The sequence below is a fragment of the Lycium barbarum genome, chromosome 8 (assembly GCF_019175385.1).
Source record: "Lycium barbarum isolate Lr01 chromosome 8, ASM1917538v2, whole genome shotgun sequence".
Classification (NCBI taxonomy): domain Eukaryota; kingdom Viridiplantae; phylum Streptophyta; class Magnoliopsida; order Solanales; family Solanaceae; genus Lycium; species Lycium barbarum.
This window is the reverse complement of record NC_083344.1, coordinates 82431609-82503697: the sequence shown is the minus strand read 5'-3', so window position 1 is coordinate 82503697 and position 72089 is coordinate 82431609. Positions and strand designations below refer to the sequence as shown.

Genomic DNA, 72089 nt, shown 5'->3' with positions numbered 1-72089 from the left:
GGTTTTAGCTACTAAAAACAGGTCCAGAGCTAAGTTCTTGTATCACACCCCAATCGTGATAGGGCATGATGGGCACCCGACCCTTACTTAGAGCCGAGCGAACCCGCTGGTTCTCGTTATACTCATAGTCTCACTGGACTCTTAAATCATGAGATGAAATGCATGGTGAAAGCTTTTCAAAAAAAAAAACATTCTTTTTGTCTTTCTCAAATCAAGTGAAATCTGTAATGTAATGCATAATGATACATCGGCTTACATAGCTGCTTACAAGGCTGATGTACTGTATACATGACTCTCTCTGCAAAAGTCTCTAACGTAAGATATGACATCAAAATCTAAGTTGGGACAGGACCCCAACATACCCATAATGTATATGACTCAGCTCATACGGGAATACTCCGACGCGGCATCACTCCGAACTGAATGGAGTTTACCAATCCAGCTGATAGCCTGGAACATCCTACAGTCAAACTTCTGGATAACTTTCCTGCAAAGCAATATGGGGTTGTGTGACATGCAACACAGCGCCCCCAGGCAAAGGGACGTCAGTACGAATAATGTACTGAGTATGTAAAGCATGATCAATAACATAATGAAAGCATAAGAAATAGCATAAGATGGACGAGTTATGAAATGAACGAGCTAGGTACTCCTCTAGCGACGTTCGTTAAATTTATTTATCCTCTTTCTAATGGGAAACTTCCATTTCATACATTTGTACATATAGTAGTATCATACCCGACCACAGAGGTTCGGTGTCTCACTTACCCGGCCATAATAAAGCTTGGTGTTATACGTACCTGGCCCTACCAAGGCTTAGTGTTATCCGTACTTGGCCCTACCAAGGCTCAGTGTCATCCGTACCCCTGCAGTGGTACGCGCGCGTTAGCTATCATACCCGGCCATACAAGGTCGGTGTTATGCAATAGCCATACATACTTATATATATATACGTAGGTGTGCTTAAGTCATGTCAACATCATCATCATCCTTGCCATTATTACTATTATCACCATCGTTATTATCATCATCACTTTGAAGAACTTTCACCGAAGGTATTTCAAAATATCGAAAGTCATGAACATTCTAACATTTCTAGGAATAGAACGTTTCAAATATCTTAGATGGCATCCCTAGAATTCACCTTGTCATCATAATCGTTATCATTATCATCACAAGAAACATTGTCAACAATATCAAGAGAATCTCAAGGGTCATGAGCTTACAATATTTATAGGAATAGGAGTAGCGTGAATATCTCGTATAGACGCAAAATGAGGAAAACATGCCTTTATAAAGAAGGGTTAGCCTTCCATACCTCTTTGTCTTCTTAACTACTTAAGTTCACCGTCGAATCTTGAACAATCTACATTAGAAGGATTCATACCATGATTAAGCCTTAATGATACTCTTAAATTCAAACTAGAATAATTCATGATCTAACGAAAATTGGGCGGCATTTCTCCTATTTCGTCAACTTCCACCATATTACAAAACAACTCCCAAACATCCATAATAACACCCACAATATCATCATCAAGTAATCACATTCCATTAAGCCTTCAAAATTCATTCTCAGGCTCAACTTATACTAACAACTTCACACCCATTTTTAGCACATTTTCATACAATGTTTCCTCATCACCATTACTACCTTCCATAACAAGATTATATCCATATTATACTAAGAATCGTGAGTCAAGTTAGCTTATTACTCAAAAAAATCATAAAAGTTACACTTAGCCCTCATTTTCTACTTTCTTCTTCTAACCAAGTTCTTCAACCACCAAGCATTCATGATAACATGAAATAAGCATGAAAACTAACCTTTTATCTCATGGGAATGAGCTTTGGAGCAGCTATCAACTTAGGTGAAAACCCTAGCTTCAATACTCAAGTATTCTTTGTAGTCTACTAACCCTAGCAAGACTCCTAACACATGGGTACCTTGATTCTTGTCTCTTGATCTCTGACTCTTGGATTGGGGTGGAATATTCTTGGAGAAGGGTTTTGAGCTCTCAAGACTTGTGGAAGATGAAAAATGAAATAAATGAACAAAGGCCATCTATTTATACAAAACATAAAAATTCAGCCCGATGGACTTATACGGACCACTTATACGGTCCGTATAACACTACCGTGGGAAAGTCCCTTTCTAAAATAGGTCAAGTTATACGGACCCTCTTATACAGACTGTATAAGTGGTCGTATAACACCACCAAGAAAATGACCCTTTCTGTGAAGGTCATGTTATACGGGCCCTCCTTATATGGACCGTATAAAGTTATACGGACCGTATAAGTGGCCGTATAACTCCCAGTTATGCGAAACTTCCTCTCGTTGATTCATTTGACTTCCAATCCTCGTGGAACCTTCTTGGCACTTATATAATACTTCATTAACCATACAATAGGCCCTATAGAAGCCTCTCAAGACATCATCAAATAAATATTAGCTCAATTATAGCAAAAACCTTTCCGAACACGACTTATATTTCACTTCCTTCAACAAACTAAATTTCACATATATTTGTATGACTTCAAAATATTATAGTATGCACTTTAAGCTATCTAATAGTTCCCTTAATCTTGTAAGGATTTCATAACCACCTTAAGTTCACATTAGCCTACTCACAAGGCAACAAATCCAGAATTTTCGAGGTGTAACATCTTGCACCTTATAAGGGATTAATATAGACTTAAAAAAAAAAAAACAACAACAACAACAACAACACTTAGTCAAATAAAGCTTTTCAAAATTTCAGTTTTAGGAAGTTGATACACAATTTTCACAAATACAGTTTACAAACAAGGTTTTCAAATCAACTCAGCCTATTTTTTATAAGATTCAGGGGTGATGAGAAATAAGAGATACGTTAACATCTCCAAATTCAATCTAAGACTAAGCAGAGAACCAAACAGTCTTAAATCCAAAACAGGCCACAAGAAACAGTATTCGGACATAGTATAAAAAGCATGTTTTATGCCAAATTATTGTTCAAATAGGACATGATCTACTTAGCCTAAAAGTGTTACACCTCAAAAAATTTCCGTTGATGCACAGTGAATAGACTAACGAAGAGTACGAGTATGCGATATTTCAATAAGTAAGGAATGAAATTTGATGACCCTAATTAAGATTTCAAAGGCATTCGATATAAGAGAAGAAAGTTTGCCAAGAGAAGGCAAGGCATACGATAGGTATCGAAAAGGACTTATGAGTAACGGGTTAATGATGATTTAATGATGCTTTGGAGAAGAGTTATAACGTCTCTTAGATTGTTAATGAGGTGATAAACAAGTGCTAAGAAGGTTCCCTAAAGATTGGAGATCAAACGAAGTGACAAGAAAAAGATCAGTGAAAAGATGAGTTATACGGTCGATTATACGGTCCGTATAATGTTATACAGTCGCAGGATGGTCATAGTGAAGTCCCTCATGGGTGAGATTATACGGTCCCTTATACGAACCGTATAAATTTATACGGCCCGTATAATGTGCCGTATAATGGTCACAAAGGCAAGGTGTTGAAGAGGAGATTTTACGGTCACTTATACGGACCGTATAAAATTATACGGCCCGTATAATGTGCCGTATAATGAGCAGAGAATTGAGTGGAAATAGGGGTGACTTCACGGTCACTTATACGGACCGTATAAAATTATACGGACCGTATAAGTGTTCGTATAATTACCCAACAGATCAGATTTTTCACGCTATTAAAAAGGGACCAAGTCATTATTTTCATTTCATTTTTCATCCACACTTCAAGAACTCTCTAAAAAACCTCTCCACTCTTCATCTACAAGAACACAAGAGAAATATATGATCTACTTCATCAAACTAAGCAAACCAAGTGTAAGAAACTCATTAAAGATCATCTAAGTCAAGAAATCTCATTGGAGATGAACTAGGGTTTTGGCCCAAGTGAAGTATTTCCACCCAAAGCTTATTCCTACAACATCTAAGGTAAGATTTATGGCATTTCAATGTTGTTTAAGGTATTTGAAAATTGAAACACTTGGATTGTAAAAGGATATAGAAAATGGGTCTTGAATGTGGGAATAGTGTCATTTTTGAGTAATAGCTTGGGTTGAGTAATGATTCTTGATATGCTATGAATATAATCATGTTATAAATGATATTGGGAACATGGAATAAACATTGTATATGAGCGAATGTAATAGTGTGCTCTGACCATGGATATGGGTGACTTGAAGTGAATGGAAGAATATGGATAATGTAGGAGAATAAAGACTATCGTTATAATATTGTGAATGTATTATTGACGTTTGGGAGTTGATATATGATATGGAGGAAGTCGAATAAATAAAGGAGATGCTATCCAATTATCTCTAGTTTTAGTCGTGTATGCTAACTATCGATTTCTAATGATAGTATAACTCTAATGAAGGTAGAAACACGAGCATTGAAGGAGAACGTGAAAGTGATAGAATAGTTGAACGGAAAAGGTATGTAAGGCTAACCCTTCTTTCATAAGGCATGGTTCTTTAGCCAAATATCTATTCTTCTATGAGCCTATGATGCTCTCCAAATGATTCTATCTTCAAAAGCTACAAAGCTTATAATTCTTGATATGTATTACCATTGTACTAAATTCCTCATATGACGAATAATCCTATAAGGATAGATGTAATGAACGACGATAATGATGACGACGATAATGGTAATGATGATAATGATGACGACGATAATAGCGATAACGATAAGGATGACGATGATAGTAGTGATAATGCTAAAGATGCATATGAGCTTATATGTATGTATGCCTATGTATGGCTATTATGAAACCCCGAGCTTATATGGCCGGGTAGAATACATATATATATATATATATGACGATGCGCGTGCACCACTGTAGTTGGGTACGGATAACACTGAGCCTTAGTAGGGCCAGGTATGTGTAACACTGAGCCTTGGTTGGCCAGGTATGTATGATAACCGAGCCTCGCCATGGTCGGGTACGTGAAACACCGAACCTTCGTGGTCGGGTATGCTATGTAAATGATATGACTATGTCTATGATATGGATATGTACATGACATAGATATGAGTATGAATACGAATATGATACGAATACGAATAAGAATACGTATATGAATACGATTATGGATACGAAATGTAAATGGGTACGGATATGAATACGGATACAGATATGGATGTATGTACACAATCACGCATTAGAAATAGAAAGTCCCTATGAAAGGCAAGTAAGTGCTTATGACGATGATACTACTATCTTCCATATTATGCTATCTCTTATGTCGTTTATTATGCTTCTCTAATGATATTGATCATGCTTTACATACTCAGTACATTCTTCGTACTGATGTCCTTTTATTTGTGGACGTTGCGTCATGCCCACAGGTGGCTAGGGAGACAGTCTTGATCCATAGCTATATTTCTCAGGGACTTCATAGCGGAGCTCCATTTCATTCGGAGCTATAGTTTTTGGTATTGATTCTTTTGTGTACATATTTATGGGCATAGCGGGATCCTGTCCCGCCTATATGATATGACATACTCTCCTTAGAGGCTCGTAAACATATGTATATGGTTAGGTGTGTTTGGCCTTGTCGGCCTATATTTTGGATATCATTTTGTTAGCCTCGTCGGCTTATGTACATTGATATGGGCATAGTTGCTAATGATGATATAAATGTATTGATTGTCCAATAGGATTAGTATAATTGATGGATAGAATGTATGATTTAATATGTGGCTCACCTAGATGTAAATGTAAAGGTATGTTAAGGGGTGCCCGGGTGGGCTAGCACCGGGTGCCCATCGCGACCCTCCGGTTGGGTCGTGACAAAAGTGGTATCAGAGCAGTTCTGTCCTAGGGTGTGTCTACGAGCCGTGTCCAGTAGAGTCTTGGTTATGGGTGTGTTGCGCGCCACACTTATAAACAAGAGGTTGCGGGCATTTTTAGGAACGGAAAAGGGCCAAAATTACCCCTGAACTTTGGAAAATAGTTCATCCATACCCTTCGTTATACTTTAGGGCCAATTATACTCTTACCGTTATAATATAGGGTCAATTATACCCTTATGTCTAACAACTGCCACGTGGCATCATCCCAGCCCTTCAAAATTATTTTCCCCTCAAATAATTTTTTAGCCACTAAAATAACCCAACCCTACCCGACCCGACCCGATTTTTTTTTTCCAGTCAAAGTGATACGGACCCAACCCATTACCCATTGGCTGGAAAAAAAATCGGGTCTGGTTGGGTTATTTTAGTGGGTAAAAAATTATTTTAGGGGAAAATAATTTTGAAGGGCTAGGATGATGCCACGTGAAAGGTGTTAGACATAAGGGTATAATTGACCCCATAGTATAACGATAAGGGTATAATTGATCCTAAAGTATAACGAAGGGTATGGATGAACTATTTCCCAAAGTTCAGGGGTAATTTTGGCCCTTTTCCGTTTTAGGAATGATTGACCTTCTTTCTTTCATAAGATCGTGCGACAGAGCTATGGTATAAGAACTTCTTTTCCTTAACTATGTCGTGTGTTATGTATTTCAGAGATGCCTGTAAAGAGAAAGGCTACGGCATCCCAATAGGGAAAGACAGTGGCAGAAAAGCGGGCTGAAAGAGCACCGCCAACAGTTATAGAGGAAAGTGAGTCCCAGAATGCGGCTCAATCTCAGTCCTCCCCGTCAGTGCCTATTTCTGACAGGCGTAATGGAGCCTCAGCCCCAGCTCCAACACCTCCGGCTCCTCCACCGGATGCTTCAGGCCAAGATGTAAAAGAGGTCATTCATCTGCTTACTCAATTGGTTGCTGCCCAGACTCAGCGGCAAAGTACAGGGCAAGGTGATAGGACTGTTAGTGCAAGGGCCCGTGACTTCATTAGCTTGAACCCTCCAGAATTCTTTGGATCAAAGCCGGATGAGGACCCTCAGAATTTTATTGACGGAATGTTGAGGACGCTTCACTTGATACATGCTTCGGACACCGAATCGGTGGAATTAGCGTCCTATAGATTGAGGGATGTTGCGGTTCATTGGTACACGGTTTGGATGGCTTCACAGGGAGCCAATGCGCCTCCCTCGGTATGGCAAGAATTTGTTGTTGCTTTCCTCCGACATTATTTGCCTCCAGAAGTTCGGCGAGCTAGAGCCGATAAATTCTTGAATTTGAGGCAAGGAAGCATGAGTGTTTTAGAGTATAGTCTCCGCTTCAATTCTTTGGCTAGGTCTGCTTCGGCCATAGTAGCGGATATGGGTGACCGAGTGCACCGATTTGTGAAAGGCCTAGGGCTACATTTGATGGATAGGTGCTTGACTGCGTCCCTTCAAGAAAACATGGATATTTCACGCATTCAGGCCCATGCTCAAAATTTAGAAGAAAGCCTACAACAACAAAGAAGTGAGCGTGAGCATGATAGGGGACATAGCAAGAGGGCTAGATCTTCGGGTCCGATGAGTGAGTATAGAGGCGGGCACAGACAACAGTTTTCGAGGCATTCAGGCCATTCTATGATTAGTGCGCCTCCACGGTTTTCAGGCCAGAGATTCGATAGATCTACTCGTTCCGGGCCAAGTCAGATTTTTTTGGGATCTCAGTTCAGAGGTAATGCGGGTCAGGCGAGGCCACCCGTACCACGATTTTCCCAGTGTAGGAAGTTACATTGGGGTCAGTGCCGATCGGGTTCAGAGGTTTGCTATTCATGTGGTCGACCAGATTATATTATGCGTGATTACCCCTCAGTTGGTGGTAGAGGTAGTACCCATCCTTCAGGGTCAGTAGCCGGATCTTCATCATCTGTACGCCCTATGGGGCCAGGTTCACATGCGCCAGTTGGCCATGGTAGAGGCAAAGGGAGAGTCCCTAGTTCTGGCGGTCCTCAGCACCGTATTTATGCTTTAGCCGGACGCCAAGATCTTGAGTCTTCTCCTGATGTGGTCACAGGTATATTATCGGTATTCATGATATATATGCTTTGATAGATCCGGGCTCTACATTGTCATATGTTACTCCATATATTGCGGGTCGGTTTAGTGTCGAACCGGAGTCGATCAAACCTTTTGAGGTGTCTACACCCGTTGGTGAATCGATAATAGCTAGCCGAGTATATAAAAACTGTATAGTTGTGGTTTGTGACCGTCGTACTATGAGTGACTTGCATGAGTTAAAAATGGTAGACTTTGATGTTATTATGGGCATGGATTGGTTGGCTTCTTGCTATGCTAATGTTGATTGTAGAATGAAAATGGTTCGTTTCCAATTTCCGGGAGAACCGATTTTAGAATGGAAAGGGAATACTGCGTCACCAAAAGGTAGGTTTATTTCCTATCTAAAGGCAAGGAAAATGATCACAAAAGGGTGCATTTATCATCTAGTTCGGGTTCAAGATGTAGAAGCTGAACCGCCGACTCTTTAGTCAGTTCCCGTAGTGAATGAGTTTTCGGATGTATTCCCGGAAGAGCTTCCAGGCCTTCTTCCCAAGCGGGAGATTGATTTTGCTATTGATGTGTTGCCAGACACTAAGCCTATATCTATTCCTCCTTATAGAATGGCTCCCGTAGAATTGAAAGAGTTGAAGGAGCAATTGTAAGACTTGCTTGAGAAAGACTGTATTAGGCCTAGTTCATCCCCGTGGGGAGCACCCGTATTGTTTGTCTGAAAGAAAGATGGCTCCTTGAGAATGTGTATTGACTATCGACAATTGAATAAAGTGACGATTAAGAACAAATATCCTCTTCCGAGGATTGATGACTTATTTGACCAATTACAAGGTGTCAAATGGTTTTCAAAGATAGATTTGAGGTTCAGGTATCATCAAGTGAGAGTTAGGGAGAAAGATATCCCTAAGACAGCCTTCAGAACAAGATATGACCATTTTGCGTTCCGGGTAATGTCATTTGGGCTAACTAATGCACCGACAGTATTTATGGATTTGATGAACAATGTGTTCACGCCCTTCTTAGATCTATTTGTGATTGTATTCATCGATGATATCTTGGTGTATTCTAGATCCGAGGCAGAACATGCGGATCATTTACATGCCGTCCTTAGTGTTCAGGCCCTTCTTAGATCTATTTGGGGCAGATTGTTGCAGCCGATGGTATTCGGGTAGATAGTCAAAAGATTGAGGCCGTGAAGACTTGGCCAAGGCCCACAACTCCTACAGAGGTTCGTAGCTTTCTGGGCTTAGCAGGTTATTACAAGAGATTTGTTGAAGGTGTTTCTTCTATTTCTGCACCACTCACAAAGCTGACCCAGAAATCAGCAAAGTTTCAATGGACAGATGCTTGTGAACGTAGTTTCCAAGAGCTAAAAGATAGATTGACTTCTGCCCTAGTCCTGACACTTCCAGAGAGATTGGAAGGATATGTTGTCTATTGCGATGCTTCAGGCATTGGGCTAGGCTGTGTGTTGATGCAACATGGTAAGGTGATTGCGTATGCTTCAAGGCAATTACGGAAACATGAGAAAAATTACCCAACCCATGATCTAGAATTGGCTGCAGTGATTCATGCATTAAAGATGTGGAGACATTATTTGTACGGTGTCCATGTGGATATTTATACAGATCATAAGAGCCTTCAGTATATCTTCAAGCAGAAAGAGTTGAATTTGCGGCAACGACGATGGTTGGAATTGCTAAAAGATTATGATGTTGATATCCTATATCACCCCGGAAAGGCAAATGTTGTGGCTGATGCTCTTAGCCGTAGATCTATGGGAAGTTTGTATGATGTACGACCAGAGAAGAGAGAAATGGCTCGCAAGCTCCAGCAGTTATCTAGCCTAGGAGTTCGAGTAGTGGACTCAGGTAGCAAGGGAACTACCATTCAAAATTCAGCAGTCTCGTCGCTAGTAACGGAAGTGAAAGAGCGACAATACGAAGATTCCATGCTAATGCATTGCAGAGATACACTCCCTCAGAAGGAGGAGGAGTCATTTGAGATTGCAGGAGATGGAGTTCTCCGATGCCGAGGCAGATTATGTGTTCTTGACGTGGCAGGTTTACGCCACCAAATATTAAAAGAAGCTCATTGTTCCCGCTATTCTGTTCACCCCGGAGCAACGAAAATGTACCATGATCTTAAGTCTATATATTGGTAGAATGGGATGAAGAAAGATATAGCAGAATTCGTAGCTCAATGTCCCAACTGTCAACAAGTGAAAATCGAGCACAAAAAACCGGGCGGATTGTTGCAAGCTATAGAAATTCCAACTTGGAAGTGGGAAGTAATTAACATGGACTTCATTAGAGGCTTGCCCCGTTCTCGACGTAAGTATGATTCTATATGGGTGATTGTGGATAGACTCACGAAGTCAGCTCATTTTTTTACCAGTCAGAACGACATATGTGGTGGAGGATTATGCAAAGCTTTATGTTAAAGAAATAGTGCAACTCCATGGTGTCCCAACATCTATTATCTCAGATAGAGGAACTCAGTTTACAGCTAATTTTTGGAAGTCCTTCTAAGAGGGTTTAGGAACTCAAGTGAGCCTTAGCACGACATTTCATCCGCAGACTGATGGACAAGCTGAACGTACCATTCAGACTCTTGAGGAAATGTTACGGGCATGTATGATAGATTTTGGAGGTAATTGGGATGATCACTTACCACTCATTGAATTTGCTTATAATAATAGTTATCATTCTAGCATCCAAATGGCACCGTATGAGGCTTTATATGGGCGAAAGTGTATATTCCCAATTGGATGGTTCGAGGTAGGAGAGACTAAATTGGTAGGGCCAGACTTGGTCCAACAAGACATAGAGAAAGTTAAGCTCATACAAGATCGGTTATTAGCAGCCCAAAGTCGTCAAAAGTCCTATGCAGATAATCGTCGAAGGGATTTAGAGTTCCAAGTGAAAGATTGGGTATTCTTAAAAGTGTCACCAATGAAGGGTGTAATGAGATTTGGCATAAAGGGAAAACTTTGTCCCCGATACATTGGGCCTTATGAGATTGTGCGTAAGGTAGGCAAAGTGGCCTATGAATTAGATCTACCTCCTGATTTGGAGTCAGTTCACCCAGTTTTCCATGTCTCGATGCTTCGTAAATGTGTTGGAGATCCTGCTAGGATCGTTCCAGTAAATGATGTTCAAATGACGGAAAAGCTGACTTATGAAGAGGTACCCATTGCCATATTAGATAGGCAAGTACGGAGGCTTAGAAACAAAGAAGTGGCCTCCGTTAAGGTTTTATGGAGAAACAATAACCGGGAAGAGATGACATGGGAGGCGGAAGAAATTATGAAATCCAAGTACCCGCACTTATTTCAGCCCCTAGAAGAGATCCGAGATGAGACATCAAGATCATAAGGTATGTACGTTTTCCTTTTTATGCATTTGGGTCGTGTGTGGCCACATTCTATTGCTATTATGTTGTGGTCCTGTGAGGCATTGTTATTGTGGGCTGTTGTGACAGGATGGTAGTGCCATATTACAGAGGAAACTCTGGTGAAATTTTTATAGAATCCTCGAGAATCTAACATTCGAGGACGAATGTTCCTAAAGGGGGAAGAATGTTACACCTCGGAAAATTTTTCGTTGATGCACAGTGAATAGACAAACGAAGAGTACGAGTATGCGATATTTCAATAAGTAAGGAATGACGTTTGATGACCCTAATTAAGATTTCGAAGGCATTCAATATAAGAGAAGAAAGTTTTCCAAGAGAAGGCAAGGCATACGATATGTATCGAAAAAGAATTATGAGTAACAGGTTAATGATGATTTAATGATGCCTTGGAGAAGAGTTATAACGTCCCTTAGATTGTTAATGAGGTGATAAACAAGTGCTAAGAAGGTTCCCTAAGGATTGGAGATCAAACGAACTGACAAGAAAAAGATTAGTGAAAAGACGAGTTATACGGTCGATTATACGGTCCGTATAATGTTATACGGTCCGTATAATGGACCGCAGGATGGTCACAGTGAAGTCCCTCATGGGTGGGATTATACGGTCACTTATACGGACTGTATAAAGTTATACGGCCCGTATAATGTGCCGTATAATGGTCACAGAGGCAAGGTGTTGAAGAGGAGATTTTACGATCACTTATACAGACCGTATAAAATTATACGGCCCGTATAATGTGCCGTATAATGAGCAAAGAATTGAGTGGAAATAGGGGTAATTTCACGGTCACTTATACGGACTGTATAAGTGTCCGTATAATTATCCGACATATCAGATTTTTCACGCTATTAAAAAGGGACCAAGTCATTATTTTCATTTCATTTTTCATCCACACTTCATGAACTCTCTAGAAACCCTCTCCACTCATCATCTACAAGAACACAAGAGAAATCTATGATCTACTTCATCAAACTAAGCAAACCAAGTGTAAGAAACTCATTAAAGATCATCCAAGTCAAGAAATCTCATTGGAGATGAACTAGGGTTTTGGCCCAAGTGAAGTATTTCCACCCAAAGCTTATTCCTACAACATCTATGGTAAGATTTATGGCATTTCCATGTTGTTTAAGGTATTTGAAAGTTGAAACACTTGGATTGTAAAAGGATATAGAAAATGGGTCTTGAATGTGGGAATAGTGTCATTTTTGAGTAATATCTTGGGTTGAGTAATGATTCTTGATATGCTATGAATATAATCATGTTATAAATGATATTGGGAACATGGAATAAACATTGTATATGAGCGAATGTAATAGTGTGCTATGACCATAGATATGGGTGACTTGAAGTGAATGGAAGAATATGGATTATGTAGGAGAATAAAGACTATCGTTATGATATTGTGAATGTATTATTGACGTTTGGGAGTTGATATATGATATGGAGGAAGTCGTATAAATAAAGGAGATGCTGTCCAATTATCTCTAGTTTTAGTCGTGTATGCTAATTATCAATTTCTAATGATAGTATAACTCTAATGAAGGTAGAAACGTGAGCATTGAAGGAGAACGTGCAAGTGATAGAATAGTTGAACGGAAAAGGTATGTAAGGCTAACCCTTCTTTCATAAGGCATGGTTCTTTAGCCAAATATCTATTCTTCTGTGAGCCTATGATGCTCTCCAAATGATTCTATCTTCAAAAGCTACAAAGCTTATAATTCTTGATATGTATTACCATTGTACTAAATTCCTCATATGACGAATAATCCTATAAGGATAGATGTAATGAACGACGATAATGGTAATGATGATAATGATGACGACGATAATAGCGATAACGATAAGGATGGCGATGATAGTAGTGATAATGCTAAATATGCCTTTGAGCTTATATGTATGTGTGCCTATGTATGGCTATTATGAAACCCCGATCTTATATGGCCGGGTAGAATATATATATATGACGATGCGCGCGCACCACTGCAGCTGGGTACGGATAACACTAAGCCTTGGTTGGCCAGGTATGTATGATAACCGAGCCTCGCTATGGTCGGGTATGTGAAACACCGAACCTTCGTGGTCGGGTATGCTATGTAAATGATATATATATGATATTACTATGTATATGATATGGATATGTACATGACATAGATATGAGTATGAATACGAATATGATACGAATACGAATAAGAATACGTATATGAATACGATTATGGATAAGAAATGTAAATGGGTACGGATATGAATACGGATACGGATATGGATGTATGTACACAATCACGCATTAGAAATGGAAAGTCCCTATGAAAGGCAAGTGAGTGCTTATGACGATGATACTACTATCTTCCATATTATGCTATCTCTTATGTCGCTTATTATGCTGCTATAATGATATTGATCATACTTTACATACTCAGTACATTCTTCGTACTGACGTCCATTTGTTTGTGGACGCTGCGTCATGCCCGCAGGTGGCCAAGGAGACAGGCTTGATCCATAGCTATATTTCTCAGGGACTGCATAGCGGAGCTCCATTTCATTCGAAGCTATAGTTTTTGGTATTGATTCTTTTGTGTACATATTTATGGGCATAGCGGGTGTTACACCTCGGAAATTTCTCCGTACTTGTGTGATGAGTGGAATGATGAAAATTGAGTGAATGATGTTTTATTAAGTCGGGAATGGCTAATTAAGAATTTTTGGAAATAAGAAAGTCGCGGAAAAGTTTTCAGCACAGTGGTCGTATATGGCACTATACGGCCCGTAAAGTGATTTACGGACCGTATAGTGCAGTCGTCCTCCAACTTGTCAAAAATCTCAACTTTCTGTAAATGTTGTATATGGTTAAATACGACCCAGTTTACGGCCCGTAAACTGGTTTACGGACCGTAAAACAGGTCGTAAACTACCATGTCCATCAACCAAAACTTTTTGTCATTGAATGGTTAAATACGACTTGGAGGACGGCCCGTAAACTGGTTTACGGACCGTAAACCTCAGTCGTAAATTGCCATAATCCCCAGCCAACCTTTCTGTTTCTGGGATGCTTAAACACAACCACAGTGGACGGACCGTAAATCAAAACATGGTCCGTATATGGTGGTTTACGACCACTGTTCACCCCGACAAGAATTCATTAAAGATCAGATTTTGTGATTTTAAAAAGGGACTTAGGCTTCATATTACTTCATTATTCATCCAACAACTCAAGAGACCTTTAGAATATTCCAAATAATTCCTCCACAAGAATTCAAGAGAACCAAAGGAGATATCAAGATTAGCAAAACCAAATTCATAAAAGTAAGTGTAAGAACACATCAAAGGATCTTCTAAGTCAAGAAATTCCCAAGAAGGTGGAACTAGGGTTTTGGCTAATTTGAGCATTTCAACTTAAGGATTTTTCAACCATCATCCAAGGTAAATTTTATGATTATTCCATGTAGTTTGACGTATTGGAAAGCTTAGACACTTGAAATGTAGAAGAACATAGAAATGGGTCATTATTGAGTGAATAGTGGCATGAATGAATGATAGTGGAATTGAACCATGAATATTGAAGTGTTGTGAGTACTAATACGTTATAAATGATGTTTTTATCATGAAACAAGCATTAAATGCATGAAAACGCAAGGATGAGCTAGAAGTAGAAATAAAGGAAAATTGGAGGAAAATGGTGGATTTTGCCAAATGTACGTAAATGACGATTGTCGATCATGATATTGCGAATAATATTATGAATATTGGGAGTTGATATAGAACGTGAGAAAAGTAGTATGAGCGAAGGAAGCGTTGTCCGACTTCTCCTAGAATTAGCGACGCGTTCTTATAGTTAGTTTACTAATGGTGATACGAATTCTCTTATGAAGGTAACGACGTGATATCGATGGAGAACAAGTGAGCGATATCTTAGCTAAACGACCAAGGTATGTGAGGCTAGTCCTTCTTTCTAATGGCATGAATCCCTTAACTTGAATCCCTATTCCTTTCATAAGTTCTTGCATTCTAAGAAGTTAAAAGCTTATACTTATGAATGCCTATATAAGATGAGTTATACGATATGATGACACTAGAATGAGGATGATGATATTCCTTTCCTACACTCACCTTATGTACTAGTCCTTTCAAGGTGGGGTGGAATGTCCATGATGGTTTCATAATGTAATCGGGGGATCACGACCTTGCGTCACCCCGATAGAGTAAAGTTGATCATGAGTCTTATATACGTATTATGATAAGATAAGTATTTTATGATAAGCATATTACTATGAGCATTTATATTGAGCATGTCATGAGCATTTCACACCGGGCCTAGTTGGCCGGGCAGACACCGCTTCGGCGGGCGGCGATATGGATACACCACGACCTACGGGCGTGGGCAGACACCACTAGTGGGCGGCATGAGATGGTACCCCGGACGCGGGCTAATATTATTGATTATCGCACCGTTCCGACATGGACGGGCAGCTTGCATATGATGCATACATGTTATGATGATGAGTATGAGTAAGATAGCATGCATTACTTCATTTATGATTATCAGTCAGATCTATATGTCTCATGTTGATGTTATTCCCATATTACTGATGTTCCTTTCATTATGTATGCCTCTCATACTCGGTACAATATTCGTACTGACGTCCTTTCTTCGGACGCTGCGTTCATGCCCACAGGTAGACAGGGAGGAGAGCTTGGCCCAGGTCCTCAGTAGCTGTCAGCTGATAGATAGTACTCCATTGTTCGGAGGTGCTTATGACTATTCTTTTGATGTACATTCATATATGCATACTTCGGGCATGACGGAGTCTTGTTCCGTCCATGTATTCATTATGTTAGTAGAGGCTCGTAGATACGAAGTGTGGGTTAGATGGTCTCACAAAATGTTTTCATATGTATGTGTATTATTTTGATGGCCGAAAGGCAAATGTATATAAAGTATTTATGTTTTGATTAAATATGATTTTCCTACAATTGGTATGTAAAATTGATAAAAGAGTATTAAATGAGCAAGATAAGCAGTAGAATGAGCGGTGCTCGGTAACTAGCTCCGGGTACCTGTCGTGGCCCCTAGCTGGGTCGTGACAGCGGGGTCCTGTCCCGCCTATATGATATGACATACTCTTCTTAGAGGCTCGTAGATATGTGTATATGGTTAGGTGTATTTGGCCTTGTCGGCCTATATTTTGGATATCATTTTGTTAGCCTCGTCGGCTTATGTACATTGATATGGGCATAGGTTCTAATGATGATATAAATGTACTGATTGTCCAATGGGATTAGTATGATTGATGGATAGAATGTATGATTTAATATGTGGCTCACCTAGATGTAAATGTAAAGGTATGTTAAGGGGTGCCCGGGTGGGCTAGCACCGGGTGCCCATCGCGGCCCTCCGGTTGGGTCGTGACAAAAAGAGACTCCACAAAACAAGGTTCTCAAAAAACCTTGCAAATTTAAAGCTGAAATGCAGATTCCTCAAACTCAGTCATAGACAAAGTTTTCTGTTCAAGTTCAGCTGATTTTAAGAGATTCAGGGATGAAAATAAGTAAGGTTACTCCTAGGGTCCAAACTTAGACTAGTGTCAAAAATCATCCAAGCAATGTACAGACCTATGAGATTTCAAAAATGCATTTTTTTTGGACTCAGGCTATTCTTAAACTCACAAGATATCATCTAGAGTTAACTAAGTGGGACAGTTCTGCAGGTTCTAAGCATTTTCAAGTAGAGACAAATAGGAGAAAATAGTGATTCAATATTTCAAATTCAACAGCTTATTCTAAGTTGCATAGGAGTAATTCCCAGATTTCAGAACAACTATATCTTACCCAAAATCATAGCTAAGTATTCCTATCCTATCAAATAGTCTCCAAAACCACCACAGTTTCAAAACACAAAGCTAAAAAAAAAGAACATGAGATTACAGTTTCAAATATAGATTATGGCCAACTAAACTTTTTGTCCTAAACATCTAACCAGCTACCCTCAAAACAAACTTAAGAAACCTTAGACCCCCCATATTCAGTTATTTCCTCCTAGTTTTAAACTAGTAAGTTATAATATCTATTTGGCATAACATAATCCCAACACTTAGCTCATTTTATAACTTAAAATAATAAAACAAGCACATAAATAACAATATTGAGTACTAGACTAAGCATTCATGGCATTTCAAATAGTAAACAAGTTTAAACAAAGCATATCATGACTGGAAATACGAATAAGGATTAGAATGGGATTTACCTTTATTTGGGGCAACCTAAAGATCAAAGGAGGGATTGAGTCAACTTTCAAACACCAACACTTGAAAAACTTTTAAAACAACCTTTTTATTCTTAAATATTTGTATAATATGTGTATATTAGAATAGTATAAGTAGGTATATCTTATAGTATTCTTAAAGTAGTGGTCTATTTGTAGTATTTAGGTAGTATATATATAGTATATTTTGGTTTTTTTAGTGTATCTGAGTAGTAGGAGAATTGTATATTTTCTGAATACTTAGAATTTTTAGCCAAAAGGTCGGGGTCCCAAAATGGCACAATTGCCTTCTATTTATAGCAAATAATTAGGGCTTTAGGGACAAAAGAGGGAATGCCATTCATCCAAACCAATTTCCCCCCAAAATACCCTAATTTCAATCTCACCAATTCAAATTCGAGTAAAGGACCAGATTATTCCCAATAGAATTGTACTACCTTACCCTATATTCAACAATTTTAACAAAATCAGATAATTTCCAACGGATAGTACTAGAATTTACACACAAAATATCCAATAAATCCCTAAATACTAGGATAGTACAGTGAGTCACATATACAACCCAAAAATAGTACAACCAACGTTACAATAGTACTAATTTTGGATAAAATCCCCTAGAATCCCCTTTACCCTAATCCAATGGAAGTTTCCCATTTAAAAAACTTCCATTTGGTGTCATAGTGCTCAAGATAACAGCAAGCTCAATGGCTTCTGTCCATGGCTCCCATGACACGGAAGAATTTTAGGGTAACATCGTATTAGGGGTTCAATTAGACATGAAAACATAAGTAAAACATAAAGCTAAACCTGATAATAGCATTAGGATAGAAAGGGGAACAAAACCCCTCAAAAATTAGCCGTGGAATAGCCATGAAAATGGCTCGATGATCAATCGCAAATAAAACCCTAAGTCACCATTTGTGAGAGAAGAAAGGAGACGATGATCTCCGTGTAAATGAAATAAAAGGGGGGGGGGGGGCGGGGGGTTGGAAGTTTTGTTTAAAAACTTTCAACCCCCTTTTAAAATCTAAATTCCCCCCAGAAGTTTTTAAATTATTTAAAAAGGCCCCCATGCTTAGAACACACACTTTTCAAATGTTGTACTCCATTTTGAATAAGTACCTAATTTCGCAAAAATATGTATTCGTCTAAAAACCCAACATAAACTTATTTTATATAAAAACAAAATTTGGAATACGCCATTTTAAAATACGAGCTTTAAAACGAGCCCAATATCAATATACTTCCGAGCAATATTTAAAAAGGTGAAAAAATGCGGTCAAAATGAGCCGTAATTCATACGTCATTTTTAATTAACAATTTTCCCAAGTTAGACAGAGCAGGATATGTATCTTCTTTTCAAATCACGTTTGTGAAAGTAAATAACTTGTAATTTCTTGTAATTGTCAATTTTCACAGAATAATTAATAAAATGTCAATTTTTTGCAATTTTAGTTTTAATTTTGAAGGTGCATCCTTGCTCTGTCATTGATTCGGAAATTTTAAAAATTAAAATACGCGTTTTATGAGGTGAAAATTAGGTGTCAACAACATGCACACAGACTCGTTTTGAACAAAATCTGACAAGCATATGTTGCATGTCATATCGCTAATGATTTAGTCATTTCATATAGAATATCCGATGCAAGGAAATAACCCCACAACCCTACGATGAATAGTTAGGATCCTAATTTCAGTACAGTATGGTAAAAAGAAAGCACGCTTAGTAAGACGATCACGATAGTAATTGTGAAGATCCCGATCATTGTTGAAACAACTTCCTTCCTCGTAGTGCCAAATTCTCCACTGGTTGAAGCGATAGGATTTATGAAAGAAAATGCTCGACGAATCTCAAAAAGAAAAAGAAGGAAATTAGTTGCAAATCGAAGACAACTAGAAAAATAAAGGGAAGATATATACATTTAATGAAAGGAAATTGATTCCCACCATTATTTGTTGGTAAATTTGATCAGACCAAACCCAAATGAAATACTCATCTCACAAGATAAAACTCAGCAATAACGATCAGGCCGACTCAATACACAAGCCACTAAGTTCAATAGTTGCTAAAAGTAGAGTTAGGTGTATAGGATTTTTTTCTTTAAAAAATATTGAATTAAGCTAGAAAATAGTTCATAGAAATCATTTTCTATGCTCAGAAAACTATTCTAAGAAACAACTGTCCCAAATTGAAACAACTTCCAATAATTTTGAGTTTAACTATCAAGTCTGTTGAAATAAGATCATCCTTCATCATTTTGAGCTTTCACTAATTTCCTTTTATTTTAGATGTGTTACACCTTGTAGTTTTATACATTTAGATTCGTCATACGTTAGTTGTCTTAGTTTTGGATACCAGGATTGTCTTCAAGGTTATATGAGGTTGGACATGCCTTTTTTATGCTTATAAGGGTTTAAGTTCATGTTTGGTAAGTTATGGAAGGATTAGAGAATAAGAAAATCGAAGAGAATACGTTTTGACAAAAGTTGGTTTTGAAAATGTGGAATACGAACCGTATTTATAAGATATGGACCGTATTTTGAGATATGGACCGTATTTAAGGATTTAAAATTTACAGAGAAGGCAGAATTTTGAGGTGGTAAAATACGGACCAATTATATGGTCCGTATAAAATTATACGGACAAAATGTTGGTCGTATAATTTTATACGGCCAGTATATACGGTCAGTATTTTTTGAGTCGGTGGATTTGCTGGTTTTATATGTTACGACCTCCCTTCATTTTAAGTCATTTTAACTTAACCCTAAGTTCATGAAAGCTCTAGAAACCTCTTCCAACATATTCAATCACTTCGCTAAACAAGAATCAAAGATTAAAGAGAGAATTAAAGTGCTTAGGGTTTCAAAGTGTGGTTGAAACTTGTCTCTTCTTCTAGTAGAAGCTTTGAAGGGTATTTCAAGGTGAAGTGATCTTGGAATTGAACTGTTTTTGGAGTTCTTGAGGTAAGATTTCATCTTATTTCCATGTTTGTGAGTTTATGTGGTAACTATGCTAAGATTTGAGGGAAAAAATTTGGAGGAAATTTTCAAACATGAACTTGATGATATGTTGAGTGTAATTAACTTGAGCTATGATTGTTAGTGTGTTTTGGGAAAAATCTTGTTATGAAGGATAATAGTTAATGTTGAGGAAGTGTTGTATAAAAATGTATATATGGCTGCTCAATGGTATAGCTTTATATGTGGTGAATATGAGTTTAAAGGAGATCGTACAAGGTTGTTATATTAATTGTTGATTGTGGATTTTGTGGTGATGATTAAGAAATAGGGGAAAGGCTGTCCATTTCACTTTAGAATTGAGTTATCGTTGACATACATAATATGTAAGCCCCATCTAAGTTGTATATGTATTCCTTTGTCATAACAGGGGCGCTCTAGTGGTGATAAGCTTGTTGTTGGATTATTTGGACGACTTGAGGTATGTTAAGGCTAAATCTTCTTTCATTTTGGCATGATCTATAACTCATAGATGTGCTAGAAGCTTTTGTTCTTGACCTCTTTATGATGATATTGATTTTGTCTTATGATTATTGATCCTTCAAAGTAAGTTGTGTTTATGATGATAGTTCCATAATGATAATCGGAGGTACAACGGCCTTACGTCACTCCGATAGCGTCGTAACACTTCTTTGTGCTCTCATGCATGCTTTATATATATGTATTTATTTTATAACACCGAGCCGCGTTATAGTTAGCTAGGTACGACACCTATTGTGCACACCACTACAGTTGGGTACGATGACACCGAGTCCCATTAAGGTCGAGTACGATAGTATGATGATGATAGCCCCATAGAGTGGCTTATATATATATAGATGTTTTTAAAAAAAAGCATGCATGTGATCCACCCTCAGAGGCACTCAAATGTAAAGGTTGACTCTCTTTCATCTCATGTTATTTTCATGTCTTTATTATGTTGCTCTTTCATGCCTTACGTACTCAGTACTTTGTCCATACTAACGCCCCTTTTTCCGAGAGGGACACTGCGTTTCATGCCCGCAGGTGCAGATAGATAGTTTGGTGATCTGCCTCCGTAAGTTGCCGTTAAACTGACATTGGAGCACTCCTCTTGTTCCGGAGTTGCTGTTGTACTTTTGTTATGTTATTCTTTTGTGTACATATGGGTATGGCGGGGCCCTATCCCGACCTTTTTATGTCAGATACTTCAGTAGAGGCTTGTAGACAGTCACGGTTTAGCTAGGTTTTGTATGGCCCTTTTTTGCCTATATTTTCGCTGTATAGTACTTCTCAGTGGCCTTGTCGGCTTGCATAGTATGTCTTCTTAGGCTCATTCCTTTCTCAGTATATTTCTCATATGATTTAGCAGACTTTCATCTGGTGACCCCCGAGGTCCACTCCTGTTTATGATTATGATATAAAAATATGTTTAGCGGTGCTCGGCAGGTAGGGCCTGGGTGCCGGTCATGGCCTCCAGTTTGGGTTGTGATCAAATGTATATATCACACACATGTTTAGCAATAATATATATGTTGTTTTAAAATAATTTTACGTACGGTGCACGGGATGCACACGCGACACGCAAAATGCACGTATGGCGCACGAGATGCACGTGTGACGCACATAAAAGCTTAGTTAAATTGAATATACTTGAGACTTCTTATTAAGATATAAATTTAGAGCATCAATTTCATTGAGATACACTTGACCGTAAATAAATTTAAAATTAATACTCGAGAGCAAATACTTATTAGCAATTTAAGATCTAAAGGAGATAATTAGAATTGAGAGAGCGAGAAAAAGTTGTGTTATAAAAGGCGGTGGGGGGGGGGGGGGGGTGAGGCGGTTAGTATTTAAAGGGAAAGTTACGCATTTGGTCGTTTGGTAAAAAATAATTACATTCACTAGCCAAATATATAAAATATACACTATTATGTATAAATATATATTTTATACAAATTATGCATTGATATAAAAGGATATATTTGTTGGCTATTATTTTGATGGGTGACTATTCATATTTTTTTTTTCAAATGGGAAAGGCCATAAATTGACCAGCTGCGCAATTTCTGACGGATCATAATTGGATCCGGATGTGTACCTGATTTCTCATAAATCCGGCTTAAACAATCCTGGTCGTCCGATTTGGTAGGAAAGCGGGGAGCATCACCCCCGCCCCCCCCCCCTTCACCCCCTCTTTGAATAGCCTAGTCCAGCCTCGGCTCCTTATACCGGGTTGGTCTGGTCCAGGCTATTAACGGGCTGGCTGACGGGTTAGACATGCATACTTCAAGCCATACATTTCAAACTCCATGAAAAATTAACGGAGTCTGAAGTGAATTATGTTCAAATTTCATTAGTCGTTTCTGGAGTTTTTTCGTGTTTTAAGTAGGGATATTTTTGTTCAAATATTATTTTGTGTTAAAAGAGTGCCTATTTCATAATTACATTTCAAACAGTAGCTAAAGATTAATAAATGGTCTAAAAAGTGGCCAACCCACCTAATTTTCTCCTCTAAAAGCCTAGACAATAGAGTAGATAATGTTATGTATACTTGCAGTAGTGTTCAAATTAAACAATTTAATATCTTATATGGTGACTTTTAAAACTAAAATTGTTACTTATCTTGTTGTAGTATTATTTTAAAGGTTTTTAAGGCTTGTTCCAACGTTCTAAATTCATCTCGAATTATATGACTGGATAGGATACTAGAAACCGTAAGTACTCTGTCAGAAAATCCATATGAAAAAAGTGATCAAATGACCTAAAAAAATTATTCGAAGAGAACATTTAACTTCGTGTTCATCACATGATTGAGATTTGTTTTTGTGGTAACACTGAGGATGTTTCATTTACAGGATAGAAATAATGGTGTTTACCCTTAAAATGGTAACAATTAAATTTGTAAGTGGTTTTATAGGAAACGTGGTTAGATTAATAAGTTATGTATAATAATAATATGCAAATGATAAACGTACATTGATGAATAAGAGAAAGGAAAGATTAAGAAATCAAATTGTGGGATTTGAGAATTGATCCGGTTTTGAAAATTGCTTCTATAGCCCGAATCAATCAGTAATAAAACTCCTCTCTCTCTTTTTCTGATTACAAGTATGATGAATAGTAAAAAACTCGCCCTAAAATAAAGGGGGCACACCCATATTTATAGCTGCAAATATATGGGCCTTAGTAAACCCTAAAAAAAGCCCTTTTAAGAAAACCCTAAAATGGATAAGACGGCGTCCGTACAGATGTCAGAACATCCGTACGAATGTCAGCGCAAATGGCGGAACGGTTAGGTGACGTGTAGCCTAGCCCGTAACGGATACTCAAAGCCTATGTCGAGTGTCTTCCCCTCAAGTTCGGGTTTCCAATGCTTATCAACATACCCTCAATTTCTGACACTTAGTTGGAAAGACTCACAACTACTCGGCCCTCGTTCCCTTTGAACTTACCCGAGGCTAACGAACTCGATCTTCTCCGACCTCGCACCGGACAGCTGTGATATTTACTCCGGTTTTTACCATGTACAAATTGCTTCGGTATTACCGTATACAGATAGTCCCCACACTACTCGGACCGAAATTTTATCGAAGTGACGGGAAGTGGATTGATAACCTCAGTGATTAGAAAGTTTCCCTTTGAAAATAGGCGGGAAACGATACGTCTCTTTATTTCACGTCCCTTTGACTTCGAACACGTGTCTTCTCTTGGGTTGACGACTTTGCTAACTGCCTCAAAGTTTTATCTGTAAAAGGCGTTACAGTGATTTTCATTTTTTACTTTTTACCTTTTACCTCCCTTGATCGTTTCTCTGTTCTTGCTCCTCTCTTTCAACTTTTTCTCGAATTTTTGAGCTTTTGATATTTTCTGAGGAACTTCTATCCGAGGTCTCAAAATCTTCTCATTTTCTTAGAAAATCTTCTTTAATCTTTCATAACTTCATCTTTTCATCTTCATATCTTCATATTTTTAGTCTCCAAATCTTCATATCTTTATCTTTTTCATCTTCGAACCTTCATATCTTCATACTCCAATCTTCAGAACTTATGATATGGCAACGAACATCGATTCTACTTCCTAAAACGTTCCTTCAGTTTCTTCCCCGAATATCGAGGCTGTAACCAGCCCCGGAGGCAAAGCACAAGCCAGCTCCTTCGAATCCCAGGCCAAGGACATAATCCTCTGGAGATACAATTTCAATCATGAGTTCGCCGTGGAGACGGCCATAAAAAAGGTTGATCGGGGTTTCGACATCAAGCGTTACCCCTCATCAATCAAAGAGGCGCATCTTCCCAGAGTCTGAACTGAGTGCGGTTGGGATAACCTCCCTATAGATATCATTGCTACCGGTGATGATGAAGCAATCACCGACTTTAAGGAGCGTTTTTGTACATTTACACATATCCTTTCACTCTCAAGCTCGACCCCCCGATAGATCCGGTTATCCTTGAGATGTGTCGGACATATAAAGTGTGCCTCGCTCAAATTGGTCCGAACGTTTGGAGGATTGTGGCCTGCCTTCTCCTTCTAGCCAACAATGCGAATGCCAAGTTCACCCTACACCATCTGATCCGGCTATACTACGCGAGGATCTTTCGTGGCGGAGTTATAATGCTGGCCAAATGAGGGAGGAACCCTATTCTTTCCTGCATTGATGAGAACAAAGATTGGGGCTAGTACGAGCATCTCGTCCGAGTTAGGAACGCATATATTATACCAGCAGAGTACATGCCTTCCCCCAAAAGATGGAACGATAAACGTAACTCTTATAGGGCTTATTCCCTTTCTATGTGCCTTTGAACATTTCTGTTAACTATTTCCGATGTTTCAGCTGATGGATGGCTTCTGGAGGTGATCCCCCGATTCACTAGGTGGATCGAGAGCATTATTAGCCAATATCCGCACCAGGGCATAGAAAGATTTGTCCCATGACAGGTGGGTAGCACAAAATCATGGTATCTTACTCTTTCCTTCGCTTTGTGTTATTTTTTCTTCTGTTTAACTCCTTTTCGATCTAACCATTTCGATATTCAGTTTAAGCAAAAGGCTCTTCGATCCCACGCCTGGCACCAGCTGGTGAACCCTCCACTCCGGGTTTAGATTTTGATATTTCAGGATCAGCACGGCTTATAACCGAGGCTGAAAAGAAGAAACAGATAACCAAGTCCTCTAAGGACCACAAAAGAAAGAAGAGTTCGAAGGATGTAGCGGGTGCATCCGGAGAAGAGTTCGAAGGATGCAGCGGGTGCATCCGGAGCTCGAGGTTTGAGGGATGAGCCTGATGATGACATTTGGGTCACTAGAATTGGCCCAAAACCTTCTATCGCTGCTACCGAGGCTGAGACGACTCCGGTGGAGATACCGGAGGAGAGCGCCATAGTTAATCTTCCCGGCTCTGCCATAGGTGGGGAAGTTGAGACCCCTTTACCCTCGGTAACTGACTATCTCCAACCCCTAATCCCTTTAAGGGCCGTCGAGATGATCGATGTTACGGGCGACACTTCTCCTAAGGTAGAGCCCTCGGAAAAAAGAGCCAGATGGGCCGAAACAACTTCACCTCCTTCTCCTACTCCATCCTCGGAGCACGAGAGTTTTGATCACATATTTGCCGATAATCCTCCTGCAACAGTTGAAGCCTCGGGGTTCGGACACCTCCCTGTTCCACAAGCATCGAGGAGGCCTACTCGGTCTACTGAGTCTAGTTCGAGATCTTAACTTGTAGATATATTTTCGACTACAAGTGCAGAGCCGGGGAGGACCAGGTCGAGCATGGTCACCGTTTCTAAAGACTGCAGTTTTTTGTCTCGCCCCGTGGGGGTGGCCAGTTATCGCTGACCTCTTGTGTCGGAGTCCGACAAACAGAAGATGATCGGACTCTCGTGACAGTGCCTTCTCAACGAGGGTATGCATGCTTGCAATCGGGTGAATATTTTTTCTCCCTTCTTCCAATAAGTTTTAATTTATTTGGTGTAACCTTCATTGTTTGCTGATCTCTAACCTTGTTCCCCACACCCCCCCCCCCCCCTTTTTTTTTACAGGCTGTCGTGCTCGTGAATGAGGGTTTTCTTCAAGCTCAGCATGAGATAGATGATTTACGGGCCCAGTTGGATGCCTAGAGTCAAGAAACTAAGAAGTTTAAACTTCTCCTTCAACAAAAAAGAAGATTAATTGAGCCAAATAGTCAGTCCTTCGACCCTCCGAGCCGAACTCGAAGAAGTTAAGAAGGAGAACCTTCCGTTAAAAAATGAGCTCGATGATTCGGTCCACAAAAATAAAGTCCTAGAAGAGGACAATAAGCAGCTCAACCGGGGGAACTATGAGTACATCTCAAAGCTCAGTGAGTTACAGGCCATTATTATCCAATTGAGGCAGCGACTAGATTTTGTCAAAGGCGAGGCCGAAAACATGGAGGAGAAGTTTAGGCGGCTAAGTTCAAAAGGGCCGCTGAGAAAGAAACCTTGAAGGTTTCCTAAGAGAAAGCCGAGAGTCGAGCCCAGGCCAATGAGAAACTTAAGAGTGAGATTGAGGCCGCTATTCGAGACAATGATGGACTTCAGGCCGAGCTGGAAGCTTCTAACGAGATTCAGATTACTCTGAGCGATATGAGGTCGGAGCTGGAGAAAAAAATTAAAAAAGACTCAGGACTACCTGAAAGAAGCCCATGATGAAGTTGAGGTTTCTGAGGCTCGGTCTATCCTTCTAGTAGAATATGAGAAGTGGAAGTCTCGAAGGTCTACGCTCGAGGCGGCTCAATGAGGCATTGTGGATATCCCTGCTCGGATTGCCGAGGCAAAGGTACTCGAGGAACAAAGCCAAGAAAGCACTTGTAGATAGTTCCGAGGAAGACCCTGAAGGGTCCGGCTCTGATGACTCGGGTTCTTCTGCGGCAGATTTAATAGGCTTAAAGGACCTTTATATTTTGTTTCAATCTTTTGTAAATCTTTACAAGGACAGGCTTGGCCTTTTATGATATAAAATTTGCATGGGCTCTCCTTTGCCAGTATTTACTTTGATTATTTCTGATACTTAGTCATATGAGACTTGAGTTAAGTGAACAGATCCTTGAGTCGGATAGAATTTTTGATATTGTTTCGTTTGAAACGGCTTAGGTTTGACCTTGGCCCTTAACAACTTATGAATTTTGGGCTCTACTTATACCAATTTTCTTTTTATCCGATATCTTAATGAGGGCTTGTTCGCAGAAGCCTTTTTATGCTTTGTGAATGAGTCGAGGACTTTTATTACCCCCTCTTTCGACTGTTTAAAGTCTTTGTAAGTTGGGCTCGGTTCATTTTTACCTTAGTGCCTTCATCTATTTTGTGACCGAAGTCTCCAGTCGAGGGTAGCCTATGGGCTTTAATAAATAGTTACTCTCGGGTACTTTCCTAAGAGAGCATATTTGATGCGTATTTTTACCGAAGTATTTTTCTTCATATTTCAAATAATTATCTCGTACAAGAAACTAAGGACTTCATCCGACCCCTTCTGCCTTTTGTCGTAGCAAAACTATGTGGGCACGATTCATTCGATCGTTTGGCCCTTACAATGAATCCTAATGCAGAAGGTTTGGTCAAATACAAAAACAAAAAGTGTTTCTACTTTGTCTTCACTTCTTACTTCACTTCTTTGAGGTTTTCTTCGACCTTGTCATTCCTGGCGAGGGTATCATAGCCCCCTAGTGTTTGTTCGTGAAGCATGAACGGAGAAACGCTACAGAAAACGGTGTTGTTGAATATCAAGTCCCCAGTACTTAGCTGGTCTTCGAGTTCATGACACTTAGCCCGATTTTTGAATTCTAAATTAACACGCTGTACACTGTTGCCTCATTAAAAACCTTGCTAGAAAACCCATTTCGGGATAAACCGAGCTAAGGAAAAAAGAGTGCAACACGTGTTTTCAGACCTAATTCTACTTTCTTCGAATTTCGCTCCGGTTTGAACCTGTAAGAAAAAGGTGAAAATCACTGAAATTCACAAAAGGTTAGTAACTCGTTCCTTAGCAGTAATATTTTTTCAAGTGTGCCACGTTCCAGTTGTTGTGTAGCTGTTGACCATCTTCCGTTTCTAGTTGATACGATCCTTTGCCGTTTATTTCAGTTATTTTATACGGTCTTTTCCAGTTCGGGCCCAATTTTCCATCATCAGGATTCATAGTGTGCAGGGTAATTTTCCGAAGCACTAAGTCCCCAACTTGGAAATGTCAAAGGTTTGTTCACCGATTTTAATATCTCCCCATTCGTTGTTTTTGAGCTGCTAAATTGACCAACGCATTTTCGCGAAGTTCGTTCGCTAAGTAAAGCTTCACGGTTATAGCCTCTTCATTTGACTCATTCGTCGCATACCAAAATCTTAGGCTCGGTTCTCTGACTTCCACAGGGATCAATGCTTCCAAACCCTAAACCAGAGAAAACTGTGTTTCTCCAATACTTGACTTCGATGTCGTTCTGTAGGCCCATAGTACTTCTGGTAAATTTTCCTTCCATTTATGCTTCTATGATTCTAGTCGTTTTCTTAGATTTTGAATTATGACTTTATTCGTCGGCTCCGCCTGTCCGTTTTCACTTGGGTGATATGGAATTGAAAACTCTTCTTGATCTTCAATCCTTCGAGGAAGTCATTGACCTTACTGATGTGCCGTGAATTTTGGCACATTTTATGTCTTTTTCACTAGAAGTGTTGCTTGTTTTTAAGGGTTGTTACATCGTTTCTTATGTTATTTTGGTGTTTAGTAGGGTTGGTTGACTAAGGGACGGAAATGATAAGAAATGCTGAAAAATGGACAACTTGGAGCAAAAGAATGGTCCGTAACTCGAGTTACGGACCGTAACGTGATCCGTAACTCGAGTTACGGACCGTAACGTGATCCGTACCCAGAGAGGAAGATCCAGATACGTGTACCCATAAAGGACGGTCCGTAACTCATGTTACGGGCTGTAACATGTACCGTAATCTGAAGGAAATTTCCAGTAAGAAGCCTAAGTAGTGTCACATGTTACGCCCAGAAGGACGGTCCGTAACATCATAGCGTAACGCATTGGCCACTGAACACTGAATCCATGATCCGCTGGAAGATATCGACCGTAACCTGTGTTACGGTCCGTCGCAATAAGACATAACGGTTGACCTATATCAAGCTGACAAAGGACGGACCGTAACCTGTGTTACGGTCCGTAACGATGCCACGAAAGGGTGTTTTTGTCCAGAACTTTGGCGCAATTTTTGGCCCTATAAATACTTAAAGTTAGGTTTTTAACATTGAATTCTGATCTTTTGGAGCATTAACTTTAAGCCTTGGATATTTGTGAAGTGGTTGGAGCATTTCAAGCACCAACTTCGCCTTCATTCCACATTGTATTAACATTGTAAGTACATTATGTTAACTTTTAAGCTTTCTTTGTTAACCAAAATGATGAGTAGCTAATTTTAATTCTAAGGTTGTGGACCCCATGATGGGAATTATGTGAATGAGTTTCTACTATTGATATATGCATAATGGTTGTTGGTATTTATTCTATCTTTGTGTGTTAGCGTTGGGTAATGATTGCAAGCATTAGCCTAAGCCATTATACTAACTTTTCTTGGGAAAGAGAGTTAGTATTGGTAAGATTGAATAACAATGACTCGGGACGTTAACCCTCGTTTAATAGACTAACTTAAGGATAAGAACAAGTCTAATTAGCATTATTGGTCGCTCTTCGAGTTCAACTCTGTCACATTTGGAAAAATCATAAAGAGGAAATATGGCCTAACTGTTGGGAAACATTAGGAAGTCCTTAAGAGATCAAGTGCATACTCTTAGAACAACCATTAGAAGTATATCACATTGAAACCTGAAGCATAATATCTAATCAAAGTGGGGAACTCAACCTTAGTCTCTCTCTCGCATTAAGTACAATTCAAGTCAAAGTATTCAATTACATTACAAAACAAATATTTCAAACTATTCGGAATAGGATTAAAGCCTTTAAAGACTAGTATCGCATACAATTAGTACCCTTTTCTCTCCATATTCTCTGTGGGATTCGACCCCAACCTTGTTTGGGTTATTATATTTGACAACGACCGCTTCACGCCACTCATAGTTGTAATTTGAGCGTATCACTTACTACCTATGAACTGTCGACCGTTGTCGCAAGTGATCTCAGCTGGGATGCCGAACCGACAAACGATGTGGTCTCAAATAAATTTAATGACTTCCTTCTCTCTGACTTTCTCATAGGCTTGTGCTTCAACCCATTTAGAAAAATAGTCAGTCATACATAGAATGAATCGAGCCTTACCTGGGACCCATGGCAAAGGTCCGACGATGTCCATTCCCCATTTCATGAAGGCCCAAGTTGATTGAACTGGATGCAGCAACTCCCCCGGTTGGTGTATCATTGGTGCATGCCTTTGGCATCCATCGCATTTTCGGACAAAAATTTTCGCGTCCTCTTCCATCTAGTATCACCCTCTGATTATTTTTCAGACCTAAGCTTCGGCTCCCGAATGGTTTCCGCAAGTCCCTTCGTGTACCTCCCGTATCACATAATCTGTTTCTCTGGGCCCCAAGAATTTAGCCAAAGGTCCGTAGAAGGATCGGCAATACAAATGGTCATCGACCAAGCAGAATCTTGCAGCTTTGGTTCGAAGGGACCTCGACTCCTTAGAGTCTGCCGGGAGCTTCCCATCTCGCAAGTAGTCTATGTATTTATTGCGCCAATCCCATGTTAGTCTTATTGAGTTTATCTCGGTATGGCCACTTTCCACTGCCGAGTTCATCAACTGAACAACCGTACCAGAATTGAATTCCTCCGCTTCGATCGACGAACCTAAATTATCCAATGCATTTGCTTCATTGTTTTGTCCCCTCGGTACGTGTTGTATAGTCCATTCTTTGAACTGATGTAGGATTAATTGAAATTTTTCCAGTTATCTCTGCATTCGTTTGTCTTTGACTTCAAAAACATCATCGACTTGATTCACAAGCAGAAAGGAGTCACATTTTGCTTCAATGACTTCATCCCCTAAACTTCGAGGCAATTCCAAACCTGCAATCATAGCCTCATACTCGGCTTCATTGTTAGTCAATTGTAGAGTTCTAATTGACTATAATATCACTTGCGGGGGGGGGCTTTAGAAAAATTCCCAATCCGAACCCTTTCACGTTCGATGCTCCATCCATGTACAAAGTCCAGATACCTGCAGTTTTCCCCGAGGTTAGCAAAAGCTCTTTTTCTACCTCAGGAACCATTGTAGGTGTAAAGTCCGCTACAAAGTAGGCTAAATTTGGGATCTAATAGCCTTTCTAGGTTTGAACTCGATGTTATAACTGCTTATTTCTACGGCCCATTTAGTCAACCTTCCTAATAGTTCCGATTTATGCATGATATTCATTAACGTGTAGGTGGTTACTACACATATGGGGTGGCATTGAAAATAATGTTTCAGTTTCATAGAAGCACTTACCAAAGCTAAAGCCGATTTTTCGAGGTGAGGGTAACGTGACTCTGCATCCCCTAATTTTCTACTGACATAATAGATAGGGAATTGGGTACCTTCTTCTTCTCGGACCAAAACGCCGCTTACCGCAACTTCATATACTGCAAGGTACAAGAACAACTGCTCGTCTGCCTTTGGTGTGTGCAACAAAGGTAGGCTCAACAAGTACCGTTTTAGGCCTTCCAAAGCTTTCTGACATTCCGATGTCCATACGAAGTCATTCTTCTTCCTCAGCAGCGAAAAGAACCGATGACTTATGTCCGAAGACCTCAAAATGAATCGGCTCAGAGCCACTATCCTTCCGGTTAACTTTTGCATTGCCTTCACGTTGTTAACTACTTTGATGCCTTCGATGGCCTTAATTTTTTCTGGGTTGATTTCAATTCCTCGGTTCGAAACCATAAAGCCCAAGAACTTGCCCGATCTGACCCCAAAATCACACTTCTCCGGGTTCAGCTTCATGTTGTATTTGCGAAGTATGTCAAAGGTTTCCTGCAAATGCTTTAAATAGTCCTCTGTTTCTAAGGACTTAACTGGCATATCATCAATATAAACCTCCATTGTTTTACCTATCTGTTCTTCGAACATTTGGTTAACTAAGTGCTGGTAAGTTGCACCGGCGTTTTTTAGTCCGAATGGCATCACATTGTAGCAATATGTCCCGTATCTGGTTATAAAAGAATTTTTCTCTTGATCCTCTGGGTTCATCCGAATCTGATTGTAGCCGGAGTATGCATCAAGAAAACTTAACATCTCATTCCCATCGAGAAAACTTAACATCTCATGCCCGGCTGTCACATCGATCATTCGATCAATGTGAGGCATAGGGAATGAATCATTCAGGCATGCTTTGTTTAAATCCTTATAATCAACGCACATTATGAATTTATTACCTTTTTTGGCATGACAACAACATTAGCTAACCAGTCCGGGTTTTTAACCTCCCGGATGGAACCTCTATTTAAAAGCTTTGTTACTTCTTCCTTGACGAAGGCATGCTTCACCTAGGATATCGGTCTCCTTTTCTGTTTCACCGGGGAAATTTTTGTATCGATGCTTAATTTATGCGTTGTTACCTCCGGTGGAACACCTGTCATGTCTAAATGGGACCAAGCAAAACAATCGACGTTTGCTTGAAGAAATTCAATTAATTTACTCCTGAGCTCCGAGGTTAACCCCTTGTCCAGGTATACTTTTCTGTCAGGCAGGTGCACAAACAAGAGAATCTGTTCCAGCTCTTCTACTATAGACTTGGTTGCATCTGAATCATCCGGTAGCACGAATGATCTGGACACACCGAAATCGTCCTCTTCGAAGTTCGGGCTCATCTCTTCCTTTTCTTCACTCGAACTGACTGAGCCTCTTTTATTTAATTGCTATTTAACATCTTTGACTTTGGTCTATTCAGCAGCTTCAACGGGTGATTCTTCTGAGTGGGAGGTACTTCTTCGACCGCGAACATCTCCCTTGCCGCGAGTTGTTCACCATGGACCGTTTTTATCCCTTCCGAGGTTGGGAACCTCAACATTGACCGTTTTTATCCCTTCCGAGGTTGGGAACCTCAAAATTTGATGTAATGTCAGGGTACTGCCCTCATGCTATGAATCCATGGCCTACCGAGCAACGCATTGTACTTCATCTCCCCCTCCATAACGTAGAACACCGTTTGTTGAATAGTCCCGGCAATGTTTACCGGCAAAGAGATTTCTGCCTTAGTAGTTTCGCTCGCCATGTTGAATCCACTGAGTACCCGAGCTTCTGGCACATTGTTCTACCACTCTCCATCGAATAATATTGGCCGACCTACTTAGATCAATCGAAAGACGTTTAACTTAAGATATAAAAATTAGGATAGAAATTACCAAAGCATCGTTGTGTGGCTAAATGATGCCTTCTGCGTCCCCATCATTGAAAGAAATAGATCCTTCGGGTACATATTCCCTGCTTCATTTCTCTCGAACAATTGAAACTTTTGTCCTCTTCATTAGTGGCCCTCGTGGCATTTCCGTTCATCCTATTATCATATTGATCACATGTTGAGGCTCCACGGGCTCACCTCTTTGTGATTTTCCCTGCCTTTGTAATGTCCTTTGGCTCGGTCACTCAAGAATTCGCGAAGGTGACTCTTTTTTAACAGCTGAGCCACCTCCTCTCTCAGTTGGTGACAGTCTTCGGTCCTATGTCCGTGAGTTTCATGATACTCACACATCACGCTTGGATCTCTTTGAGCTGGATCAGATCTTAATAGTCTCGGCCACCTGACATATTTGATATGGTCAATGGACGAGACAAGATCTGTGGTGTTAATGTTGAAGTTGTACTCTGATAATCTCGGGCTGTCCCCATTTTTGGCTGACCCACCGGTATCACCTCTGAACAGCAAACCTCGACCGCTTGATCCGTGATCAGCTTGCTTGTCACTCCTACCCGAATGATGATGGGGACCGTTCCTTTCCCTGTCCGACTTAGCGCTAGATTTCTCCGGTTGAGCATAAGGTCGGTATCTATCCTTCGGTGGCCTTATCTCCGGTTCAAAAGTCCTCATCGACCTTTCAGAATTCGTCCTCATCGACCTTTCAGAATTCTTACTTCCGTTTATCGGGCCATGGGGAAGTTCAAGTTGGTCATCCTCTACTCGAATCTTGGATTCGTACCTGTTATGAACATCGGCCCAAGTTACTGCCTCGTATTCTAATAAGTTTTCTTTTAATTTGAACGGGCGTTAGTGTCACAACCCGTCTATGGGGCCGCGACGAGCGCCCGGTGCTAGCCCACCCGAGCACCCCTTGGCTTATACTTATACTTACTTCTAGGTGAGCCACATAATTAAATATACGTTTTTATTCATCGTTCATGCTAGTCCCATTGGACGACAACGTTTTTATATCAAGGTTGGCATCTATACCACGTCAATGTACATGAGCCAACAAGGCTATCAAAATGATATACAAGATATAGGCCGACAAGGCCAGACATATCTAACCATATACACATGTCTACGAGCCTCTAAGGAGAGTATAACATATCATATAGGCGAGACAGGACCCCGCTATGCCCATAATTATGTACACAAAAGAATAAGTACCAAAAAGCTATGGCTCCGAATGAAGTGGAGCTCTGCTATGTAGTCCCTGAGAAGGTGGCTATGGATCAAGTCTGTCTCCCTGTGCACCTGAGGGCATGACGCAGTGTCCACAAACAAAAGGACGTCAGTACGAAGAATGTACTGAGTATGTAAAGCATGATCAATATCAATATAGAAACATAGTAAGCAACATAAGAAATAACATAAGATGGGAGATAGTAATATCGTCGTCACGGGCACTTACTTGCCTTTTATAGGGACTTCCCATTTCTAGCACATAATTGTGTACATACATCCGTATCCGTATCTATGCGCACCTTCGTATTCCTTTACATTTCGTATCCATAATCGTGTTCGTATACATATCCTTATTCATATTCGTATTCATGCTCATATATATATCATATACATAACCATATCATACACATATCGTTTGCATAACATACCCGACCTCGAAGGTTCGGTGTTTCACGTACCCGACCCTAGCTAGGCTCGGTGATCGTACATACCTGGCCAACCAAGGCTCAGTGTTACACATACCTGGCCCTACCAAGGCTCAGTGTTGTCCGTACCCAACTGCAGTGGTGTGCGCGCTTTACATAAACATACATACATATACATCTACATATATTTTACCCGGCCATACAGGTTCGGGGTTTTCATAATAGCCATATATAGGCACACATACACATAAGCTCGCAAGCATCCTTACTATTATCATCACTGTCATCATTGCTATTACCATTTTAGTCGTCATCAATATCATTATCGTTATTCGTCACAACTATCTTTATAGGCTTACTCGTCATACGAGGAACTTAGTACAATCGTAGCATATCAAGAATCGTGAGCTTAATAGCTCGAAAGATCGAAGCATTTGTGAGACATCATAGACTTATGGAAGATTTAGGTAATTGGCCAAAGGACCATGCCTTATGAAAGAATGGTTAGCCTTACATACCTTTTTCGTTCAACTATTCTACACTTGCGCGTTCTCCTCCAATGCTAGCGTTTCTACCTTCATTAAAGTCATACTATCGTTAGAATCGATAGCTAGCATATATGACTAAAGCTAGAGAAAATCGGACAACATCTCCTTTATTTATACGACATTCCTCTATAACGTATATCAACTCCCAAACGTCAATAATACATTCACAATACCATAGCAATAGCCATTATTCATCCGCATTATCCACATTTCTTAATTTTGCTTTCAATTACTCATATCCATGGCTATAACACACGACTATGTCCATTCACGTTCATTTCTCATCTCATGTTCTCAACATCATTTATAACATATTTACATCACAATACATCAAGACCCATAACTCAATTCAAACTATTTCTCAAAATGGCACTATTCCACATTCATGACCCATTTTGCCATACCTTTCTACAATCCATGTATTTCAACTCATAAATACCTTAAACAACATAGAAATATCATAAATCTTACCTTAGATGTCGTAGGAACAAGCCTTGGTTGATAATACTCCACTTGAGCAAAACCCTAGTTTATCTCCATTGGGATTTCTTGACTTCTATGATCTTTAATGGGTTTCCTTACACTTGATTCACTTGGTTTATGTTGTTGATCACTAATAATCCTTGAATTCTTATGGAATAAATGTAGAGAGATGTTTTAGAGAGAAGGGGTGAAGTGTGGAAATGAAATAATGAACTTGGTGCCCTTTTTAATAACCCAAAATCTGATCTAAAATAAACAGTCGTCGAAAGTGCACAGTGGTCGCAAACCCAGTTTACGGGCCGTATTCCAGTTGACGGTCCGTATTCTGTAGGCGTATTTAAGCATAACAGAACCAGAAAGTCAGGCTAAGACATGGTGATTTACGACCACAGTTTACGACCGTATTTCAGTTTACGGTCCGTATTTCAAGTCGTTTTTAACCATTCAAGCATTTGACAGAAAGTTGAAGTTTTGGAAGTTGAAATACGACCTGGCAGTTTACGGGCCGTATACCACTTTACGGTCCGTATTTCGTTTTACGTTCAACTGGCCAAAGTGCAAATCTGCAACTTTCCACATTCTCAGAACCTATAGTAAATCCTTATGGAACATAACCTATCTCTTATTACAATTGCCTTTGGAATCTTACTTAGGGTCGTCAAACGTCGTTTCTTACTCATGGAAATATCGTATACTCGTACTCTTCACTAGCCCATTCACTTATGCATCAACGGAAGATTTTCCGAGGTGTAACAGGTGGAGCTTTGGGGGTTGAGACCTTTAGTGAAGGCTTGAGCGGCCCATTATTCCGGAACCGGAAGGAGTTCCATTCGTTCCTTTTGGAGCCTATTCACGAACTCTTGAAGTAGCTCGTTATCCCTTTGGGTGATTCTGAAGATATCTGCTTTTCTTGCCTGTGCCTTCTTGGCTCCAGCATAGGCTTTGATAAACGTATCTGTGAGCATCTCAAAAGAAGTGATGGAATGCTTGGGTAGATGGTCGTACCAGGTCAGTGCCCCTTTGGATAGCATTTCACCAACCTTTTTTAGTAACACTGATTCGATTTCATCTTCTTCAACATCGTTGCCTTTTATGGCACAAGTATACGAGGTCACATGCTCCTGCGGGTTCGTTGTCCCATCATATTTCAGGATATCAGGCATTTTGAACCTTTTCGGGATCAACTTCGGGGCCACACTCTGAGGGAATGTCCTTTGAATGTATCTCTTTGAGTCCGGTCCTTTCAGGATTGGAGGTTCCCCCGGGATCTGGTCCACTCGAGAATTATATGTTTCCACCCTTTTCTCAGTAGATTTGACCCGTTTAGCCAATGTTTCGAGCATTTTCAGGACCTCGACAGACGCACCGGACTCCGAACCATTGTCACTATCAACGACCCAGTCTTCCTCTTGCCTTGGCTCGGTAACCCGACTTGGCCCTGCCGAGACTGTTCCGTTGTCTTTCTTTTGGAGTTGGGCTATAGCCACCTATTGTTTCTGCAACATTTCAAATACCAAACGTAAGTTAATTTCCTCCACGACATCTGGCGTCTTTCGGGCTTGCGCCCGAAGCAAAGTCGCTGAATTGTTGTTAAGGCTTTCGGTCGAGTTGACAGCATTTGGGTTGACCGGGTCAGTAGGGGGTGTGTTCGGGTTCGGTAACCTATTGTTGTTGTCGTTTTCACCGAGTAGCTCGTTGTTGTTCACATGCCCAGATTGACCACTGCTTGCCATCTTGAGTTTTCTGAAACACAAACTTTCAAAGAACAAGTGAACGATGGAGTTGTAAATTAATCACCACTATTATCCTATGCCCCATGGTGGGCGCCAAACTGTTTACCCTTAAAATGGTAACAATTAAATTTGTAAGTGGTTTTATAGGATACGTGGTTAGATTAATAAGTTATGTATAATAATAACATGCAAATGATAAACGTATATTGATGAATAAGAGAAAGTAAAGCTTAAGAAATCAAATTGTGGGCTCTGAGAATTGGTCCGGTTTTGAAAATTGCTTCTATAGCCCGAGCCAATCAGTAATAAAACTCCTCTCTTTTTTTAAAAAAAAATTATAAGTATGATGAATAGTAAAAAAAAACTAGCCCTAAAATAAAGGGGGTACACCCCTATTTATAGCTCCAAACAGATGGGCCTTAGTACACCCTAAAAAAGGCCTTTTAAGAAAACCCTAAAATAGATAAGACGGAGTCTGTACGGATGTTTTGACATCCATACGAATGTTAGTGCAAATGGCGGAACTGTTAGGTGACGTGTAGCCTAGCCCGTAACGGATACTCCGAGCCTATGTCGAGTGTCTTCCCCTCAGGTTCGGGTTTTCTGTGCTTATCAACATACCCTCGGTTTCTGACACTTAGTTGGAAAGACTCACAACTCCTCGGCCTTCGTTCCCTTCGAACTTACCCGAGGCTAACGAACTCGTTCTTCTTCGACCTCGCACCGGACAGCTGCGATATTTACTCCATTTTACCGTATACAGATGGAAAACAGTGAGGTACTGGAATTAATCGTTGTATGTAATTGAAATTTGAAAAGGACCGCTTGCAAAAATTTGGCAAAATTCGTAATTTATGATGTCGGTTTTAGTTCTAAATTTCGAGCTTTTATAGTTCTCTCATAATTTGAAGTTACATTTTTTTCATTTTCCATCGACCATATTATGATGTCATCTAGTTCTAAGTATCAAGTCCCTTGTCCTATACAACTTATATAAAATCAAATTAACATTTTAAGTATCCATAGTGTATCACCAACGAGATGAACATTTACGTAGTCAGCCAACTGGATTACTGTGATTCTCTGATAGTGTTACATTTGAGATTAAGGGAGTACCTATTGAGAAACGGATATAGCTAAAATGCTACCATCTTTTTCTTTTCGGGGGTGTTGGGGAATGGAGGCCTGTAAGATGAACCAAAAGAAGTTTGCACAAATTCTTTATTAAAACGAGAAATGGAAGGAGAGAATTAGAGAAGCAATGAGACGTTAAATTAATCATAATACTAGGATCCTCCAAAGAGTTATTCATTTACATACATTGATCATAACTTATTAGCAAGGTCTAGGAGAGAAAGCAGAAATGGAAGACGAGAGCTCTACTAGATTAGGACCTGTGCCACCATTATGTACATTTGACTTTCACACAAACTTCTCTTTCTATCAAACCTGAATGCTCATTGAGAAGCTTATATGTCTTGCTTAGGCTTCCGACTTACTTCCGAATACTGACCACCCATCAACTGTAATATCTCTCCCCACAAACTCTCTGATGACGAAGTTTGTGAACCTGCAAAAATCAGATTTGCGCTACAAGAGGCAACGTACCAATAGCCGGATTCAATCTCTTCCCTCAACTGGTCAAGCTGCCATCCTGCATAGCCAACAAAGAATCTGAAATCTTGAGGTTTAAGCACCCCTTTGTTTACCAATGCAGATGCTTCTTCCAAACTGTTTCGAGCACCAAAGCACACACCAGGAACCACCTCTTCGAATCTAGGTAGCTCTGAACCAGCCCCTGATCTTAGTAAAAACATACTTGCCTCAAGGGGCCCACCGAAGTGCAAGGAACAATCAGCAAAGGTTGTTGCCAGGTCGAGATTTGTGGGTTTCATGTGTTTGATCTTTTTGCCTAGTGGCCGGTTTATGACTACACCAAATGGACCCTCTTGTGGGTGCTTGGTTCCAGATCTGAGGAGGAGAACTACCGTTCTTTCAAAAGTACGAACTCCATCGAGCTTTTCAGTGGCAACAAGAACACAGCCATTCTCGGGTGCTGAAATTGGATGTGCCCACTTCAAGGGAAGAGCTTTCGGACCAAAACTTGTTCCCTCTTGCTTGCGAGTGTCAGAGACTGCATTTGCCGCCTGCTGTAAGAGTGTTAGAAGAAACCCTATTCTTTAAACACAAGTTTTAGTATATTTAAATTATGATTTGACAAACTCCGATAGAGAAAGAGAAAGAAGATTTCGATATAGAAAAGCAAAGGAAAAAATAGATAAATGCTTCAATGATATGCTCACAAGACCGTAATCACATAGGCACTCTTAACAGAATGATCTCGTATGTGTCCTAGGGAAGAAAATTACAGGAGCGAAGAAGTTTATCCTAGAGAGGACCCATAACTCATTCCAACATGTTTACTTTGTGGAAGATATCAGACAGCAGCAGTGGACATCAGGTGTGCAGTCCTAGCAATAAGTATTAAAGTATTATTTGTACATATCTTTATAAGGGTAGAGTACTCTTTATACATCAATGTGTATACTATATATATATCTGTGTAAATGTACACCAATTTATCTAGAAATATAGTTTGTTACATGGTATCAGATTGCTTAGGTTTTATATTCCGTACGTTCTTCTTCTCTCCAGATCATGGCACCATCTTCTTCCACTCCATCTTTTGCATACCTCGACTATTTCCATGTACTTGCAACCTCCACTAGCACATTAACAATTAAATCTGTCCACTGAGGCTTGGACAGATGATAAGAACACCTTAGTATATTTGCCTCCGGCTGGGATTAGAAGTTCTCTCCGTGGCATGTAATTGGTATAATCAAGAACAGTAGGGACCAGATTTTTGATGTTGGGGAGAGGGAGAGAGAGGGGGGGGGGGGGGGGGGGGGGGGAAGGCATTAGGGAGAAAGAATTAGCCATAGCTGTAGAGGTTGAAGAAGCAGAAGAACTAGCTATAACTGGAGAGGTTGAAGAAGTAGGGCCTAGACACCACGGTTATCCAAAAAAAGAAGTGTGTAGTCTTGGCAGAATGTTATGCCATTCGTACAAGAGAAACAAAATTTAAGGAACTTGGAAGTATCCTAGAGAAGATCAACATGCCTCCAACAGGAGTACACGGTGAATCATGTCGTTTGACACACATTAAGAAAAGTTTATCAACATGCAATATCATCATGCTAAAAGGAAAGGGAGGTGCTAGAAACCATACCAGCTCCTGAATGTAGAGAGATGCTCGGAATTCCCTCCAGTCCAAGGGCTTCTGATGAGATTTCTGAGCATCAGAAGATGGGTTGCTCCCTTTTAGGTTATCGTCTTCTGGGCCCTTCCCTTCAGTATAAGAGAATCCACATTAGAGAGAGGAACAAGTTAAACCTGATCAAGGTGATATTAAATACATGTAATCATAAAACACGATGAGAAGCATCAATTAGGGCTTTTTTTTTTTTGAACCGAGAAACCTAGGTAACAATTAGGGGAAAAAAAATCAATCTAATAACCCATCACTGCAGGAGAAGGAAAAAATATCAGTTTTCCATTGACATGTACACGCTTAAAAGTGCAAGGTGGTGCAATTGCATCCATTGCAACTGATAAAGTCGTCATTAATCATTATGACAAAATTACAATGGCATACTAAAGTGAATTACAAAAAATGGACAATATTAATCATTCCTCCCTCCCACCCCATTCCCCTTGTATCGCTTCTTCCCTCCCTCTCCTCTCTCTTCATAGGATAAGAAAGATATTTTCAGCTCATAGAAGAGATTGATGTATTGTGAATGAATCACTCTACCAAAACCAGAGAAGTTACGTACAATATGCTAGCCGATGTTACATTAATCAACCAAACTGACAATAGACAGAGTTGGAAAACACCAAGTCATTGATCTAATTTCCTAGCAAATCTTTTCACCTCTCGAGCTGATATTAGATCCCATTTAAGGAAAATGGCCACTGCTGTAGTCACATGTTTCTAACCAATTAACTGTTAACCTTTTTAAACAAAATTATATTATAGGGGTAATATTTACCTTAACTCACAAGGTAGGGGTAAGGTCTATGTACAATTCACCCTCCCCAGACCCCACTTGTGGGATCACACTAGCTTTGTTTTTCTTACTTTAACCTCTATTATGATTATCCTCAAAAGCGAAGTTCTGTCTTTTTGATAAGGTAAGATTTGGAAAAATAAAGTAAAGTTTTATTTATCAAAAATCATTTGTTTGAGAAGAGGGTAAGTATTTGTCTATCCAAAATCAATTATGTGCAAGTATAACACTACCATCAATAAATTGGTGCATTGGCATTTACTACAACCAGTCAAAAAATAGTCCTAGAATGATTTTTATTGGCTAATCCAAATTAATTATTTGCAAGTATAACACTATCATCATTACTTGTCTGTACTAACCAATGATCATCTAAGCATGAATGAAAATCGTATAATTCAAAGCATAGATGAGTACAGCAGATTATCTTTATTAATCTGCCAATATTTCATTCAAACAAATATATCGATACTCCTCACGCCTACTGCACAAACCTGATACCTTGATTTTGTGATAACTGATAGGTCAGCAGTAATCCTGATACTTCCACCAGAAAGCAAGTGCAGTTTTCAAATGCTAGATTTTTTATTTAAAAATTCTTTCATTCAACAAGATTTTATGTATCCTAGCATTCACTGAGTCGATGAATTAGTGATGAAGCTTGAGAACAAGCTAGTGCCTGCTAGCTGAGGAAAGTCAATCCCTCATGAAGTAAAAAATCTTAACACGGGATAAAATTATATCCTGTGTGTTATAAAATGCTATGCTGTTCCATTACAGAATATACCCTAACTAGAAAAAGTTAGATAACTAAAAAAAAGGGCAGCCCAGAGCACTAAGCTCCCGCTATGCGAGGGGTCCGGGGAAGGGCCGGACTACAAGGGTCTATTGTACGCAACCTTACCTTGCATTTCTGCAAGAGGCTGTTTCCACGGCTTGAACCCGTGACCTCCTGGTCACATGGCAACAACTTTACCAGTTACGCCAAGGCTCCCCTTCCAAAAAAGTTAGATAACTATGAACAACAATATGAAATTATATTTGAATAAAATAGAGCAATCAATTCTTTAATGGAAAATGGCTTTTCGATGTAAAAAGTTCTTTTCCTTGTTTTGATCAATAAGTTTTGGCAGAAAAGTTGTTTAAAGTTTAACCAGAGCTTGTAGCCAAGTCATCATAAATGTTAGATGAGGAATAAATTAGAAAGCACCATGGTACAAGCCAAGTTAATGATTAAAAGACTGCCTCAAATGTTGCATGCCTTAGTAATTTCACCTTAAATATTTTTTGATGAAGTAATTTCACCATAAATATAGCATTGAACGGTGGCTGGAAGGAGAATCGGAGAACTAGGTTCTCACTTGGTCCTATAGGCACGTTATGTTAGATACTAAACGGGACTCGCAAAGTAAAAGGAGGAAAATTCCATTTAACAATTACAAACAAGTCATTGTTCATCCAGCTAAACTATTAAATAGGTGGATCCATAATCAACGCATGAAGACTTTTGGAATAAAACTCCATTTTGCAATCATAAGAGTATATAGATTTGCTTAGTGTAACCCAAGACCAAGGCATAAACCCTCTCAAACCAACCCAATGGTTTAATAAGATTGTAACAAGGAATGGTCCAAGTCAAGACCAAGTGACCAACAGAAAGCCAAGGCAGGTAATTCAAGATTCCTTGCAATGGATGCCATTAGGGTTATAAATGCACCTTCAAAAGATCAACACCTAAGACCAATAAGACACCACGGATATGTTATAAGAGAACACGAAAACATCATCCTCATGCCACAAGCAGCCTCGCAGTGGGTCTTTGACAACCAACTTATTAACTTCTACACAAGGCTCTAAGCGGAGACGCTTGCAAGAGTCATAACTTCTCAGATACTGTAAAAGGTTTTGCAACCTAGGTTCAATGACAAGGTTCCCATTGTCTACCAGCCTCCTTTAGGCTTGCCTTAACCTATCATTGCTTAAGATTTGTTCTTCTCAGTTCTCATAACTAATCATCACAGGCTTCAATTTTATCTACCTATTTATTGGCAAATGAAACATCCAGTTAGTCATCAGACTACAGATGTTTGACACTTTAGTATACAAAATAGCCTCTCAATTACATCTACCAGTTGAAGTCAACTCTTCAGCCAGGTCTCCTATAAATCAAATAACAACAACAGCAACTATGCCTCAATCCCAAACTAGTCCAAGCCCGCTTTCACACAAGAAGAAGAAGAGGAAAAGTGGTTGGTTTTTGCTGGTTACCATCACATGAGACCTGCTTGACTCAATCTAAATCACAAAAAGGATGTTTCAGATCATGCAGTATGTATTTTGTCTGTGAATCAGAGGCAGAAGATGTCAACTGCATTCTGATTCACTGCAAGACAACAAGACAGATCTGGAATATGTTACTAAACATTTTGGGAATCTGCTGGCTGATGCCTGAGACAGTTAAAGAGCTGTTATTAAGCTGGCAAGGAAGAAAATTTACCAGAGAGATCAAAAGATTGTGGTGTACCATTCCAGTTTGCAATTTTTGGTTATTTGGTGGAAGAGAAACCAGAGATGTTTTGAAAAGAAGGCAGAACCTGTCCATAGAATTAGATAGAAATGCCCAATTTGTTCGTTCTTTGGTGAAAAGAACTGAATGTCTATGTCATAGCAGCGTTATCAAAAGCGAAAAGCGCAAGAAAGCTCTACGGTCAGCTGGGGCTTTAAGTGCAAAGCAAAAATAAAGCGTGGGCTTTAATGAAAAAAGGCGCAATGGTGCAAAAATAGAAATCTATATGTGTTTAGTCCAAGACTAATAATAATAAGCATGAATAACAAATATATGGATAAAGGAATTGTAAAAACATTACGATAAAGTGAAATATGAATTATCTAGTGTCACCCCTTCAAGAGAGGCTCATTGGCAAGGAAAAGTGTGTCTTAGAGCCTTGATGATGACACTGAAGCGCACATAAAGCGAGGCGAAGCGCTCCACATGTTTTGAGCCTCGCTTCAGAGCTTAAGCGCGCCTTTGACAACACTATGTCATAGACTATCATATTTCTTAAGCTTCCTGCATTTATAAGAGGATGCAGAGTGTTCCTAGATTGTACATATGCTGCATTTTCTTGGTGAAGAGTCTGATGAATAGAGCTGCCTTCTAATTGATTAAAAAGATAGAATTTTGGTACAAACTAAAATCTGCATCGTCCTTCTTAAGGTACCATGTCGTCCAATCCACTACTAGGTCTATCAATATAGGGATTCAAGTTGAATTTATTTCCACGACACCAGCTTTCATTGAAAAGGGAAGCAACCGACTCATAACATTCAAGTGCAAGAGCAGAAAATGTGGAAAAGAGAAGCCAATCACTTAAATCATATCTGCATACCTAAAGATCTCGTACAAATAACATACGACACTCCATGTGACCCAAAATTCCTCTAACTAGGTTATGATTTCTTTCGCCCTCGAGAAGTTGGGGAAGTTGAGGACTGTGATGAATCATCCCACTCAATCCACAGTCTATGTGGTGTTAGATATGCATTTGTGCAGATTATTGATAAGAAGGCGAATTCATAGCAGGAAGTTTACAACAGAACCAACAATGTTTCTTGTTATTTAAGTTCTCGGCCTATGCCTCTTAAAATGATAAAATTAGTTCCACTTTTCTCAAGCCAAGATATAAGCTAACTGGCTCAGAGACAGTCTTAAGAATTGTCACTGTAGGCATTGTTTTCTTTACCAGAGTGATTCAGAAACACTTCCTCAATGTTTGCTTTCATAATGCTTCCTAAGAACGAATTAAAAGCAAAAGGCTCATCCAATCTTTCACAACAATTCTGGGGGTTTTACAAAAATTATGAAGAAAAGAAGAACAGTCCTTTTACATTTTTCATCTTTCTAATGAATAAGTCTTGTCAAAGTTGTTGGTGTCTGCCTCTTCGATGATTAAAGAAGTCTCATTTTTATCCATCCCTGCATACAAGCTAGCTGGCTTAAATATGTTCTCAAGTAATGTCCCTATAGTCATTATCCCTTTTCCAGAGTATAAATTCGACAAAATTCCTCCATGTTTCTTTTCACAATATCTTCCAAGAAAGAGTTGAAAGCAAAAGATTCATCGCGATCCTCACATCAAATTCTTAGCATATGATGTAACTTAAAGGGAAAAGCAATCTGTTTTAAAATTTTCATCATTTTGATAAGTAATAAAAACACAGTTTTTTGCTGAACCCCCACAAAAATTAGAAACCGATCATAACAGCAATCAACAAGTGCTTGTGTTCAAACAAGGTGAACAAACAATATAACGACGAAATCAGTTACTCCCTCCGTCCCAATTTAATAAGTGTCTTAGTTTGACTTGGCACAATATTTAAGGAATAAAAAAAGAGACTTTTAATTTTGATTTTTTGATAAGTAAAGAGACTGTTAAATCTTGTTGTCCTAAATTAAAGATGTGTATCACGTACTAAAATGTCATTTGAATCTTGTGGTTTTAAGCTTGCCCTGTAAGATGTTTGAATTGTCCACTTACTAAATATAGGAAAGGAAACTCTTTTTGGGACAAACCAAAAAGAAAAGTAGGACACTTAAATTGGGACGGAGGGAGTATTAGAGCATGTTTGGATGGGCTTATGCCTATAAGCTGCTAACAGCTTATAGTCTAACTTTTTTTTTTTTTGGCTTATAAGCTGCTTTAGATAAGCTAAGTCAAATGAGCCCAATTATTTTTTTGAGCTTATTTTAAGCACAAAATGACTTTAAGCTGGTCAGCCAAACACTCAAAAAAGCTGAAAGCAGCTTATAAGCAACTTATAAGCCAATCCAAACGGGCTCTTAATCTAAACCACAAGTACAAGGCCATAGAGAAACTGACAGTGTGGCCTGTTCAATGGATACACTGAAAATGAAGGTAAAGGAAATTAGTGACAACTAAGTTTCCTCATCTACAAACATGAAAAATAAAAGTCAAGTCTTTCAGTAACCCAAAATGCACATCATATTTCTCATTACAAATTCACCTGATTGTCAAGTCATAATACTAAAATTCACAATTGAAACAACACCAATGTTTTCACTTAATGAAGAAAACCTCATACATTCAAGAAAAGATGTGAACTTTAAATCCAAAAAAAGGAAAAAAAAAAAGTACCTGAAGAAGATGAGGAATTGGAATTATCAGAATTCTTCTTACCCATAGCTTTAACAAGTAAAGGGTAAGACTGTCTTTTAGGTACTCTGATCTCGAACACCTTCCAATTATCAACTCTGACACTTTTCAAATGGCAAGAAACAAAGGGTTTCTCATTTCTGATTAGCAGATTGGTGTTCTTTACATGTACTGACCAAAGATCCATGATTTCACACCAACAAAATGAAAAAAAAAAAAATTGACCTTTTTCTTCTTTTTTCCCACTTTTTTTAGTGCTATGGAAATATTTTGCAGTTTCTTGAAATGGGTTGTTGGAGATAAGTGTAAAGTTTATGAGGACGTTACTAACAATGATGATGAAAACATGGAAAAGAGAGAGAGATGGGACAAGAGGAAATGCAAGAAAATGACACAGCAGGAAAATAAGAAGAAAAAAAAATTGGGAGGGGGAGGGGGGGAGGGCGGGGCTGGGGAAGAATATGCTTATTTTAAACCGAATTGATAAAGAGGGGATTTTTGGTTTTGATGATCAAGGAAAGGGTTTGAGGTGAAAATTATAATCTGTAATCTGTATGATCATATAATGATGATTTTGGCGTTTTCTGGGGGTGGATCATCCATAAACTTGGGGCCCAAAACCTGATATTTTTTTTTAAAAAAAATTAAGTGGTTAATTTCACTTTACAAGAAAAGTAAGTAGATTCTTTTTTTCAACAAATCAAATAAAAGAAAGTAAAATAGAAGAAAATTGGAGAAGCTAAGATGGTGTATGTTTGAAGGTTTCAACAATTCAGTTTTTGGGTATTTTGTTAAAAATGGCCGTTAGATATTTTTTAAGAAAAAACAAAATCAGCTTTTGGTATTTTAATATAACGTTTTCAACTCTTTCAAAAACTCATAAATTAGTTTTTTTAGAGCTTTTGAACTTCTAAAAAAAATTATTTAACATATTATACCATCCTACATTTAAAAAAAATGGCATTTAAGGGGGTTTTTCGATTTTAGAGACATTTAAAATATTAATATTATAAAATACCTAAGGTATACCAGGTCTGTGAGAATTTATTTGCTTGTACAACGACTCGACACAAGTTAAAATAATCTTTAAATTCTAATTAGAAATATGTATTGTCAAAATAAAAATAAAAATATCAACTTGATTATCTAAGTAAAATGATCATATTTCATGAAAAGTCTTACGAAAATTTAAAATATCATGCTTAAAGGGGCATAATGGTATTTTTCTCGCAGAAGACAAATAAACTTTTATCTTGATTGGTGCGATGATGACATGTCACTCATTGACATAATTAGTATTGATATTAACCGAGTTGACCCATCTGTTATAATAGTTGTGCTCTTGTATGAGCCCGCTTGGATTGGCTTATAAGTTGCTTATAAGCTGTTTTCAGTTTTTTTAAGTGTTTGGTTGGTCAGCTTATAAGCCATTTTGTGCTAAAATAAGCTAAAAAAAAAAATTAGCCCATTTAGCTTAACTTATCTAAAGCAGCTTATAAGTTGAAAACAGCTTATAAGCAGCTTTTTTAGGCTCATCCAAACTGGCTCCATATCATGTTGGATGGAGAATGAGATTTACATATGGCCCCTTTCGGTAGCCCTTCCGCCATAAATACTATTTTATCTTATTTATCTTCGACAATGTTTTTTATAGATAAGATGACTTGAATAAAATAATTATGAAGCATTCAGTACCAAAATTTTATTTTAACTATTTAGAAGCACCAGTTGGTCGACATGCCTATAGGACGACCAAAGGCATTCTTGTAAGTTGCACAATGAGCTATTGTAATTACACTTTTTCCGACTGTATACTTTTTATTAGGTGTCAGCTACAAACCACTCCAAGTGGCTTTTTACTGCACCGCACAAAATCATAGTATCTGGAAATATCCGTTCAACCTCCACAAAACCGTCTACTCAAATTCTACAAACTTCCAGAAGAAACTCTTTTAGTTCTCTTCATCTTATCAATTGGTTGATACAAGTTCAGGTATTCCCCTCTTTAGTTTTTGCGTAATCTTCAGTTTCTTTTTTTCCATCATCTTCTGAACTTTCTTTCCCTTTTCAAGATTTCTTCAAAATTTTCATTTTCTTAGCTGAATTACGTGGTTGTAGTTTTCTTCAAAATCCCTAACTTCTTTCTGATTTTACCATCAAACTTTATCAGCCTATTTGAGCACCAAAACAAGTGGGTACAATATATTTTTTTTTTTTTTACTCTTCATGTTCTGTTCAATTTCACATTTTTCGTGATTGAATTTCGTGGCTTTTGAAGGAAAGATTAATAAACTTTAGGTGAAACAAATTATTGTTGTAATTCTATTTCTATCGATGCCTACTTTTCAATAGTGTTTATGTTGTGTGAAGTACATAATAGTGTCAATGTTGTCAGAATTTTGCCATTACTATAAATTTGAAACTTTCAATCACAAATGCTTATGTCAATAAGTTCTACGTTTGATCTTATTTGTTGCAGGTTTGACTCTGTGTTGCAGTAATTTTGTACATATGCATGTTCAGTTTGTTTGATTTAAGTAAGTGTCACTCTTCTGCATTGTTAGATTATTGTCTAATTGCTTCTTCAGTTTATTTTGTTGTTATAATTATAGCATTTGCCTGTGTCTTTATTTGTCGTTTATTTACTTTGAGTATAGAAAGTATGTATTGTACATTTGTTTGAGTTGTTTTGTTAAAATTATCATTCATTAAAGTCTCTTTACTAAAAAATATTACTAAAATTGCAGCAATGTCAGACGATAAATGTAGAAAAGATCAAACTTCTAAAACCATAAATGCTAGAAAAAATGATAGGCCGGTTATGGCACCTGAAAAAAAGCAAGCATGGTTAGCTCGACGACGGGAGTTATATAAACTAATGGCACCTGAAAAAAAGGAGGCATGTTTAGCTAGACGACGGGAGTTATATAAGCTAAAGGCAACAGAAAAAAAGGAGGCATGTTTAGCTCAACAACGAACAACCAAAGCTACTTCAGTTAATCCATCATCCTTTGAAGTTAGCACTTCTTTCGCAGAGCAGGCTTCCTCCGTTGTAAGACGGTCACTGCTTCTTGGTGAAACAAGTTACACAATTTTTCTACAACTTACAACCTTACCTAAAAAAATTACTTAAGCTAAAAAGTTTCGTTTATTGAATAAACAGGATCGTCATCAGGCACAAAGCCTACACATCATGGTAAAAAGTCAGCGATGACTACAAACCAAGGTTAATGTTTGAATTGTTTTGTTAAAATTATCATTCATTAAAGTCTCTTTACTAAAAAATATTACTAATGTCACACCCCGACTTTACTAGGGTGTGATGGGCACCCGACCCCATAACTGGAGCCGGGCGAACCCGCTGACTCTTGTTACGTATAGAAACCCTTGAATCAGTAAAGAAAGAAATACATAGTAAGCTCTCCAATATTTTTTTTTCTTTTCATAAGTAAGCTCTTACATCATGTAAGACTCGTGACATAAAACATAATAGCATATCGGCTACTGGAGCCGCTTACAGACTGACAACCCAATACCCATTGCTTTGTCTGCAAAGTCTCTAACATAGAACAGAACATCATAGCATATACTTGGACTTGGCAATTCTCCGGGACAAGTGGAGTTCGCCATCTCCGCTGGAACATCTTTAGTAAGGTCTTCTAATCATCTGGGAGTACCTGCGCGGCATGAAACGCAGCCCCCGAAGAAGAGGGGTCAGTACGAGTAATGTACTGAGTATGTAAGGCATGAATAGTGACATAATAAAGGAATATGCAGTATGAATAATAACGGAATAGACATATGGAGCTTATCTTGGAACAGAAGTAACCTGTACATATGAATGCCTTTCTGCGGATGCCATGCATGCTTAGTTTCTTTTTCAAAAAAACGGTGCTTCTTATTTACATGTACAGAAAACAGAACATTTCAGAAAACGGTGTCCTTTATTTACATTCACAGACGCCGAGTACATCGGCTCTCCCACCCCCCTCCCCAACAGTGTCCCAACATATTATATATATATATCACATATACAGACGCCGTATCCGGCTCTCCCATATCCCGCGTCCGGGACGAAATCCAGCTGAATCAGGTGGTGATATAACAGTGGCCCTTCCCCTTTCCCCATATACATATACATATACATATTCACATTCATATACATATGTCATACAATTGGCATGCATGAGAGCCCAAAGGAAGTCATGTGTCCATCGGAGTGACGTAAGGGCGGTGACCTCCGATTACGTTATGAAATAATCATGGTCACTTTGTCTCACCTTGAAGGAATGAGTATTTTAAGGCGAGACTACCAACGGAAAATAGCCTTAAGAGAGAGCATAGAATGAAATCATGGGCATTATATCCGTCAATTCATATGCTTTGAAGTCTTTTAGAAACTAGTGTCATAGCTACGGAATAAAATTAAGGTTCAAGAACTAGTATAACACTTTCATATTCACATTGGATTTTTAGCTCAAGGCTCTTAGTCGTGGAATCATTCTTGTCGTACTTATCATAGGCATATTCTCTTTTCTGACATCATCGTTATCATTATCGTCATGGAAGTATTCTCGTTGGGATAGGTACAGTACTTATCATTTGGTAATGGAATAAGGATCGAAGGTTTCTTTTGGATTCAACTTCAAAGTAAGTCAAGCGGAACAATAAGGTAAATCCGGGAACCAGTGGGCCCACCTCGGATCAAATGAGGCGGCGTACCAAATTTACATATGTTACATGTCATGGCGTTACTTGTGAGGGTTTTAGGGTAGTCGGGTCCTATTTATGCGAGTTCTAGAGGTTTAGGAAATTCTTCCAACATTTTGCACACTTTTTAATTCAATTCTACTGAATGAAAAAGGGAAACTTTAGGCACGGATTCCGGAGAATAGAGTTGTCCCGGAGGCTCGTATTCGACCTATTATGTCTAAGACATGACAAAGAAGGAAGGGTGAAGCCTTACATACCTTTTCCGCTCCTTTTGCTTCTCCAAACTCAAGCTCCAAATTCACCAAAATCTACAAATTGATCACATTTACCAAACCTTAATTAGAGCATTTAGAAGTGGGATTTTAAAGTAACATTTGTCTGCCGAAATTTCGGCAGCATTTCCCCTGTAAATACATCGTCCCCAAGAATCTATCTTGGCCAATTTCAATCAACAACAATCCGGGAATTCAACCCGGCCAAACTATCAACACAATGCCAACAATCATACCAACAATTTCAATAATTTTACTCAAAACATCTTCTAACATTAATAACTCGTTTCACATAATTCAACGGCGTTTTGTTTAGATTCCAACCAACTACCACAACATAATCCGCAACCTTCCAAATTAAATGAAACATCAATAACACATTTCTTACCTTTAACTTCAAGAACCACATCAACAATCTACACGTTGACGACTTCATTTCAAACTACCAAACCATCATTTTCATCATAGAATCCACATTAACAACAACTAGAATATCAAATAAAATCAATTTACCATAGCTACCAAAACAGCCCCTTAGTCGGCCACAACTACATCATGCATATTTCCATGGATTTTCATTTTTTTTTCATGCATTACAACAACAACCAACCTACTACATAAATTTAGTTCATTATACTTACATTCAACAACACATACAAGGCCACACACACACCATGCTCGGCTACAATTTCAACATCCATATTTTCTTATGAATTCTATTCTTTCCCACATACTACAACATACCAAACCATTCATAACACAATCAAGGAGATGAATGCTTACCTTTCCTTCACAACTTCTCAACTTAGCTAAGGTTGGAGTTTTGCACCAAAGAATAATTCTCTTGCTTCAACAATTATACCATGTTGGAGAGCATCTTTGAATTAGTAGAAATACTATGAGAAATAAATTTTTGGGGCAAGATTTTTGGTCTTCTCTTTCTCCTCCTTCTTGGCCGAATTGGCCTATCCTCTTTCTTCTTCTTCTATATTTTTCTTTCTTTCTCTACAACTTCTTGATTTAAAAAGATGACCTCTCCTATCTATATATATACTTGGCTTCTTCAAGCATGTGAGAAGCACATGCTCTCTTTATTCATTTTGTTTTTCTTCTTCTAGAGCTTTCATCCTTTTTCTTGAATTCTCTTAAATAAAAGATGACTTACTTGTTTCATTTTAGCCACCACTTCTTTATATATACACTTAGGCCCCTTAAGTAAGAATGTGGACACTTGGCCATCCTTTCTTTCTCTAGAGAATTCCCCCTTTTTTGTTTTTTGAATATTTCTTAGAATAAAAGATGACCTAATATCTTACCATGTACACTTTGGTCCCTCAAGAACTTTCTTGAATGCCTTGTGAAATTCTCATTTTTCCCCTCGACTTTCCTCAATATTACCATTTACCATTTTGAAATTTCTCCTTTTTGCCCTTAACCTTTCTCAATATTTCCGTCCAATAATATTCATAAATGATATTCATAACTAACTTGTGCACAATTTTTTTTTTGAAAATGGTCTCGCCTTTAACTTTCCACGACGACTTTAAAATATCCAAACGTGCAAAATACGGGCTATAACAACTAAAATTGCAGCAATGTCAGACGATAAATGTACAAAATATCAAACTTCTAAAACCATAAATGCTAAAAAAAATAAGGTTGTGGCACCTGAAAAAAAGGAAGCATGTTTAGCTCGACGATGGGAGTTATATAAACTAATGGCACCTGGAAAAAAAAGGAGGCATGTTTAGCTAGACGACGGGAGTTATATAAGCTAAAGGCAGCAGAAAGAGATTTCATACAAGTTGGTACCTTAAGTAGTGCAGAAGCAAAAAGCAGCTATATTAGCTTGAAAGATGTTCCAAATTGTGAATTTTGTGGAGCCAAAAAGTTTGAATATGAACCGCCTGCATTTTGTTATAGTAATGGTTCGATTCACTTAATTTCATATCAAATGCCACAAGAGTTAAGAAATTTGTATTTGGGAAACACTAAGGAATCAAAGGAATTTCGAACTTACATTAGAACATACAATAACACATTCGCTTTCACATCACTCGGAGTAACTTATGATAAACATTTAGCAAAACGAAGTAATGGAGTTTATACCTTCAAAGTCCAAGGACAAATGTACCATTTTATAAATGATTTGGTTCCACCTAATCAAAGGGCAAAGAACTTACAATTGTATTTCTTTGACAGTGAAAACGAACTACAAAATCGAATGGCATGCTCAAACAAGCTTAATGAAAAAATTGTGAAATCTTTGATGGACATCTTAAAATCTTACAATCCTTACTCTAAGTTTTTGACATCTTTAATAAACATTTCGCAATTGTCTGATTTCTACATTGCCCTTAGATGTGATGCTGGTCTAGATCAACAAATCTACAACTTACCAACAGTTTCAGAAGTTGGTGGAATATGGGTAGAAAATGATAATAATAATTGTGTATCCGCACCACATATTCGCATATATACAGAAAGCAATAGAAGTCAAATAGTTAATTACTATTATGGTTGTTATGATTCATTACAATATCCATTACTATTGCCTTACGGTCAAAATGGATGGCACTGTGGCATTAAAAAAATAAAACCTTCAAGTGTGAGACCTAACAACCTAATGTATTGTGAACACGAAGAATTGCCCAATGTAAAAAATATATGTTCAATAGATTGTTTTCTTCATATGGAAGCTGAAAACATGCAAAAAGGAAAACGCAAAAGAAATACTGTTTCTTGCCGTGAGTATTATTGTTACAAACTACAAATAAGAAATGATGAAAATATAATTTTGCATTCTGGAAGATTATTTCAACAATATACAGTAGATGAATGGATTAAAATTGAAAGCCAGCGATTAGATTTTGCTTCACTTAATCAAGATTTATTTAGAATAGATATGCTAGAAGGACTCTTAGATATGTTACGTCATGGCGAAAGAGAAGCTTCGCAAATAGGTAGAAATAGATATCTTCCTCACAGCTTTACAGGAGGACCACGAGATATGCGCTGTCGATATATGGATGCTATTGCATTGGTGCAACGTTTTGGAAAACCTGATATATTTTTGACTATGACATGTAATCCTGCATGGCCTGAAATAAAAGCTAATATCCTACAAACAGATGAAGTACAAAATAGACCGGATTTAGTTAGTCGAATATTTCATGAAAAATTAGAAGAGTTAAAAAAAGATATCTCAAGAAGAAATATATTTGGTAAAGCTGCGGCATTTATGTATACTGTAGAATTCCAAAAAAGGGGACTTCCACATGCTCATTTTCTCATTATATTAGAGGAAAAATACAAGTTATTGACTCCTGAAGCATACGACAAATATGTTTGTGCTGAATTACCAGATCCTGATACCAAACCTGAATTATATGCACTTGTTACAAAACATATGATTCATGGTCCTTGTGGTGCGTTAAATCCAACGAGTATGTGTACTAGAAAGAAAGGGTATTTCAAGTTTAAGTATCCAAAAGAGTTTGTTGAACAAACAAGCAAGGGAAAAAATTCATATCCAATTTATAAAAGACGAAATACCGGAAAAAGTGTACAAATTAGAGAACATCTAATTGATAATTCATGGGTTGTTCCTTATAATCCATCTTTACTTTGTAAATTTAGCTGTCATATAAATGTAGAGATTTGTTCAGATATAAAAGTTATTAAATACATTTATAAGTATATCTGCAAAGGACATGATAAAATTGCATTTAATGTACATTCAAATGATACAAATATAGAAATAGATGAAATAAAAGAATATCAATCTGCTAGATGGGTATCACCGCCAGAAGCTACATGGCGTATATTTGCTTTCCATATCAGTGAAATGATTCCAAGTGTATATCACTTTCAAGTACCTTTAGAAGGACAACAATTTGTTTCCTTCAAAAGTACTGATAACATTACTAAAATTCTAAATAATCCTACAATCGGGAAAACAATGTTGACAGAATTCTTCTTAATGAATGCTGAAGATGAAGATGCTAAAAATCTTAATTTACTATATCAAGAATTTCCAGAATACTTTGTGTGGTCAACAGATAAAACGTGGTCCCGTCGCAAACAAGGAAAAGTTATTGGTCGCGTTGTAACATGTCATCCAACAGAAGGAGAAAGATATTATCTTAGACTTCTACTAATGAATGTTAGAGGACCAAAATCTTATGAAGATTTGCGAACTGTAAATAGAATATTATACAATACATTTCGAGAATCAGCTGAAAAAAAAGGATTCTTACTTTGCGATAACAATTTGATAGAATGTATGTCTGAAGCTATAAGCTACCAAATGCCATACAGTCTGAGGCATTTATTTGCTACATTATTAATTTATTGCAATCCTACTAATCCAAGAGAATTGTGGGAAAAAATTGAGAAACCATTGTCTGAGAATTTTCATAAATATACCAACTTAGGCACACGAGATATACGTTTTAGAGTATTAAATCATATTAATGATATTTTACATTCAATGGGTCGTGATATCAACGAATTCCAACTTATACCAGAAATGATAAAACCCACTGAGATAGAAAAAGAAGCTAAAGATGTTCATTTCGAAAGAAGTATTATAGTTAGCGAACAAGATTTATTATTAGAAAAAAAATTAAATATCGAACAAAAAAGAGCTTACCATGTCATACTTGAAAGAATATTTTCAAACAAATCGGGTGCTTTCTTTATTGATGGCCCCGGTGGAACAGGCAAAAGCTTCTTATATCGTGCTTTATTAGCTACTGTTAGATATAGCGGGTTCATAGCTTTAGCTACAGCAAGCTTAGGTGTTGCAGCTTCACTCCTTCCCGGTGGTCGAACTGCTCACTCACGCTTTAAAATACCTATTAACATTGAAGAAAATTTTAATTGTAATATAAGCAAACAAAGTTCATTAGCTTCTTTGATTCGAGACGCTAAGTTAATTGTATGGGATGAAATCTCAATGGCAAAAAAGAAAATGGTTGAGGCTTTAGATTTACTTTTAAAAGATTTAATGGAGACAAATATACTATTTGGTGGAAAAGTAGTTGTTTTTAGCGGTGATTTTAGACAGACCCTTCCCGTGGTACGTAGTGGAAAAAAAAAGATTTTATTCGTGAGAGTTTATTGTGCTCTGATATTTGGAATCAACTTGAAAAATTGCAATTAACAGAAAATATGCGTGCAAAAACAGATCCTGCTTTCTGCGAATACCTAATGCGAATTGGTAATGGAAGCGAAAAGAAAAATACTCAAGGAAAAATTACAATTCCTCATTCTTTAATTATTCCATTTACTTCCGAACAAGAATCCTTGCAGCTTTTATTTAGAGTTACTTATCCCAATTTACATGTACATCATTCAGATTCTTCATTTATTACTTCCCGCGCTGTTTTAACAACAAAAAATGACTTTGTTGATGAAATTAACAATATGTTAATAACACAATACTCAACCCCTCCGAAAATTTATTTAGCTATTGATGAAACAATTGATCCAAAAGATCAAAGCGAATATGAAGATTTCATGCACAGTTTAAATCTTGTAAGTTTACCTCCGTACAAGTTGACATTACAAAAAAATTGTCCAATTATGTTATTACGTAATCTAAATCCTTGTGATGGTCTATGTAATGGAACTAGATTAATATGTAATGATTTCAAAAGTCATATCATCAGTGCAACAATATCAAGTGGGGATTTTAAAAACAAACATGTATTCATTCCACGAATCCCTCTCCTAACATCACAAGATGAAAAATTACCTCTTCAGTTTAAAAGAACACAATTTCCAATACGATTATGTTACGCCATGACTATAAATAAAGCGCAAGGTCAAACGTTAGATTTTGTTGGTATTTACCTACGTGAGCCAACATTTTCCCATGGTCAATTATATGTTGCTTTATCATCAGCCAAAAGTTCTAACTGTGTCAAAGTATTAATTAGACCATCTACAGCTGAGGACAACGACGATCACTCTACTTATAATGTAGTCTATGATGAAGTGATTGAAAAGGCTTTTTCTGTGAATTGAGCCTATCATTTGGTACAACACAATAGTTGTTATTTACCTTTTAGTAGTGTATAGAACATGGTCATTGCTATCATTTGTTAATATAACATATATTGTATTGACTTTGCAGGCAATGCCAAATGCTTTAGGCGATGCTCACAGAAAAATAAGCAGTCTTGAATCTCTGTTTTGCTATGATAAATCTGTACCCGAGGAAAGAATTGAGAAGCCAACTGGATTGTCCTTGGCCAAGAAGAATACTGGAGATAATCCTCATTGTCCCGAGTGTGAAGCAAAAGGTGCTGTCCTTTGTGCTAACTGCTCGGGTTCGGGCCTATATGTTGATTGTATAATGGAAAGCCAGGGGATAATTGTCAAAGTTAGATGCTTAGGTAAGTTCTTTTCTTCTCTCTTTCCCTTCAATTTGGATTTCCTTCAATCTTTGTCAATGTGTGCTGACAAAGATCTGGAAACGGCAAGATATTTTACTCTGACTTTGACCTTGTAGGTTGTGGAGATTCTGGTAACATAATGTGCTTAGAATGTGGAGGACGAGGTCATCTCTGACTTTCTTGATCTGACTGGTTTGATCTTGTGCCTGTTTGTCATGATATAGGCTTTGGCTTTGTCAGGTAGCGTGAAAACGCAGAGTTAGTTGCACACATTTAAGAATAGCTGATTCAAAGTTAGCTTTGTGTATCATTTAATTGTTTTTTCTGTCCTTGGAAAAATAATGTTATCATTTAAATACAACTAGATTTCCTTTTTAGCGTATCAGTTTTAGTTCTTGATTCTTATCAAGTAGACCACTGAGGCATGTAGGATATCCGAATGGAGTTTTCAAGGGAATAGTTTGCCCCAGATGAAACATATTTATATCCATGTAGTTTCTTTTCCAGTTTAGGAATGATATTATGTCTCAGGCTTTACAACTATATATCTTACTTTTCGTGTGGTTTCTGTGACATTTGGCGATTCGATATTACTGGATTGACAATTCTGAGCATTTTGTTGGGTAGAGGTACTTTGCCATTATAGTTAATTTACGGAACAATGAAAAAACTTTCAGGTTCATTTTTTTCCAGATCAGATGAATATTATGAATGTTCTTTCTGCATAGTGATGTATGTTATCGGCGATCGCTATATCCCATATCTCTGTAGCTGTTGAATGTAAACTACGATAATGGTATGCGATTTTCCCCCTTTGTTGTCACATATTACCAATGCTGATATGGAGGAGTGGGATGGAAATATTTTTGTGCGTATATGATTGCAGTATTAACAAAGTCACAATGTATGTGATTTTTTTGGTAATTGTTTAGTCTGATGGTTACGTAGGTACAAAAAGTATCATAACTTTGAATATGAGACATAACCCTAGAGATGAACACAAAGAGCACTCATTCTAATCATCACTCTGTGACTGAAGTCTGAATAAAATTATCTGGTTGAAAGGGAAATTAGGTGATGTGCTTAAAAAGTTGCTCTTGCAATATGGTACAGATAACTGCAACAGATAAGCAAGCAGGTACTAAAATTTTTGAAAACCGAAAGTTATCATTATGAACTATGTGTGTTTAACTATCTGCTGTGGTCTGTACCCTGTTTTATTTATTCTCTCTTTTAGTTAACCGGAAGGTTGACAACGAGACTAAAGCTTAATGTTCCATGACATGTAGTTGATATTTCAAATAAAGACGGGTTTAAGATCGATGGAAATCACTTGCATTAGCATCAGAAGAAATATTTAGTTTTTGAGCTCCACTTTGGTGAGTTTGGCCTGTATGCTTGCCTTTATATTTATTCACTTTCATCTTTTAGGATATCATATATGGGTTTACTGATGTATTAGTAAACCCATAGATATTCTCCACTTGCACAGTTTCATTTACCTCAGATGTGACTTAAATCCTAAATGGCAATAACTACTTGAAAATTAACCATAATAACACTACCAAATAACACTATTCAATACATAAATATTTACAATTATATGCAATTACATATATATATAAATACGCTATAATCCAAAATATTGGGCCCGTGCGCAGCACAGGCATACACCCTCTAGTAAACATATAAGATTGTTTGTGATGAACGACTTCAAATGACAAGACTCACAATGTGGAAAAGACACATTACTAAGAAAAAATAATTTATACGGCGTGTACATAATAGACTAATGTTAAATAAGGTCTGATCCACTAGGAAAATTATTGAGTCGCCAAAGCATGAACCAGGTGATGGTTACGTGGAAGATTCTTATCTGGACTGACCACAATCTAGATAAATATGGAGCGAATAAGTTCATCCCACTAAATGAGATTGATGCTCTGGACGTTATGCAAATACTTGAATGTGTAACGACCGGTTTGATCGTTATAGTATTTTCGATACTTTTGACCCTTCTTCGAGCTTGTTTAGCTCACATTTGACCTGAGGGGACCGTTGACACGCTTCCCGAGGTCTTTGGATATGATTTGGGTGACTTTATGGGAAGTTTGGGCTTAAAGCGAAAAAGAGTTGACTCAAAGTTGACTTTTGGGTAAACGAACCCTTTTCGGGAATCCGTCGATTCCGAGAGGTCCGGATGATCTTTTAGAACTTGTGTGTATATACGGTTCGGTTCCCAATGCACTCGGATGCATTTTGGGACTTGGGTTAAGTTGGATTTGAGGTATCAGGGGTTGACTCGGTCAACGAGACCTCCATTAGGAATTCTGAGGCGACGAGTGCGTTCGTAGAGTGTTTTTATGTATGTCTTCATATATGGTATGTGAGCAGATGACCTCGGGTGATAGTCGGGATTTCGGGTTGAGATTATGAAACTTGGGGGATTCTGGTGTTTGGTGCCTGCTATGGCGGAACCAGGACCGTGGCAGCGGTACTGCTTTAGCGGTGACCCTGCCACTATAGTTGTCTGGGTGATTTGATCATGACCGCCGAAGTGGTCATGGTACCGCAGAGGCGGTGCCACTGAAGCAGTAATTTGGGCGCAGAAGCGGGTGACGGGTAGTTAGATTCATTAAATGAGTGTTAAAAGCTCTAAGTCCTTCATTCATTACCATTCCGAAAATAGAACTATTGAGAGCATTTTTTGGGGAAAATCACTGTGGTAAGTCCTTCCATCTTCATTGCTATTGCATATTCCATTAATCACCTTAGGAATCCATTAATCATGCTAGTTTCATTAAGAACTTGAGGATTAAAAGAGGGTTCAATGGGTTCTTCATTCTAGGCTATTAAATCTTGATTTATTGATTGGGTTAGCTTCATTAAGCATGAAATTGATAATTAGAATCTATTATTGCATGATTCCTTCCTAATTAATGGCTAATTTATGAAATTGGAAGTTAGGGTTTATACCCAAATTTGGGGTTTTGCCTAGAATCCGAATTTAAGTGATTTGTTTGTTCTCCTAGCTTATAATTGATGAGAATTGATCATCTTGAATATTAATTTCGTGTTGAGACCTATAGATTTCTTATTCCATCATTCTAGCTCATAAACCCCATTCTATAAGTTGGGATTTGGGTCTTGAATAGAAGTAAGGTTTGAATGATGTTCTTCTTGATTCTAATTTCATGATTCAGATATGTTTAGACTTCCATTATCTCGAGGCTCAAAGGAAGGGAAAGACTAAGGTTTGATTATTGGAGACTTTTGTTGTTCGGCTCTCCAGGTAGGTTATGGTTTACCTTATGGTGAGACTTCGATTAGTGAAGTGTATGTTTAAATGATATTGTCGGAGAATGCATGTAAACCTTAGGGTATGAAGTTAGGTTGGATATTGTCTTAGGTTGGGCCTTGTTGTATGATTTGGGGCTAGCCACCCCATTGTGTTGATTGACTTATCTTGTTCTATTTATTTATTGGCTCGTTGCCACATTGAGCCATTGGGTAATTGTGACTAGTGGTATATCATGACTATGATATTGCGATACTTTAGTTGATTGACATTGAGATGAGATTGTGATTTCATTGTGGCTTATTGTGTAGCCTTATGTAACGACCCATTTGGTCGTTATTGCGTTTTTACCATTTTTGTCCCCGTTAACTCATCCCCTAGCCTTGTTAGTACTATTTTGATCCGCGGGGACCGGTGGCATAGTTCCCTAGGCATCGTTTTGGGTTTTGGAATGACTTTTAGAAAATTTGGTCTTAAAGTGATTTATGATTTATTGGTGTCATTGGTTTGGTTCCCAAAGGGTTCGGGTGTGATTTGGATCATTGGTTGAGAACTGGTTAAGTTAGAATTAGAGTTGACCACGGTCAACATCGGGTCAAGATGAACCCGTGTTGATGTTTTGAAAGTCCAATAAGTTTGCATGACGATTTTGGATATGTTCACAAAGTTTGGTTAGATTCCGATGAGTTTTGGATAAGTTTGGACTGTATGGTGATTGTTTTCGGTTTCGACGTCGATTTGAGCATAAAGGGTACCATATTGAGCAAACGACCTTTGATTCGTGTTTCGACTAAATCATTATATCCGTATCGTAATTTCGAAACCATAACAACTGCAATCATCAAGGTTTAACATCTTATGAGGGAATTATGGTCATTTTACTAAGAATTGAGTTGCCAGATTTTTCAGATTAATTATGGAACTGCCATTGAATTCGTATTTAAAAATCTGCACTTTTCCAAATATTGAAACCACCATATCTCATTCATTATAAGGTCAAATGGAGTGATTCAAAAACCTAACTTGAAGGAAATTTCTCAAGGAATCCATTGGAGGCATCAAAACCAAGTTTTGGGATCGTTTGGTACCAGAAACGAGGCGGAACAACTGAACGTTTTTGCTATTTAATGTTGTTTGGAGTTTCTCTCATCTTGAAAGCTTGGGTTTGGGAGAATTCAAGGATGTTTTTCAAGTTTCTTGCATGGGGTAAGGTCTAAACCATAATCTAAGTATATCCCTTTGATTCATTCCCTTGGTTTAAGATTAAATCTATGATTCTAAAAGTAGGAAATTGGGATTTTTCATGAAAGAAGGTTTAATGGATCTTTCTTGAGATGTTCATAAAATTGGTTAGACTTCCTAAGTTTCTTTAAATGATGAAATTGATTTGGTTTATGCTAGATTATGATGTATCTAAGGTTGTTAATCATATACCTTCTATTATTAGTGATGAATTCTTAAATTTAAGAGTTAGAGTTTATATCCAAAATTTGGGGGTTTTGCTTGGATTTCGAAATTGGATGAATCCTTGAGTTAATTTAGCAATTAGTTTATGAATTTTGATCAGGTAGTGTTTAATTGGATAATTTACCACCGAATTTCCCATTTTACCCTTGTGGGCCCGATTTCTCCAAATTCTAGGGTTTTTTTTTTACCCAATTTGAATGATAGCAATATAGGTATCGATCTTCATGATTTCTAATCTAGATTTCAAATATGACTAGACTTTCTTGATCCCGAGGCTCAAAGGAAAGGAAAGGCTAAGGCGTGATTGTTGGTGTTATTGCTGTTCGGCTATCCAAGTAGGTTATGGCTTACCTTATGACGAGACTTCGTTTAGCAAAGCATATAGTTAGATAATATTGTTGGAGAAAGCATGTAAACCTTCAGGTATGAAGTTTAGTTGGATATTGTCTTAGGTTGGGCTCTGTTGTGTGATTGGGGCTAGCCACTCGTTGTGTGTGATTTGATTGTTCTATTGTTGTTGGCTTGATTCCACGTAGTGATGGTAACATTGGAGACCATTGATCTATCTTGTTCATGATATCGTAGCATCTTACTTGTTGACATTTGATACAAGGATAGTGTTCTCTATAACTTGTGTAGCCTTTTATGATATTGTTGGCGCACCTATGCTTGGTACTTGTGATATTGATCTGATTATTGATGTTGACTCATACATTGCACACATTCTCATCCTTCATGATATACTGTTGATACATTGATGATACTTGAGGAAACACTGTGATGAGCTGGGCTCAGTTTGGATGAGAGTGGCGTGAGAGTCTGATATCCGATGGTTGGCCCAGAATCGTGGATTGAGTGATGGCGGTTGCAGAGGTTTGTGCCGGAGCCGTGAGTTACATGGACTCTGCAGGTCCCCCATGGGTTGTGCTGATAAAAATCCTCTGTGGTCAAAGATCCGGAGTCTCGTCTGTCTGTTGGGTAAAGATCTGGGACGAGTAGTACTTGAACTTCGCGAGTCACCCTGGGTTGTGCTACCGAGACGTCGATACTTCCGTACAGAGTACATGTGTACACAACATTGCATTGCATTTGCATTCATGCATCATTGCATTGCAGTGCATTATGGCTGATATTGTGATGATCTGGTGACTTACCTGTGTTGTTTAGTTTCGGATTGGATATATTGAGACTTGGCACACTTGGGTTTAGATGCTTCAACCTAGGTGATGACGTGTACTTGGTTTTGGCTGGTGTTTAACTTATACTTGTTGATTTATCTGCTTATCTTGCTTTATTGTCTGAATTATGTTTGCTATACTTAGCCGGCCTATGATACCTACCAGTACTGTGGTTTTGTACTGACCTCCACTTGCTGCATTCTTTTATGAATGCAGAATTCCAAGTAGAATCTACTTCTGTTTCTCGCGGCTGATAGTCGCTCCGAGATTTGCTTAGTGTTACACCTCGAAAATTCCGGATTTGTTGCCTTGTGAATAGGCTAATGTGAGCTTAAGGTGATTATGAAATCCTTGCAAGATTGAGGGAAGTATTAGATAGCTTAAAGTGCATACTATAAGATTTTCAAGTCATGTGAATATGTTAAGTTTAGTTTGTTGAAGGAGGTGAAATGTAAGTCATGTTCGGAAAGGTTTCCGCTATAATTGAGCTAATATTAATTAGGTAATGTCTTGAGGGGGCTGATATAGGGCCCATTGTATGGTTAATGAAGTATTATGTAAGTGCCAAGAAGGTTCCACGAGGATTGGAAGTCAAGCGAATCAACGAGAGAAAGTTTCTCCTAACTGTGAGTTATACGACCACTTACACGGTCCGTATAACTTTATACGGTCCGTATAAGGGGGGTCCGTATAACATGACCGTTACAGAAAGGGACCGTATAATGTTGTAGGACCGTATAAGTGGTCCGTATAAGTCCATCGGGTAGATTTTTATTTGCAGATTTTTATTTTTTGTATAAATAGATGGCCCTTGTTCTTTTATTCATTTTTCATATTGTCACAAGTCTTTAGAGCTCCAAACCCTTCTCCAAGCATATTCCACTCTAACCCAAGAGAAAACAAAGATCAAGAGGCAAGAATCAAAGTGTTCATGTGTTAGAAGGCTTCCTAGGGTTAGTAGACTACAAGAGATTCTTGGGTATTGAAGCTAGGGTTTTCTATGGTATGAATCCTTCTAAATGTAGATTGTTCAAGCTTCGACGATGAACGTTAAGTAGTTAAGAAGACCAAGAGGTATGTAAGGCTAACCCTTCTTTCATTAAGGCATGATTCCTTTGCTATATACCATCTCATGAGTTCCATAATGTCTTCCAAAGAACTCTATTTCCAAAATTACTAAAGCTCATGATTCTCGATATTTGTACGATACTACCACCTCCCTAATATGATAGTTGGTCCTCTACGGATAGATGTAACGAAAGCGATGATGGTAATGATGTTAATGATACTTATGGACTCTTATGTATATGTGTGTAAGTATGTATGACTATTATGTGACACCAAGCTTATATGGTCGGGTATGATACTTATCGCGCGCACACCTCTGCAGTTGGGTACGGATGACCCTGAGCCTTGGTAGGGCTAGGTATGTAGAACACCATGTCTTAACATGGATGGGTACGTGAAACACCGAACCTTTATGGTCGGGTATGATGCTATTAAATATATGTATATGTACATGAATAAGCAATAGAAATGGAAGGCCCCCCTGAAAGACAAGTAGGTAAATATGATGATGGCCACTAGAGGTACAAATGGCTATATTACCTCCTGATTCTTCTATCTTATGCTAAGTCTTATGCTTTTACTTCGATGTTGGTTATGCTTTACATAATCAGTACATTATTCGTATTGACGTCCTTAATGTTTGCGGACGCTGCGTCATGCCCGCAGGTGGACAGGGAGACATGCTTGATCCATAGATTTCTTGTTCAGAGACTGCATAGACGAGCTCCAATTCATTCGGAGCTACTGTCGTTGGTATTATTCTTTTGTGTGTGTACATATGGGCATGGCGGGGTCCTGTCCTATCTATATGATGTTACATACTCTTCTTAGAGGCTCGTAGACAGTTGTGTATGGTTAGATGTCTTTTAGGCTTGTCGGATTATATTTTATATACCATTTTGTTAGCCTTGTTGGCTTGTGTATATGAATATGGGCATAGTTGTTGATGATGATATGATTGTGTCGTTGCCCATTAAGATTAGTATTATTGATATATATAAATCATGCATAGGCCATGTGGCTCACCTAGATGTGAATGCGAATGTACGATAAGAGGTGCCCGGGTGGGTTAGCACCGGGTGCCGGTCATGGCCCTCCGATTGGGTCGTGACAAAAGTTGTATCAGAGCAGTTCTGTCCTAGGGTGTGTCTACGAGCCGTGTCCAGTAGAGTCTTGTTTATGGGTGTGTTGCGCACCACACTCATAAACAAAAGGCGGCGGGCATTTTTTGAATAAATGACCTTCTTTCTTCATACAATCGTGCGATAGAGCAATGATATAAGGATTTCTCGTTCCTTAATCGTGTATTATGTATTTCATAAATGCCTGTAAAGAGAAAAGCTACGCCAGCCCAAAAGGGCAAGACAGTGGCAGAAAAACGGGCTGAAAGATTACCGCCAACGGATATAGAGGAAGGTGAGTCCCAGAATGCGGCTCAATCTCAGTCCTCTCACTCAGTGCCTATTTCTGAGGAGCATGAGGGAGCCTCAGCCCCAGCTCCAGCACCCCCGAGCTCCTTCACCAGATGCTTCAGGACACAATGTGAAAGAGGCCATTCATTTACTTATTCAGTTGGTTGCCGCTCAGACTCAGCGGCAAGGTACAGGGCAAGGTGATAGGGCTGTTAGTGCAAGGGCCCGTGATTGTATTAGCTTGAACCCTCCAGAGTTTTTCGGGTCAAAGCCGGATGAGGACCCTCAAAACTTTATTGATGGGATGTTGAGGACACTTCGGTTGATGCATGCTTCAGACATTGAATCGGTAGAGTTAGCGTCCTATAGATTGCGGGATGTTGCGGTTCATTGGTACACGGTTTGGATGGCTTCACGGGGAGTCAATGCACCTCCCCCGGTATGGCAAAAATTTTGTGGATGCCTTCCTCCGACACTACTTGCCCCTAGAGGTTCAGCGGGCTAGAGTCGACAAGTTGTTGAATCTTAGGCAAGGAGGTATGAGTGCCTTAGAGTATAGTCTCCCCTTCAATTCTTTGGCTAGGTATGCTCCGGCCATAATAGCGGATATGGTTGACCGAGTGCACCGATTTGTGAGAGGCCTAGGGCCACATTTGATGGATAAGTGCTTGATTGCGTCCCTTCAGGACAACATGGATATTTCACGCATTCAAGCCCATGCCAAGAATTTAGAGGAAACCCAACTACAGTAAAGAAGTGAGCGTGAGCATGACAGAGGGTATAGCAAGAGGGTTAGATCTTCGGGTCCGACGAGTGAGTTTAGAGGAGGGCAAAGATAGCAATTTTCTAGGCACTCGGGCCATTCTATGACTAGTGTGCCTCCAAGGTTTACAGGCCAGAGATTTGATAGGTCTACTTATTCCAGGCCGAGTCAGAGTTTCGGGGCTTCAGGTTCTTATTTCAGAGGCGATTCGGGTCAGGCAAGGCCACCCGTGCCACGGTGTTCTCTGTGCGGGAAGTTACATTGGGGCTAGTGTCGACTAGGATCAGATGTTTGCTAGGCATGTGGTCGGCCGGGCCATATCATGTGTGACTGCCCCTCGGTTGGTAGAAGGGGTAGAGTTCAGCCTTCAGGATCGGCAGTCGGGTCTTCATCATCTATACGCTCTATGGGGCCAGGTTCACAGACGCCAGTCAGCCATAGTAGAGGTAGAGGGAGAGCTCCCAGTTCTAGTTGTCCCCAGCACCGTATTTATGCATTGGCGGGGCGACAGGATCTTGAGCCTTCCCCCAATGTCGTCATAGGTATATTATTGGTATTTTCTTATGATGTATATGCTTTGATAGATCCGGGCTCCACATTGTCATATGTTACCATATATTGCGGGTCGGCTTAGGGTCAATCCGGAGTCGATCAAACCTTTTGAGGTATCTACACCCGTTGGTGAACCGGTAATAGCTAGCCGTGTATATAGGAATTGTGTAGCTGCGATTTGTGACCACCGTAATATGGTTGATTTACAAGAGTTAAAGATGGTGGACTTTGATGTTGTCACGGGCATGGATTGGTTGGCTTCTTGCTATGCCAATGTTGATTGTAGAATGAAAATGGTTCGCTTCCAGTTTCTGGGAGAACTAGTTTTAGAATGGAAAGGAAATACAGTGTCCCCGAGAGGTAGGTTTATTTCCTATCTCAAGGTGAGGAAAATGATTGCTAAAGGTTGTATTTACCATTTAGTTCGGGTTCAAGATGTAGAAGCTGAATCGCCAACTCTTCAGTCTGTTCACGTGGTGAATGAGTTTTTAGATGTATTCTCGGAAGAGCTTCCGGGTCTCCCTCCAGAGCAGAAGATTGATTTCGCTATAGATGTGCTACCGGATACCAAGCCCATATATATTCCTCCCTAAAGGATGGCTCCCGCAGAGTTAAAAGAGTTAAAGGGGAAATTGAAGGACTTGCATGAAAAAGATTTTATTAGGCCTAGTTCTTCCCCGTGGGGAGCACCCGTGCTGTTTGTGTGAAAGACAGATGGCTCCTTACCAATGTGCATCGACTATCGGCAGCTGAATAAAGTAATGATCAAGAATAAATACCCTCTCCCAAGGATTGATGACTTATTTGATCAATTACAAGGCGCCAAATGGTTTTCAAAGATAGATTTGAGATCTGGATATCATCAGGTGAGAGTTAAGGAGAAAGATATTCCTAAGACGACCTTCAGAACCAGGTATGACCATTTCGAGTTTCGGGTAATGTCATTTGGGCTAACTAATGTGCCGGCAGTATTTATGGAATTGATGAACAATGTGTTCAGGCCTTTCCTAGATTTGTTTGTGATCGTGTTCATTGACGATATCCTGGTATATTCTAGTTCCGAGGCAGTACATGCGGATCATTTACGTACCGTTCTTAGAGTTCTTCAAACTCGAGAGTTATTTGCCAAATTTTCTAAGTGTGAATTTTGGTTAAATTCAGTGACCTTTTTAGGGCATATCATTTCAGTCGATGGTATTCGGGTAGATACCCAAAAGATTGAGGGCGTGAAGACTTGGCCAAGGCCCACAACACCTATGGATGTTCGTAATTTTCTGGGCTTAGCAGGTTACTACTGGAGGTTTGTAGAAGGTTTTTCTTCTATCTCTGCACCACTCACGAAGTTAACCCAGAAATTAGCTAAATTTTAATGGACAGATGCTTGTGAACGTAGTTTCCAAGAGCTAAAGGATAGATTAACTTCTACCCCAATCCTGACACTCCTAGAGGGACCGGAAGGTTATGTTGTCTATTGTGATGCTTCAGGCGTTGGGTTAGGCTGTGTGTTAATGCAACATGGTAAGGTGATTGCGTATGCTTCAAGACACTTACAGAAGCATGAGAAAAATTATCTGACACATGATCTTGAATTGGCTGCAGTGATTCATGCATTGAATATGTGGAGACATTATTTGTATGGCGTCCATGTTGATATTTATACAGATCATAAAAGCCTCCAGTATATTTTCAAGCAGAAGGAATTGAATTTGCGGCAAGGGCGATGGTTAGAGTTGTTGAAAGATTACGATGTTAACATCCTCTATCATCCCGGGAGAGCAAATGTTGTGGCTGATGCTCTTAGTCGTAGATCCATGGGAAGTTTATGCGATGTTCAACCAGAGAAAAGAGAGCTAGCTCGTGAGCTCCAGCAGTTGGCTAGCCTAGGAGTTTGAGTAATGGACTCAGGCAGTATGAGAGCTATCATTCAAAATTCAGCAGTCTCGTCGCTAGTAATTGAAGTGAAAGAGCGTCAATACGAAGATCCCATGCTAGTTCATTACAGAAATACACTTTCTCAGAAGAAGAAGTCATCATTTGAGATTTCTAGAGATGGAGTTCTCCGATGCCGAGGCAATTTATATGTTCCTAATGTTACAGGATTACGCCACCAAATATTTGAAAGAAGCCCATTGTTCCCGTTATTCCGTTCACCCCGAAGCAACGAAAATGTATCATGATCTTAAAACTATATATTGGTGGAATGGAATCAATAAGGATATAGCGGAATTTGTAGCTCAATATCCTAACTGTCAGCAAGTAAAAATTGAACATCAAAAGCCTGGAGGATTGTTGCAAGCTATAGAAATTCCAACTTGTAAATGGGAAGTAATTAAAATGGACTTCATTACAGGCTTACCCCGTTCTCGACGTAAGTATAATTTTATATGGGTGATTGTAGATAGACCTACGAAGTCAACTCATTTCTTACCGGTCAAAACTACGTATGTAGCAGAAGATTATGCGAAGCTTTATGTTAAAGAAATAGTGCGACTTCACGGTGTTGCAGTATCTATTATCTCCGATAGAGGGACTCAATTTACAGCCAATTTTGGGAAAACTTTCCAAGAAGGTTTGGGGACTTAGGTGAGTTTTAGCACGATATTTCACGCACAAACAGATGGACAAGCTGAGCGTACTATCCAGACGCTTGAGGATATACTATGGGCATGTATTTTGGATTTTGGAGGTAGTTGGGATGATCACTTACCGCTTATTGAATTTGCTTATAACAATAGTTATCATTCTAGCATCCAAATGGCCCCGTATGAGGCTTTATATGGGCGCAAGTGTAGATCTCCAATTAGGTGGTTCGAAGTAGGAGAGGCTAAATTGATAGGGCCAGATTTGGTCCAGCAAGCAATAGAGAAAGTCAAGCTTATACAAGATCGATTATTAACAGCTCAGAGTCGTCAGAAGTCCTATGCAGATAATCATCGAAGGGACTTAGAGTTCCAAGTGAAAAATTAGGTATTCTTGAAGGTGTCGCCAATGAAGGGCGCTATGAGATTCAGCAAAAAGGGCAAGCTTAGTCCTCGGTGCATTGGACCCTATGAGATTGTACGCAAGGTAGGCCAAGTATCTTACGAATTAGATCTACCTCCGAACTTGGAGTCAGTTCACCCAGTTTTCCATGTATCGATGCTTCGTAAGTGCATTGGAGATCCTTCCAGAAATGTATCAATAGATGATGTCCAGGTTACCAAACAATTGTCTTATGAAGAAGTCCCTATTGCCATTCTAGATAGGCAAGTACGGAAGCTCAGAACTAAAGAGATAGCTTCAGTAAAAGTTTTATAGAGAACTAATAATAGAGAGGAAATGACTTTGGAAGCAGAAGAAGACATAAAGTTCA

The 72089-nt window shown here is 38.7% G+C and overlaps 2 protein-coding genes and 1 long non-coding RNA gene across 6 annotated transcripts; 1 reads left to right on the top strand and 2 right to left on the bottom strand.

Moving 5' to 3' along the window:
• Positions 1-39613: 39613 nt before the first annotated feature.
• Positions 39614-48058, bottom strand: LOC132606244 (uncharacterized). 2 transcript variants are annotated; one of them, XM_060319652.1, is made up of 3 exons: positions 47593-48058; positions 41596-41714; positions 39614-40510 (listed from the first exon to the last, which is right to left on the bottom strand). In XM_060319652.1, exons 1-3 carry the CDS (start codon positions 47795-47797, stop codon positions 39833-39835), a joined length of 1002 nt encoding a protein of 333 aa, XP_060175635.1. In that variant the 5' UTR covers positions 47798-48058; the 3' UTR covers positions 39614-39832. The 2 variants fall into 2 exon arrangements, with proteins under 2 accessions (XP_060175635.1, XP_060175634.1); XM_060319651.1 differs by having other exon boundaries at positions 39614-40513; positions 47593-48057.
• Positions 48059-49331: 1273 nt separating this feature from the next.
• Positions 49332-59373, top strand: LOC132606242 (uncharacterized). Of its 3 annotated transcripts, none has more exons than XR_009569648.1 (4): positions 49337-49603; positions 50090-50147; positions 58738-58999; positions 59116-59373. XR_009569648.1 is itself a non-coding variant. In XM_060319650.1 (3 exons), exons 2-3 carry the CDS (start codon positions 58741-58743, stop codon positions 59172-59174), a joined length of 318 nt encoding a protein of 105 aa, XP_060175633.1. In that variant the 5' UTR covers positions 49332-49603; positions 58738-58740; the 3' UTR covers positions 59175-59373. The 3 variants fall into 3 exon arrangements, 1 of the variants encoding a protein (XP_060175633.1); XR_009569649.1 differs by lacking the exon at positions 49337-49603 and adding an exon at positions 49616-49801; XM_060319650.1 differs by lacking the exon at positions 50090-50147 and having other exon boundaries at positions 49332-49603.
• On the bottom strand, positions 50735-53668 carry LOC132606243 (uncharacterized). The gene is made up of 3 exons (XR_009569650.1): positions 53379-53668; positions 52581-52631; positions 50735-51287 (listed from the first exon to the last, which is right to left on the bottom strand). It is a non-coding gene; the product is annotated as an uncharacterized LOC132606243 (long non-coding RNA).
• Positions 59374-72089: the final 12716 nt, after the last annotated feature.

Excerpts from the sequence above, each read along its gene's own strand:
- LOC132606244 (XM_060319651.1), bottom strand. The coding sequence starts at position 47,797 with ATGGATCTTTGGTCAGTACATGTAAAGAACACCAATCTGCTAATCAGA. Across the intron at positions 41,715-47,592 it reads CAATTCCTCATCTTCTTCAG|GGAAGGGCCCAGAAGACGAT; the intron begins GTACTTTTTTTT and ends CTTATACTGAAG. Across the intron at positions 40,514-41,595 it reads CTCTCTACATTCAGGAGCTG|CAGGCGGCAAATGCAGTCTC; the intron begins GTATGGTTTCTA and ends ACACTCTTACAG.
- LOC132606242 (XM_060319650.1), top strand. The coding sequence starts at position 58,741 with ATGCCAAATGCTTTAGGCGATGCTCACAGAAAAATAAGCAGTCTTGAA. Across the intron at positions 59,000-59,115 it reads TGTCAAAGTTAGATGCTTAG|GTTGTGGAGATTCTGGTAAC; the intron begins GTAAGTTCTTTT and ends TTGACCTTGTAG.